Source organism: Salvia splendens, chromosome 3, assembly GCF_004379255.2.
Source record: "Salvia splendens isolate huo1 chromosome 3, SspV2, whole genome shotgun sequence".
Classification (NCBI taxonomy): Eukaryota; Viridiplantae; Streptophyta; class Magnoliopsida; order Lamiales; family Lamiaceae; genus Salvia; species Salvia splendens.
In genome coordinates this window covers 20787934-20859841 of record NC_056034.1, presented here as the reverse complement: position 1 = coordinate 20859841, position 71908 = coordinate 20787934, and the positions used below count along the sequence as shown (strand labels likewise).

At 41.0% G+C, this 71908-nt stretch overlaps 5 protein-coding genes across 8 annotated transcripts; 2 read left to right on the top strand and 3 right to left on the bottom strand.

Annotated features, from left to right (window-relative positions):
* Positions 1-28663: 28663 nt before the first annotated feature.
* On the bottom strand, positions 28664-34993 carry LOC121795431. The gene is made up of 2 exons (XM_042193964.1): positions 34410-34993; positions 28664-28878 (listed from the first exon to the last, which is right to left on the bottom strand). The coding sequence occupies exons 1-2, from the start codon at positions 34697-34699 to the stop codon at positions 28680-28682; spliced, it is 489 nt and encodes a 162-aa protein (XP_042049898.1). The 5' UTR covers positions 34700-34993; the 3' UTR covers positions 28664-28679.
* Positions 34994-35115: 122 nt separating this feature from the next.
* LOC121795429 (serine/arginine-rich splicing factor RS2Z32-like) lies at positions 35116-38788 on the bottom strand. Of its 4 annotated transcripts, none has more exons than XM_042193960.1 (7): positions 38698-38788; positions 37783-37899; positions 36807-36846; positions 36585-36680; positions 36033-36229; positions 35740-35844; positions 35116-35653 (listed from the first exon to the last, which is right to left on the bottom strand). In XM_042193960.1, the coding sequence occupies exons 2-7, from the start codon at positions 37890-37892 to the stop codon at positions 35287-35289; spliced, it is 915 nt and encodes a 304-aa protein (XP_042049894.1). In that variant the 5' UTR covers positions 37893-37899; positions 38698-38788; the 3' UTR covers positions 35116-35286. The 4 variants fall into 4 exon arrangements, with proteins under 4 accessions (XP_042049894.1, XP_042049895.1, XP_042049896.1 ...); XM_042193961.1 differs by having other exon boundaries at positions 35740-35841; XM_042193962.1 differs by having other exon boundaries at positions 36807-37112; positions 38698-38717.
* Positions 38789-47524: 8736 nt separating this feature from the next.
* On the bottom strand, positions 47525-48142 carry LOC121796728 (putative F-box protein At1g32420). The gene has a single exon (XM_042195518.1). The coding sequence runs from the start codon at positions 48140-48142 to the stop codon at positions 47525-47527; it is 618 nt and encodes a 205-aa protein (XP_042051452.1).
* A 7782-nt stretch (positions 48143-55924) lies between these two features.
* On the top strand, positions 55925-59037 carry LOC121796727 (neutral ceramidase 2-like). The gene is made up of 9 exons (XM_042195517.1): positions 55925-56223; positions 56428-56636; positions 56701-57006; positions 57091-57325; positions 57403-57661; positions 57745-57870; positions 58084-58147; positions 58215-58384; positions 58474-59037. The coding sequence occupies exons 1-9, from the start codon at positions 55925-55927 to the stop codon at positions 59035-59037; spliced, it is 2232 nt and encodes a 743-aa protein (XP_042051451.1).
* Positions 59038-67271: 8234 nt separating this feature from the next.
* Positions 67272-70741, top strand: LOC121796726 (phosphatidate phosphatase PAH1-like). Its single transcript, XM_042195516.1, is given in 13 exon segments — positions 67272-67310; positions 67442-67557; positions 67559-67999; positions 68001-68242; positions 68331-68403; positions 68405-68891; positions 69012-69085; positions 69287-69371; positions 69693-69779; positions 70061-70133; positions 70270-70442; positions 70518-70616; positions 70682-70741. Coding segments are annotated over 13 exon segments (2049 nt in total).
* Positions 70742-71908: the final 1167 nt, after the last annotated feature.

The window sequence follows — 71908 nt, the reverse complement described above, 5'->3', positions numbered from 1 at the left end:
AAGATGTGTTAGACCCCGTAAATTGTTAAATTTAACCCCATAACTGATGCATGAAATTAGACTTATCAACTGACCACATACTGAGCAGAACACACATAGAGATTACACTTCTTAACAGCTCTAAACAGGCATAACACACCCTTACAGATCTTCATAACCCCTTGCCCCCACTTACCCTCAAACCCCTTAGATTCAAGGCAAGAACAAGAAAGCAAGTTATAACTCAGGTCCTCAAACCCCTCAGATCCAAGGCAAGAACAAGAAAGCAAGTTATAACTCAGGTCAGGCACATTTCTCACATTATTCAAAGTAAGCACATAATCATTTTCAAACTTCAAACACACAATACCAATGTCAAGAATTTGACACTTCTTGTCATTTGCCATAGAAACAAAAGCATTTTCCACAGGTTTGAGATTTGAGAAAGCATTTTTGAAAGGAGAGATATGAAAGGTGCATCCTGAATCAATTAGCTAGTCATTTTGGGTAAAGACGCAATCAGAGGTAGTATTAACAGAAAGCAGATCATGGCTCATAAAACATACCCCATCAGAACTATTATCAGTAGCCAGATTGGCAACAGACTCAATTTGGGTGTTATTGTTATTGCCCTTACCTTTCTTTGGCCTTGTACATTCAACTTTATAATGACCAACTTCACAACAATTAAAACATTTCCTTTTAGCTTTAAAGTCTTTGCTCTTAGATCTGGATCTGCCTTTACCTTGCTTTTTACCATTCCCATCAGAGTTCTTCCCACCCCCTAGATTTAGACCTTCCTCTAACATTTAGAGCCTTAGTATGAGAAGACTTAATATCTACGTTTTCTTTAATTTCCAATTCCTTTGATTTTAAAGAACTGATTATAAGGTCTAGAGGGGCACTATCCCTCCCATACTTAATAGCTGCCTTAACATTACAATAAGTATCAGTGATAACATTCATGAGGAAATGCTGGTATATTCATCAATAGTTTTGTCCCTAGACCTTTTAATGTCTTGAACAAGTTTTTGAAAATGATCAACATTATCATCTATGTCTTTGGAAAGGTCTAGTTTAAATTTAAACAGTTTTTTCAAGAAGATACATCCTGGAAGACATAGAGGTTTCTGTAAACAGAGTATCCAGCTTTGTCTACATCTCAGAAGCAGACTCAATGGTCCCAACCTTTCTAATCACAGAGTCAGAGAGGTTGAGAATAATAGTAGACCTAGCTAACTCATTCATTTCAGCCACTTTCTCAGCAGATTCAGTAGTGGGAATAGTTCCCTCTACTGCTTTAGAAACTTTCTGTTGAATTAGAACACACTTCATTTTTTATTTCCAAATAACAAAATCATTTTTTCCGTTGAAGGGAACAATGCCAACTGGCTGGGACATTTTGAGGAAATATTTTACACACACAAAAGAACCAACAACATAGAAGGCACAACAAGCAACCCTGCTATCACAGAGAGTGGACTTAAACACTAAACAATCAGAGAGTCCACTTAGAACAGTTATGCAAGGATTTTTCATGCAAGAATCACGGATGCAAGTTACAACAAGGCACACACACACACATGAGACAATTCAAAGTGATCCTAGACACATGAATCAAGTCCAAAATAAGTTCCTCCCTATCTGTCACGTGTACGCCGACAAGAGGATTTCCCAGTTCACAATCACCCAATGCATGGGGGTGCAGGGGGTCACTCAAGGCGGTTAAGGCACAAGGTGGATAGGTAATTCACTCAAGACACAGAGTCTAAGCTCTGGGATACACACTTTCAACACAAACAGTCACACAGAAAGCAGCAACGGAAGCTAGAAAGCTGTAAACACCAAGAAACATGCAGAAAACACAGAGCACATAAATTCTAAGCCATGGCCAGTGGCAACTGCCAGAAGCATCTGCCCACACCTAAAACTAGAAACTTGTAAAAGGTTTAGGGTCTTAGCCAATTTACCAGAGAGAGTACCCTTAATTAAGGAGTACTCGCCTGACCTCAGGGCAAGTACCGGAGGCCGAGCCTTACTCTGACAAGCCCACCTCCTTAATTTTTGCGACCCGGCGTGCCCAAGTGATCCCCCTGTGGCTCTGATACCACTATAGGGATCAGATGACTCGGAATTACTAGGACCTCTTTGTATTAGGTCAACACTGAGATGGCTAAACTCAGTAGGAACAAGCCAAGTATAAAGATCAATTTAAGATTACAAGTATTCTAAGTACAACAGATACAACTCGAAAACCCCAGCTCTAAGTCAGTCTTCCACCAGACTGAGTACCAAGCTCTATCCGTTTGTATACCTGCACACTAAATAGAAATGTCAGCAATCTCAACAGTAGATCCTAATGGATCTGAAAATATAACAAGTAACAGAAGACAAGCTAGAAGATTAGGATATGGCTCAGGTCGCGAACACGACTGCACAGGGCCAAGGACCTCCTCAATCTTCACCAACAAGTCATAAGGGAGCACAGTGAAACAACCGGACCCCAAAACCTAGGGATACTCCGATTACTACAACACTACAACAACCTCAACGCACAATCACCACAGGTCTCACAATCACTGCCAAAAGACCTCAAGAACACAAGAATCTCACGGGTCTAAGAAATCAACCGAGGATCTTCAACCAGAGGAACTGACTCGAACACAACCGTTCGAATCTCAAAGGAAATCTCCAGATTAACACTGGAGTTGAGAGATTAACACTCAAGTCTCACTAAAACAGAGAAGAGAGTCGCCAGGGGAGAAGATCGGTGCTCATTTCTGTAGAGAGAGGAAGCAGTTCTTAGAGAGAAGGCAGAGCGTCTAGCGGAGAGAGAGTGAGAATAGGTGAGAATAGAATGAGGCGGAGGAGTGGAATGGGTTGAGTTTATCTCACCCGACAAACATAACCCTACATCCTACGGTCCACACAACTGATCTGCGTGAGATGATTACGTGGCAGCCATCGGAGTATCCCTCATAAGTATTGGGCCAAAAACCATCTTGGGTCACCAATACTAGAACGGGCCACATGAATTAATGCAACCTAGCTGATTAAATATCAAGCCCACTACAATTGTGGTCCATTACATTTCACAACTACAAAATAAAAAACTATACTCCACTACCAAATAAGAAGGATGATATGAGAAGAAGAAATGATATTTTTTTATCAAAACTGTAGCAAACGTGGTCTCTATTTATAGAGGATTAAAATTTATGAATTTTGGTATAACTTTTATAATTTTTTAATATAATATGTAGAAGATATATAAATTAAAAAAAATATGTATCAACCAATGAGATTGTGTCATTTATTACATTGATTTATTCATTGACCATTGGTTTTATAGAGTAATATTACTCACATCAATTACACCCTTCACGCATCTATCATGCATCTTATAATAAATTTCTATAATACATACTAAAAGACTTATATAATATAGTCAAAAAAAATTCATGAAAGTCATTTTTGTATAGTTCATACTCTCTTCAAATAACCGGAAGCTCATGTCATGATAAAGTTTCGTTCAAATAATGATTATCTTCATTTATAAAAAATTAATTCGAATGAAAAGTAATTTTTGTACAGTTCATACTCTCTTCTTCATCTACTCTTGTTTTTATGCTTTTCCTCTACTGGATCTTTACTTCTTGTATCATTATGAATATACTCCTCTTTTGATATTCAGTGCTTGTTAATATCTGCAAAAGCCCAGAAGATGTTGTGAGAGGTTAGATTTAATAGGACAAACAATGGTGAGCATTGATAGAAGGTAATACTATTGTGGTTAGTGCAGCCACATAAAATGTTGTGAGGAGAATCGTATTTATTTTGTATTTATTTGTGCATTGTATATGTAATAGATAAAATAATAAATAAACACAAATAAAAAGAAATAACAAACTAGAAAACAATAAAGAGTTAATCTATGTAAAAAAGAAAAATGTTAGATAGTGTTCACATACCTTAAATATCTGCAAAATATAAATGGTCAAGATAAGCAGCGAGATATTAAAATAAAAAAAATACAAAGATGAAGAAAAATATGAAAGTAAACGTAAAGAGAGAGAAAGAGAGAAGAACCTGTAATTTAAGAATGTGTGTTGTTGCAACTGATATTTATAGAGCAACTTTCTGAATAACTCTTGGGTTTTAAATTTCAAATTTCAATCATTTTGGCTCTAAAATGAACAGATTCCCCTCCTGATACGCTCGGATTTTACACTGTTTTAAGGTCTTTATTTGGTTCATTTTTAATCTGGTGTACCAGTTATCGTGCCCACGGTAAACGCTGGGTAGCCAAGTGCGGAGCGGATAACTGCTGAAAGCATCTAAGTAGTAAGCCCACCCCAAGATGAGAAGGATTTCCTTTCTAAATAGTTTCTTTTAAATAGAAAGTTTAAATAAGTCGTATCTTGCTCAGACCAATAAATAGAGCTGAAGCCACGGGTTTATCTCTCCATCGAATCAAATTCGCCAAAGGTGTGCGTTCATGGCTCTATTTCATTATATTCCATCCAGATCCCAATTCCATTCATTTAATACCCCCCTTGGGGTCGTTGACATAACAGATGTCATTTCTAGTCTATCTCTTTCTGTCAAAATCACAATTCGTGTCCATATTTTGCATATTTTCTCTATTTTGGTATTTTGATGTGTTTTGTGAGATTTGGGCATATTTAAGCATAAAAAGACAGTAAAAAGTCGAAGTTGGAAATCTGGAGCATTCGAGACGCCCAGCGGTCCACTCCGGAGAAAGTTATGCTGAAACGAAGAACACACCCAACGACCGCTAGGGTGTGCGCACCGACCGCTCAAAGAGTTTCCGAAGCTACGGGATTATTTACAGCGACCGCTGCAACATAGTATAGCGACCGCTATCCAAGAGGCAGAGGCTACGGATCAATGTATAGCGACCGCTGGCCAAGGTGCAGCGGTCCGCTGCGAAAACACGACTCACGAATTTGACCTAATTTCTCCTCAAGATTTACCAAACTTAGCCACCTTTTACCTTATTTCATGCTGCTCGATTTTTCCTCTATATATATCCCCTCAAACCTCTTCATTAGGATCTTCTTTTTGCCTTATAATTCTAGAGCATAAATTTGAGAGAGTTATTCATTGTGCAAGAGGTTGAAGAAGAAATCAAGAGAAGATCAAGGCTACAATGATTCAACATATGGGTTTTATTGTTTTTGTTCTTATGTTCTTTTTGTTTTCCCTTCATTCTATGTTTTTAGATTATTCAATTATGTGTAACTAAATTCATAGGATTCTAGGGACGTGTTAGTAACGACTTTGGTTATACAATTCCGTTTTCTATTTAATATCCGTTTTGTTTTTACTTCATTTCTTCCCTAAGTTTTTCCATAATACTTCACGTTTGAGTGACACATTCGGTGATGATTTAATATAACTTGCTACATAATCGTGAGAGGAGGTTGGTGAGTTAGATCCACTTAGTAGACACTACAATTAGCTTCCCTTAAAACGGCACTGTTAATTGAGAGTGAGGACTTTATAAGGGTCTTAGGAGCTTTTAGGAGTTACGGATCTAGGATTGACAACCTTAGTGTTAGTAATCTACGCTTATGCCGCATGGGCAAAACTTATGTGACTCGTTCTGTCGTAGTATAAACTGTGCTAGGGTATTGTAGTTGGAATTTGTATAACCATAACTGTGAACGCACATCCCTGAAATTCTCTTATCTCTCATATTTTACCTCTTTAATTATCTGCAATTAGTTGTTTTATTGCTTTCAAATTGTTTTTAGTTTTCAAAATCTCCAAAACTTTCGGTTTTCCAAACAGTGAACGAAGCTTAGTAGAAGGTAGCAAATCTGTGATTGTTTTCCCTGTGTTCACTATTCGGTATTGACCTTTAGCTATACTATATATACTATATATACTTGCATGTTTATTTAGTGTTAATAAAAAGTGCATCAAGTTTTTGGCGCCGTTGCCGGGGACTACATTCACTTTGTGATTGATATCTTCAAACGGACGAATTTGCTACTTTGGATTTTACAGCTCTCACTTTTATTTTTATTTTTATTTTCTTTTTAGTCTAATGGATTTCTCCATAGGAATGGAGAGTCCATACAGTTACAGTGATGAGCAGCAAGGAGGGTACTACGAAGAGTGCTACAGTCCCGACCAAGGGGGATCATATTATGACCCTGACTGCTTTGATTTTTCATACGATGCAAAGATCATTATACTAATGAAAATTCTGAAACATGTGCAGGTATGGAGGAACAACCCCGCTCCAAATAGGAGGAACTGCTAGAAATCTGCATCATCGAGGTTCAGAAAAATAGGAAGGTGACTAATCAGAGGTTGCTCCATTTGGAAAGAAACACCAGACTTTTGGAGCAAGGATTGGCGAGTCTGGCCACACAAGTGGGGGAGTTAGAATTTAACATGGGAGTTTTGGCCACAACAATAGGGAGCAAGCACACTCCAGGAACGCTTCCTAGCCTACCAGAGATCAATCCAAAATGAAATTTTCATGTTGTGCAACTCCGTAGCGGGACCACATATCAGCCTCCATAGGCAGTGGATCTAGGCAGGGGAAGAAAAGAAAAAGAACAGGAGCCGACCACGCCAGCCGCTGATCAACTCAGCGGCCCGCTGCACCACCTCGCAGTGGTCCGCCGGAAATTCCCCAGCTAGCTGAGCCTGACTCAGACACTAATGCAGAGCTGCCACCAGCGGTCCGCTACCAGAGAGCCAGCTCCCTGATCCGCAGTTCCCCAACACTACCACCATCCCGTATCCCCAGCGATTGAAGAGCAAGAAGCTAGACACCCAGTTTACCAAGTTCTTGGAAGCCATAAGCAAGGTCCACATCAACATACCATTGGTGGAAGCACTGCAACAAATGCCCAACTATGCCAAGTTCCTGAAGGATGTGGTGGCCAAGAAGAGAAAGTGGGGGAAATATGAGACAGTGGGCCTAACTGAGAATTGCAGTGCTATAATTCAGAAAGGATTGCCTACCAAATACAAAGATCAAGGGAGTTTTAATTTATCTTGTGTGCGAAGGTAAGACATTGTGTGATTTAGGAGCAAGTATTAATTTGATGCCTCTATCTTTCTACAGGAAAGTCAACATTGACAATCTCCGCCCCACTTCGATCACCTTGCAAATGGCAGACAGAACAACAACAACACCAAGGGGAATTATAGAAGATGTTTTGGTAAGAGTAGGAGAATTCATTTTTCCTGCTGACTTTGTCGTTTTGGACATGCAGGAGGACAAGAAGGTGCCTTTGATACTTGGAAGACCATTTCTAGCCACCGGGGGAGCCATGATAGACGTGCAGAAGGGGGAGCTAACATTGCAATTGCGTAATGAGAGTATCACCTTCAACATCTATGACGCTTTGAAATTCCATGGGAATGAAGGATCAGAAGGCTATCAAGAGTGTAGCGTCATCCAAGTGGTCACGGATTGTGTGGGGGATGTGGAAGTCACATACCACCAAACTCAGGACCCTTTAGAATCTTGTCTCATAAATTCTTTCACTCCTACTTCAGATTCATCTACTTGTGATGCTAATGTGTATGCTATGATTGCAGAACTCGAGGTTCTTCCCGAAAGAATCTCTCAAAAGGGGAACACATTCTTGCCATTGGACACCCCAGAAGAAGAAGAAGAAGAGAGGAAGAAAGCATTGGGAAAACCACGAGAACCACCTAAGGTAGAATTGAAGCCACACCCGTAACACCTCAGGTACGCATTTTTAGAGCCAGGTAACACTTACCCTGTTGCCGTGTCCACCGCCTTGAGTGAAAATGAATGTGAAAAGTTGTTGTGTATGCTAAACAAGTATAGGTCTGCTATAGGATGGTCTATTGGTGATTTGAAAGGGATTAGCCCAACCACATGCATGCATAGGATTTTACTTGAGGAGGGGCATAAGCCTCGTGTGCAAAACCAACATTGATTTAATCATATCATGCAAGATGTAGTGAGGAAAGAGGTAATTAAGTTGCTAGATGCAGGGATTATCTATGCCATATCGGATAGTGAAATGGGTGAGTCCTACGCAAGTAGTAGCTATGAAAGGGGGGATGATTGTAGTGGCCGGAAAGGATGGTGAGATGATTGCAACGAGAGTAGCCACAGGTTGGAGAGTTTGCATTGATTATAGGATGTTAAATGCAGCCACTATAAAAGATCACTTCTCTTTGCCTTTTATTGATCAAATGTTTGATAGATTAGGGGATATGATTACTACTATTTCTTAGATGATTATTCTGGTTATAATCAAATTGCAATTACTCCTGATTATCAACATAAGTTTGCCTTTACCTGCCCGTATGGGATATATGCTTATAGGAAGACGTGTTTTGGCTTATGTAATGCTCCTGCTACTTTCCAAAGATGCATGATGGCAATTTTTCATGATTTGATCGAAAACGTGATGGAGGTCTTTGTGGACGACTTTTCTGTTTTTGGGAAATCTTATGATCATTGTCTTGACAATTTGGCTAAGGTTTTGCAGAGATGTGTAGAGGTTGATAGAGACAAGATTGCAACCATTGAGAGATTTCCACCCCCATCCAATGAGAAGGCCGTGAGAAGTTTCTTGGGACATGCAGGGTTCTATAGAAGATTTATCAAGGACTTTTCGAAAATCTCTAAGCCTCTTTGTAAATTACTTGAAAAAGATATGAAATTTAATTTTATTTTTGACTGTTTGCAGGCTTTTGAAGATTTGAAGAAGGCTTTAGTGAGTGCTTCTATTCTCATCACCCCTGATTGGAGCCAACCATTTGAAATCATATGTGATGCAAGCGACATTGCCGTTGGTTCCGCCTTGGGCCAGAAGAGAGATAAAAATTTTAGAGTAATTTATTATGCTAGAACCTTAGATTCTGCATAAGCTAATTATACGACCACAGAAAGGGAGATGCTTGCTATAGTTTATTGTTTTGATAAATTTAGAGCTTATCTTGTTGGGACTAAAACTATTGTTTACACTGATCATGCAGCTATTAAGCACTTGTTTGCAAAGAAGGACGCAAAACCAAGACTCATCTGGTGGATCCTACTACTCCAAGAATTCGATATTGAAATAAGAGATAGAAAAGGATGTGAGAATGTAGTGGCGGATCACTTGTCTCGGTTGGAGCACCCAATGGAAGAAGAAGATCTGTCACGAGAAATCAATGAGGACTTCCCCAACGAGCATCTATTCTTCACTCAAGCCACTTTTCCATGGTATGCCGACATTGTTAATTATTTAGCAGCCAAGGTATATCCTCCCGATCTTACTCCTTATCAAAGGAAGAAATTTTATACAGATGTTAGATCTTATTTTTGGTATGAGCCCTACTTGTTCAAGAGATGTGCAAACTCTATACTTAGGAGGTGTGTACTGCAAGAAGATTGGGCACCCATAGTAGAAAGATGCCACTCTTCGCCAACTGGAGGACACTTTGGTGTGCAAAGGTCCACCATCAAATTCCTACAAAGTGGGTTCTATTGGCCAACCATCTACCGTGACTCCGACAGTTTTGTGCTCCAATGTAACGAATGTCAGCGCACGGGGGGAATATCAAAGAAGAAGGAGATGCCTATGAATACCATCATTGAGGTAGAATTATTTGATGTGTGGGGGATAGACTTTATGGGACCGTTTCCAAAATCCGGGGAGTACCAATACATTTTACTTACAGTTGAATATGTGTCTAGATGGGTGGAAGAAATTTCTACCAAAACTAATTATTCTAAAGTTGTAACTGTTTTTTGTGAGGAAAAATATTTTTAGCTGGTTCTGTACACCTTGCGCTCTCATAAGCGATTGGAGGGGCTTGGAAAGAGGCGAAAACGCGATTAGAATGCGGATCAAGTTATATGGAATGATAACCGAACCGGTCGGATCAGTTAGCAAATTGTCGTTGCCACTTAATCACCGCAGTCTTGCTCTCGCTCTTTCTTCCTTGCCAAAGTAATTTATAAACTCCCAATTTTGCACAACTTTAACAGTAAAGCGGCAAGTTCTGGGTCGATCCCATAGAGAAGTTGGTGTGTCGAGTGTGTGAGTAGTGAACAAGGGGGTTGGCTGCTGCCATGCTTTAACTTGAGAGTTTTTAACTATTGTCTTTACTCTAGGCAGAATTTATATAGCTAGCTTGATCAATCCAACTTTAACTACTGGGTCAAGTGAATTACAGTTAACAGCAGAAAAGTAAATGCGAGAATGTAAACGAAAATAACTTTGATTAAACTAAAAACTGAGTACAACGTGAAATTTAAACTAAGCTAACACTTCGGAAGCTAAGAAAGCGGTAAGAACTGAGAAGAATCTCAGCGGGAAACTTAAGATAACGCTAACAGAAATGAGTATTCTGCAGCGCTCCCTTCGGTCGCCCTTTTAACTAAGCTATCTAAGCTAAGCTAGAGAGCTAAACTAAACTAAGCTAGAGAGCTGAACTACGCTAGATAACTAAACTAAGCTAAACTAGACGGAAAGTAAAGTGTCGGATCCCCTCTTTGTGATGGAACACCCTCTATTTATAAGCTCGATTCGGCCTCCAGCTGGATAACTATCTTGACAGGGAATATTAGCTCATGCTGAGAATGAGCGACTCATTGATTGCTACGTGCCCTTCCTTCTAGAATGACGACGCTTTTGTGTAACAGATTCCTGACTCAGCTCCGTCCCTGCGTCTCATAATCTAGCACGTGTTCCCTTCTAGAACGTCGTCCTTGATAACAGAATGGTGCGCCATATCCAGCTCATTTCCTCACGTGTTCTTCTTCTAGAAGCCAGCGGTCCCCGCCTAACTGCTTGATCACCCCCCCTTGATCAACTCTCCCGATTCTTGGCCTTTTATCGCCTTTTGTACTTACTTGATCAGTTCGGCCTTGCTGCCTTGGTCAAGTGGCATTTTTGCACATTTAACACTTGTTTTGCGTGATAAACCGATCAAGTAGCATACATTTTACCCTTAAACCGATGCATGAAATGAGCCTTATCAAACTGCTCACACTTAAAACATACTTGTCCTCAAGTATAAAGAAAAAGAAAAGAAAAAGATAAGGTAAATTTCAGGCATGGTTTACTTATTTCACAAGTAAAAAAAAACGAAAAGAGAAACAAGACCTTAAGATAAAAACACGTATTCACATGCATGCATTAGACCGGATAATTTTCCGACAATCATACCCGAGGTCGAGGTTAATCCATTTGCCAGTAGCTTGTGTTCCTTCTCTTTCACTTTTGCTTGATCAAGGTGTCAGCTTGTCAAGATTGCTCAATTTAAAAATCACTGTTGGATTCTCAGTCACTCATTTCTCACCAGAGATGTTAGGACTGTTCGCTCGGTGTTGCCATAAATTTAATACTTTAAATCAGATTGCACAAGATAGTTCCTTAAGGTCTTTGTTTTGGGTTGTAACGGGGCTCAAGGGTAGTAACGTATTAGAGTAGTGTCCTAGGGGTTCTAAGTTAAAAAATAAAATTTAAATAGAAAAATCACATGAGTCAAAAAGCTAAAGATTTGACTAAACTCGCTGGACCAGTTTTGGGATATTTATTCCTTCCTCTTCTTGATGCTCCTTCTCGGTCAAATTTTGACCTTTAGCCTTATAACTTTCGGCTCCTTTTCTGACTTTTGATTTTCTGGGTCAGGTTACAACTATTTCCTGCCCTTTCTTTTTCTCAAATCTTTTCTTCATTTTATTTATTTATTTATGATCAACCAGATTGTCTAACTTGATCAACCTGGCTACCTTTTAATTCGTTCATTCTATTGTTATCCCCTTTTGTTTCCCTTGATAAACTTCATCTCCTTGACCCTCTTTCCTCATTTGATATGAAACGTAAAATTTGGTTTTTAGGCTTCAAAGAATGGGTAAAAGTGTATGGGCTCAACGTGGTTAACTAAGGGGTGCCTTGATTAGTGAGGCGGGTTTGTGGAACGAAGGAAAAGAAACGGCTCAAGTGGTTAAGTCCTAATGCCTTTAGTCCTTACTACTTGTGCAATTTTCATCTCAATACTAAAAGTCAGCCTCTCGTAAAAATATCTTTTGTAAAATTAGTAGAAAGTGTTCTACTTTTGGCTTATAACTCACATATAGAGAGGCTTCACAGTTGGTTTAGAAATTAAGCATTTCCATCATACTTGCGTCGTTCAAATTGATCAAGTTTTTGCAATCAAGTTTTTACATGCGAGTATACTGAATCCTTTTTTTAACTCTCCCAAAAGGTAATCAAGTCTTCCATTTATTCAATTTCATGCATATTGCCTATTTTATTACTAACTGGAATTTGTTATTTTTGAAAAATTTTAGCATGTATGATTCTACTGTAACTAACCCCTCTCCCCTTCCCACTGCCTATGAACTCGTCATCGAGGGACTGGATGCAGTGGAAAAAAGGGTTAGGCACAGGCATCGGCACAACAATCAAGAAAAACTTCTCACACTTAGACCAGACACTGGGCTAAGTGTGAGACAGTGCCAGTGATCAAAACATGCTAACAAATATATAAACAACAACACAAGACAATAAAGCAGGCAACAACAATAATAGCAAGAACGAGCATGCATGCTTCTCACACTTAGACCCAAAACAGGTCTAAGTGTGAAACAAGCATTTACAAACCAATAGGAAAATTAAATTGTTTGAAGCAAAATGAACTGAGATTGTGGGGGGGTTGTACTTAGGGTTTCCTGTGAGGCTGACTTGGCGATGCTGAAAGTGGCCTGGAGGATGTTCGGCGCCGAGGTGGAGGAGAGCTTTCAGAGGGAGGTGGTGGTTGCATAGCGAGGGTCAGCTGGCGAACAGCCTGCAGAATCCTGGATTGAGCGACCAGTTGGGCGTCTGAAGTTGCCACTAGCTCCGTCAGCATTTGCTCTATGCAGAGCCTCCACTCATTGATAGCGCGTGCAGCCTCCTCTGGCTCTGGTATAGTTGTTAGCTCCAACCTCTGCCTTGGCTGCCTGTCGGGACTCGCCAGTCGATCCGTCGTCATCCTCCTTTTATCGCATCTGGCCTCCTCTAGCTCTACCTGCCTTGCTCTCTGTTGCTCTGCCTGCCGAACCTTCGAGATAAAGCAGAGTCTCCCATCACGCAGCCTTTCAAGTACCTGAATTCTTACAAAGAAATCAGTATTAAACAGTTCTGGTTTTGGGCAGCGACTGGGAAGCTCCACACCCTCCTGGAATTCCAGGGTCCAATTTCGCCTTAGGTAGGCTCCGAGAAGGTGGCAAATGTTGAGGTGGCGGGCAGGGCGATTTGCAATCTGACTGATCGAGTAAGCAATCCAGTAGCCCAGATGCACCCTCCTTTGTTCATTCATGCACCACATAAAATAGAGCTCGACCAGAGTGATGATTGACAATGTGTTGTGGTGGCCAAGGAGATTGCATGCAAGATAGGCTTGAGCAAGATGGAGGGACGGATCAGAAATATGGTCCCCTCTGGACTCAGAAGCTTTAAACTCGGGGGCACGTTCGTTGCATAATGCCTGCCAGACTGCCTGCTGATCAAAGTCGGACCTCCTCTGAGGAAGGCCGGTGTCGCACCCGAACCATTCTCTACTAGCGACCTGGGCTTCTGTATGCAGCCCCATTCGCACAGAGAACTCGTTCAGGGTCATCTTCTGTTTGTGCCCGAACACCCGGAAGGAAATGCTCTTGGCCTCCAAGTTCGTATTTCCAATAAACTGGAAGGATGTGAAGAACTTTTTGGCCAGATCTGCGGGCACGAATGTATCCTCGATCTCCAGCAGCCATTCAAAACCAATCCCAGTAATATGCTGGGTAAATTTTTCCTCAACACGGATCGTCTCCAGGGATGGCTGGTGAAGTTTCTTGCCTGCCTTTAGCTTCTTTGTCTCCGTCACCCTCTATTGGACCTCCTCATTTCACTTGGGGTTTTCAAATACCAGCATCTGCCGGAGGAGGTCCGTGGTCAACACCACAGTCTGTTTGGTATATTCAGCAGCAGAGGGTGATGTCGGCCTTCCCTGTTGCCTGCGGGATGCCCGGGCCCACCGGAGTTCCCTATCCTCAGTGTCATTGCCCCCATCTCCTTCTCTTGAAGGGGCAGGTTGATCAACAATAACAATGCCCCGAGTGGCGGGGCGCATCTTCTTCGAGGGAGGGGGAACAGTCCCATTCCCTTTCCTTTTCTTCCGGCTGTCCTCAACAACCTTCTTTTTTCTCTCGGCCTCTCCGGCCTCCTGGTTTATCGCCCCAACGGCTCCTAGGTTCTCTGGCTCATCTACCGTACTCGACAGTTTCCATGCTATACGGCGTCTTTCCTCTTGCCTTTCTTCTGCCCTTTTCATGCTGGCCATTCTTGCCTCCACCTCCTCCACCAGCCTATTGACACCCCTTTGCGTGCCCGACGGTGCAGCAACTCCTCTTCCTCCTCTGGAACCAATTCATCATCTGCCTGAGGAATGAAGATCAATTCTGCTCCCCTTCACTGTAATATTTCTCTGAGAGGAGGCAGAAGGTCCTCCGTGGAATCGTCATCAATGTTTACAACCTCAACGGGTTGTGTCGGCCTTCGGAGGGCAGGGGAGTTGGATCCTCCGCCACTGGGTGGTGTTGGAGTGCTGGGAGCAGCCGTGCCTTCTGCATGTGGCGGCTGCACAGTCGGTGTTCCTTCGGCCGGGGCGGCGACGAGTTGCGCCTCTTTCCCGTCTTCAGAATCATCCCCATCGTATGGTACCAAGGGAACGGAGGTTGTAGGTTCAGGGATACGAAGGAGGGCTTGTGTTTAGGAAGATTGAGGGTTTAGTGTTGTGGAGGTTGTAGCTCGGTCCCTTGACAAGGAAACTCCCAGTCGTGCCTTCAGGGTTGCATAAGCAATGGCGGGATCCAAATCGGAGGGCAGACTCCAGAGGATTTTGGTCAAGGGCCGTTGAGCCTCTTCGTCTACCTCGGGTAGTGGAGCGTTAGTTGGTGTAGGTGGGCTAGGGTTTTCTATTTGGGCTTGAGATGAAGCCTGTTGGTTTTCACTATCGGCGCGAGTACTGGAAGATGAAGATGAAGTTGGGAGCTGTTCGAGCAACATATTTACTGGTAATGTGGGTAGATCGTGTTGGAGGAGGTGATGTTTTTGGAAGAAGGGTTTTGAACTTGGGAGGATTCTTGAGGAGAGTAAAAGGAATGAATCGTAGATGGCTCGGGTAAAAGTGGTCTGCAGATCCGAAATCTGGCTTTATAATAAAATCGCGACTGTTGGGATTCTGTACTGTTGAGATCCTTGCGGCTCTTCGTGTACAGACGCGCCTTTTCAGAGTGCCAGCTGGCTTAGCTTCTCTGATACGTTTCGTCCCTCTCTCCAAGGTGTCCTTCCACTGTGATGGTTGGCGCTTCCTGACACCTTTTCAGTGACTGCGCACATTCTTTCGTCACCTGCCCTGCTCAACTCAATCACTGTACCATCAATTAAATTCGAATTGTTCTGGCCTAATGGAGGATTAGTTTTTGATAAAAATCTATTGGCTCCACTTGATCAGTTTCCTTCCTTTCTTCCGACTTTTAATTAATAAAATAAAACTAACATACTAAAGACTATTTACACTAACTACTAAGGACTTGACCGGGTTCCCCTAGGATGTCACTTGATCAGCTTAATTGATTAAGTCTTTGTCGCTTGATCAAGCAGACTTCCCATGAGTGCCCAGTCAACCCTTTTTACCTGTCTACTGGAGAGAGTTAGGCATTAGTAGTGGAATGTCGTCCACTACAAATGCCTCCATTCCTTCTCTGTATGGTTTAACCCTATGTCCATTCACCATGAAAGAAGGTGAATCAGGATAGCTTCCTTGGAGTTCGATTGCTCCATTCGCTCGGATGGCGATAATGGTATATAAGGACCTATCCACCTAGATCTGAGCTTTCCTGGCATCAATTTCAGTCTGGACTGAAACAGCAAAACTTTCTGGCCTACCTTTAGTTCCTTCTTGCGAAGGTTCTTATCATGCCACATTTTCGTCTTTTCTTTGTACCACATGGCAGAGTCATAGGCGTCCAGACGAAGCTCTTCCAGCTCCTGTAACTGCATTCTCCTCTCTGCAGCTCCAACCTCGGTATTCATATTCATTTCCTTGATTGCCCAGTAAGCTTGATGCTCAACTCCCACCGGCAGCTGGCACATCTTCCCAAATACGAGCCGGTATGGGGACATTCCAATAGGCGTTTTGAACGCTGTCCTGTAGGCCCAGAGTGCGTCCTCCAGTCGACGGCTCCAGTCTTTCCTCGTGGGATTGACCTTCTTTTCTAGAATCGCCTTGATTTCTCTATTAGAGATTTCAGCCTGACCATTGGATTGTGGGTGGTAAGGTGTGGATAGGCGGTGGTGGACTCCATATTTTTGCATCAAAGCTTCGATAGTTCTGTTGACGAAATGAGTCCCTTCGTCAGAGATAATAGCCCGTGGCACTCCGTATCGGGTAAATATGTTAGATTTCAAGAACTTCGCCACTTCTCTGGACTCACACGTCCTAGTTGCCTTCGCCTCGATCCATTTGGACACATAGTCCACTGCCACCAGTATGTAGAGATTACCTTCAGATGCGGGAAAGGGTCCCATTAGGTCCATTCCCCATGCATCGAATATTTCACAGACAATAATGGGGATCTGAGGCATCTCGTCTCTAGTAGATATTCCTCCAGTAAGTTGACATCGAGGGCACTTCTTGTAGAATTCATAAGCATCTCTATGGATGGATGACCAATAAAACCCACTATCAAGTATTTTCCTTACTGTTTTCTTTGGCCCAAAATGACCCCCGCAAGCTAGTGTGTGGCAGTGGATCATTACGTCTTCCTGCTCCCATTCTGGTATACAGCGTCAGATTACTTGATCTGCCCCCATTTTCCATATGTAAGGATCATCCCAATAGAAGTATCGGGAATCGCTTTTAAGCTTTAACTTCTGTGCCCTTGAAATTTCGTCACTTCTGGGTAACTCCCCCGTTACCAAGTAATTAGCCATGTCCGCGAACCATGGCTCCTTCCTCGTGTTCTGTCTTTTGCTTCCTTGGTTAGTTTGAGCAATTTCTTCCGCTTGGTTGATCCACTGGCACTCAGGTATTGATTTGATCAGGCAGAGATGCTCTTCAGGGAAAGCGTCTGGAATGGCTTTACCATTATCCTCTTGGAGAATTCGACTTAGGTGATCTGCCACCTTGTTCTCACATCCTTTCTTATCCACTGCTTCCCAATCAAACTCCTGTAGAAGGAGTACCCATCTGATGAACCACGGCTTTGACTCTTTCTTTGCCAAGAGGTATTTGGTGGCCGCGTGATCTGTATAGACAATCACCTTGGACCCAAGCAGGTAAGGCCTGAACTTCTCAAATGCGAAGACTACAGATAGCATCTCCTTTTCGGTCACATCATAGTTCTTTTGTGCCTGATTCAGAGTTTTGGAGGCGTAAAAGATGACGTAACTATTCCCTTCGATTTTCTGACCTAATACCGCCCCCACAGCATAGTCACTAGCATCGCACATCAACTCAAAGGGGTGATTCCAGTCGGGAGCACGTATTATTGGAGAGCTTATCAATCGGTCCTTCAGAAACTGAAATGCGGCCTTGTAGGCATCCGAGAATTCAAATTCCACATCGTTCTAGAGAAGCCTTGTCAGAGGTTGGGCTATCTTTGCGAAATCTTTGATGAATCTCCTATAGAACCCAGCGTGCCCTAAAAAGGCTCTGATCTCCTTCTGGTTGGTAGGGTATGGGAGTTTTGCAATGACTGCTACCTTTGCTGGGTCGACCTCTATTCCCCTGCTTGATACCACGTGGCCCAAAACTATTCCTTCAGTAACCATAAAATGGCATTTCTCGAAGTTCAGAACTAAGTCCTTCTGGCGGCATCTTTCCAATACCCTGTTCAGGCTATGCAGCCCTTGATCAAAATCATCCCCGTAGACAGTGAAATCGTCCATGAAGATCTCAATACAATCTTCCAACAGGTCCGAGAAAATGCTCATCATACATCTCTGGAAAGTGCCCGGAGCATTGTAGATGCCAAAGGGCATCCTCCTGTAAGCGTAAGTGCAGGTGAATGTCGTCTTTTCTTGGTCATCTAGATTTACAGCGATCTGGAAATAGCCACTATAACCATCCAGGAAGCTGAAGTACTGTTTCCCTGCCAACTTCTCCAACATTTGATCAATGAACGGCAGAGGGAAATGATCTTTCTTTGTGGCTTGGTTCAGTTTCCTATAGTCTATGCACATTCTTCATCCAGTAACGGGCCTTGTCGGGATTAATTCGTTTTTCTCGTTTTTCACCACTTGAATCCCTCCTTTCTTAGGCATCATGTGCACTGGGCTGACCCAGTTACTGTCGGGAATGGAATAGATAATTCCGATTGAAACCAACTTGACAATTTCCTTCAGCACCTCTTCCCTCATGTTGGGGTTGAGTTTCTGTTGTTGGTCGCGGTGTGGCTTGGCTCCTTCCTTCAACCGGATGTGATGCTTACATAAGTCTGGGCTGATGCCCACTAAATCTGTCAGCTTCCAGCCAATAGCCTTCTGATTTCTTCTTAATACTTCCAACAATCTGTCTTCCTACCCCTGGGTCAAGTGGTTGTTGATGATAACGGGCATTGTTTCTCCCTCACCTAGGTAGGCGTACTTTAGATGTGCTGGAAGAGGTTTCAATTCCTTTGCAGGTTTTGGCTCTTCATTGGGCAGAGGGTTCTCTGCTGCCTCTTGTTCCAGTGTCTTGCCTTGATCAAGCCGTTTCGCTAAGCTAGAAACTTGATCTGTCCTACTTGACCCAGCTGGCCTCGGGCGCCCGCAAAATTCCGATATTGCTTTCACGACGGCCTGGTCGTCCATCTCTCTGACTTTCATGGTATCGTACCACTCTTCCACTTCTTTTTCGACCTCCTTATCTGCAGCGGAGTCAGTGAACTGTCTCTTTAATAATTCTTCCTCCAAATACTCCTGTACCAAGGGCTCAGTCACATCTATGGAGTATACGTTTTTGCCGTCAGCTGGCTTTTTCACGGCTTCATCAATATTGAACGTATACTGCTCTCCCTTGAAATCCAGGCTTATCGTCCCATTTCGGATGTCTATAATAGTGCTGGCTATTGACAGGAACGATCGTCCTAGTAGGACTTCACTCGACTCCTTTGTCGCGGGTTCCGTCATTTTGATCACAAAAAATCAGCTGGGTATAGAAAGTTATTCACCTTAACACTCACGTCTTCCAGAATCCCCTTTGGGTGAATACACGATCTGTCGGCCAACTGTATCATTATGTCAGCGTCGACGAGCTTGACCGCTCCTAACTTCCGATAGATGGAGTATGGCAGAGCGTTGATTGATGAGCCTAAATCACACATCGCGTGCTCCACCTGGATGTCTCCGATAGAAATAGGGAGTGTGAACATTCCAGGATCAATTTTCTTGGAGGGGAGGTCACTTCTCTGGATTACGGCAGAGACGTTCTCGTCTGTAATTAGTCTCCCTTCCTCATTGACCTTCCCTGCCAGGTAGTCTTAATGAATTTGCTGATCGGGAGCATTTTTAATGCCGTTAAAAACGGCACCTTCACGTCTACATCTTTGAACATATTTGCCACATCGATTGTGGCTTCTTTCCTTCTTGTCACCATTCCGCGGTACGGATATGGCTTAACCTTCTCAGCTTCTTCTTTCTGACTTTCTTCTGAGGCTTCACCTCCCACCTTTTCCTTGCCTTTTTCTTTTGCTCGATCTTCAACATTGGATTCTCCCTCTCCCTCTCCCTCACGGCTTTGTCCGGAACCAGTTGCTGGAGATATCGCAGGATGGCTGGGGCTTTGGTAGATTTTTTCCGACCTCAAGGATACTTCACTAATATTCTCGCGACCAGGTGGTTGTATAGTGGCTTCATTCCCCTTCAACTCGCCCAGCGACTCTACAACTTGAGAGAGTTGTTTCGTCAGCATTTCCAACGCCGCCTGCTGCTCTTTCTGAGCCTCCTGGATTTCCCGCATCGCATCATTTGGATGGTGCGGTACCAACATATCTCCGTGGCCTTCGTTGGGGTGTCGGTCGTATCTTTGATTCGGTAGTCCCCCACTATAGTTGGGTTGCGGGTAGTCAGATTTCCCGTAGTGTTCTTGCTGATATCGCAGCTGGTTGTACTGTTGATTTCCAGGGTGCTGATTTCCCCGTAGGTATGGTGGGATGTACGTGACCATCTGGTTGTTTGGCTGCCTTCCCTGGTTGCTAAACTAAGGGCCTTGCTGTCTATACCCCTAGTTTCCCTCCGGTTGTCTGCTTGACCAGTTGGGATGTCCTCCACTGGACCAGTTTCCTTGAGGTACGTTCTGTATTCTGTTTCCTCCAGAGTTTGGTCTATTCTGGATCCGTGCGGGCCAGTTGGGTTGCCCTTCAGAGAGTTGTACTTGCTGGGTTAATAACTGGAGTGGTTTGCCTTGATCCTGATCAGTCCATCGAAAATTGGGGTGGTCCCTCCATGGAGCATCTCTCTGCTTCCCCTGGATCCAGTTGCCATTCGCGTTCCAGTGGCCAACGGCATTTGCTTGGGCCTGCAGCTCTATCTCAGGGGGAAACTCGCAATAGTAGTAGTGATGCTCTTCTGGTGGTGATGGCTGCGGCACATACTGTGGCTCTTTTGGTGTAGGTGGTGGAGGTGGCCTGGCTTTCTCTACTGCCTCTAGCAATTTTTTTTCCAGCTGCTCAAATCGAGCCACAACTTTTCATCGTCCCGCGCCTCTGCCACATGCACTGCTCCTCTCCTATATTGCCCTCGAGATGTTTCATACGACCGCTTGGCCTCAATAAGCCTCTCCAGGATATTTTTGGCTTGGCTAAATGCGGTTTTCGAGAATTCCCCTTGAGCTGCGAGGTTGAGGTTGTTCTTACTATCCACAGTAAGTCCAATGTAGAAAACAGAGTAGACTTCCTTCTCCTCTATCTTGTGGTTGGGGCATGCTTGAAGCAAACCTTGGAATCTGTCCCAGTACTGGCCGAGGGGCTTGTCATACTCCTGTCTGGCTTCTGTAATTTCCCTTTTCAGGGCACTTGTTTTCGATGCTGGAAAGAAACGATCGAGGAATATCATGTGGAATTCGGCCCAAGTCCTGATGGATCCTTCTGGCAGCCTAGACAACCAGACACCCGCGTCCACCTTCAAAACGAAGGGAATAGCCTTAAGCCTGTAATCTTCGGATGTGGATCCAGCTGGCACGGGCTGAGTATCACAGTATCGGTAGAATTCCTCCAGAAAAGCATACAGACACTCCTTCGAAAGGCCATAGAAGTGGGACAAAACGACCAGTACTCCTGATTTGATTGCGATGGTCCGCATCCCAGGAGTAGCGGCGATGGCATGTATGGGCTCTCTCTCATCATGAGCGTATAGAGAGCCGATTCCCGAGTCGTCAGGGACAAGGGCCATTTTTACTTCTTCTTGTTCAGGTGGTGGTGGGTTTGTGTTCTGCTCGGTGGCTGCTGCTGCTTGTGCGGCTCTGTAACGAGTGGTCACTACGCCGGCTTCCTGGATTCTCCACTGAGTGTTAGTTCTTCTGTATATAAAGGGATGATTCCAGTAATCGCCTTGGTGGTACCTGAAGGGGTTGGCAGCGGAAGCGTGCATAAATATCTGATCACATGAATTTGATCTATTTAGCAGATTATTCAGACAAATTCTATTCGCGCAATTATCACATGTATCATGCTCATAACTTGAATTAAAACATGCTTTAGCATATAAAATCCCTAAAACATGCTTACTACGGAATTAGCCAATTTACCTCGTTGATTCAATCAAGAATTGATGATGGCTTGCTCCGTCTCCATGTGAAGATCTTCAATACAAGACCTCGGATCTTCTGACTGGTGTCCCGGACTATACGCTGATATTTGTGTGGGCAAATCTCACCAACGTACAAGGACTCGAATAATGGAAGACAGAAACTGCTCACGGAGGAGGCACAAATTTCGAACTCTCTCTCTAGAGGGGGACGAAATTTTTATGTAGAAAAAAAGGTGTTTTCTGTCTCCTTTATTCTCCTATTTATATTAAGTCACAAATTGGGCCCAGTCAGGGATCTAAGGAAGAATTGGATCAAGCCTCACTCAATTAGCTTTTTACTAATTAAATTGAACCCACAATTTAATATAAGCTTATATTGGAATATTACAAGCAGCCACTACAGAAGTAATATTGCACTGTCTTTCCAAATCCGAAATTACAAGTATTCCGGGTTTCCTTTATTTGCGTTCAATTCATTTCCCGCGCTTAAGATAGAAACATCCATTAATTAATTAATGTCTGTTATGGACTTAATTAATCAACATATTTAATCTCCAAGAGTGGACTTAGCAAGAAACTCTTATTTATTATTCATAGAGTAATCAAACTCCAACTAGCTAGGTTCCGAATAATAAAACCTTGTTTCGAGCTCCTCTTGTGGATGTTATCAAACGAGACTCTCCTCGCGCACGATTCAACGTAATAGCAATCCTAGCACCGCTAGATAATGATCACCACTACCCAATATACCTGGATCGTTGGGTTACGAAAAACCCGCACCTTTGGTAAGTCAAAGTAGTAGATACTCAATATCGTATGCTCAATACTAACGTACATTGATTAAGGAATTATTATCAAGACCTCGTCTTTCAGTAGATAGCATAAAGACTCGTCTTGTTGTTAGATCCATTCAGTGCTATACCACACCAACGTCATCTTATTTCAATAAGGCTTAGAAATAATCGGACTGACATTGCAACCTTTCACGATAGGTAGTCTAGGCCTATCTGGGTTGTGAAATTCTTCTTTTTCTTTGTTCAGAACTGACCGTGTTACCTTAAAGTGGACGACGCCCACAACCGGTCTACTAGAACAAAGACTTAGACTTTGTTACGTTCTTATACATTTAAATATGCAATAAACAACCATTAAATGTGAAACATAACAACATTATGACAAAAATAATCTGTTTTATTCATTGGAAAATAACAAGTAGAGTTTTATAGTATCCAATCACTCGAAAGGTGATTTCTAGTATACAAAACCCTAACAGTACATTCTCATCAACAGCAGGAAAAACAAATGAGAAAAGAAAGAAATAAAACTATTTACTCCTACGCACTACACACAAACATAAAATAACACCATGCTTCCCCGGCAACGGCGCCATTTTGGCGGGGCTTGGAAAGAGGCGAAAACGCGATTAGAATGCGGATCAAGTTATATGGAATGATAACCGAACCGGTCGGATCAGTTAGCAAATTGTCGTTCCCACTTAATCACTGCAGTCTTGCTCTCGCTCTTTCTTTCTTGCCAAAGTAATTTATAAACTCCCAATTTTGCACAACTTTAACAGTACAACGGCAAATTCTGGGTTGATCCCACAGAGAAGTTGGTGTGTCGAGTGTGTGAGTACAGCGTGAATTGCAGTTAACAGCAGAAAAGTAAATGCGAGAATGTAAATGAAAATAACTTTGATTAAACTAGAGTACAGCGTGAAATTTAAACTAAGCTAACACTTCGGAAGCTAAGAAAGTGGTAAGAACTGAGAAGAATCTCAGCGGGAAACTTAAGATAATGCTAACAGAAATGAGTATTCTGCAGCGCTCCCTTCGGTCGCCCTTTTAACTAAGATATCTAAGCTAAGCTAGAGAACTGAACTAAACTGGAGAGCTGAACTACGCTAGATAACTAAGTAAAGTGTCGGATCCCCTCTTTGTGATGGCACACCCTCTATTTATAAGCTTGATTCGGCCTCCAGCTGGATAACGATCTTGACAGGGAATATTCGCTCATGCTGAGAATGAGCGAATCATTGATTGCTACGTGCCCTTCCTTCTAGAATGACGACTCTTTTAAGTAACAGATTCCTGACTCAGCTCCGTCCTTGCGTCTCATAAGGTAGCACGTGTCCCCTTCTAACAGAATGGTGTGCCATATCCAGCTCATTTCCTCACGTGTTCTTCTTCTAGAAGCCAGCGGTCCCCGCCTAACTGCTTGATCACTCTCCCTTGATCAACTCCCCTGATTCTTGGCCTTTTATCGCCTTTTGTACTTGCTTGATCAGTTCGGCCTTGCTGCCTTGGTCAAGTGGTATTTCTGCACATTTAACACTTGTTTTGCGCAATAAACCGATCAAGTAGCATACATTTTACCCTTAAACCGATGCATGAAATGAGCCTTATCAGCGATGGAGGATCTCACTTCAACAATAGGTGGCTAGACAACGTATTGGACAAATATGGAGTCAAGCACAAAGTCACCTCGCCATATCACCCCCAAGCCAATGGGCAGACCGAGCTTGCAATTAGGGAAATCAAGTCCGTCTTACAGAAAACAGTGAGCACTAATAGAAAGGATTGGGCACTCCGTTAGGATGATGCATTGTGGGCATACCGTACCACATACAAATATCCTATAGGTATGTCTCCTTATCAATTAGTTTTTAGAAAATCATGTCATTTGCCTTTTGAGATGGAGTATAGGTCTTATTGGGTGATAAAGAAGTTGAATCAAGATTTTCAATGGGGGAAAACCTACACTTTTTTTTGGAGGGAAAACCTACACTTTTTTTGGTGGGAAAATCTTGTTATGCTATGGGTTTCATATGCATACAAAATGGCTTGTATGTATGTATAAATGATGCGATATATCTGGTTGATTATATGTTTAGTCAGCTTTACAACTAAAAAGGATGCTATTAACTACTGGTTTTAATGCATAAGGGTGGTGGGGTCATTTTAACTATTGTTCAATGTATGGTAGTGAGAGGTGGCTGATAGCAATTTGCAAAATTCCCTCCAAAACTGAAATTAGAAATCAGGTGGGAAGTCCCTTAAAATTCCCCCCAAAAAAACCGAGCTTTTATGTATAGTATAGATTTACTCTTTCGATCACTTCTCTCTTACTTTATCCCTCCTATCCTCTATTTTTCCCTCTTATCTTCTTTCATTCTCATTCTTGCTTATTTTCACTCTTAGGGGTGTTTGAATTAGAGTTTTTCTTTCATTTAGATACGAACACAACTATTTTGCAACAATGTTTTTCTTGGTTTTCCATTTCTATTTATGGTGTTTGAATTGATGGTATGTTATCTATAGTCCTTAATATATAACACATGTTTGGTTTGTTATTTAAAGTCATATTATAGTAGGAAATTCCAAAACTATCCTCTGACTTTTCTATATTTCGAAGACTGAAGGCTATATTAGTAATTTCAGGAAATTTAAGATTGAAATAGTGTTGCATAGATTCTTATCACTAATTTTTTCATGAAAAAAACAGTCATTTTCAGCCTTAATTCAACGACCCTTGTCCATTGAGTAGGATGCACATAAAATTTAACCAACAAATCAAACACCATATAGGGCCATTAAATGCATTCTAAATGTCTCTATTTACGATTCAAACACACCCTTACTTTATTCTCTATTTCTCTTTTCTACTTTTAGTCTCTTTATAATACTTTACTATTAATGATTTAATAAACTAAACAACACTTTCTAAAATCATGTGCTAAAATAGAAACGTCTCAATTAGGTCGGGACGGAGGGAGTACATCAAGTATCCTTTATTGTATACTTCCCAGTCCGCCGTTAAATGTCCCATTTCTCCTTTTTCATCCATCCGCCAATAAATGTTGAATTTCACAATTACTATATTTAGTAAGTGGACCTTACATTCCACTAACTCATTCTACTCATATTTTATTATAAAATCAAGAGTAAAGGCCAAAACTGGTCCTGAACATATGCCCATTTTACGATTTCGGTCCTATACTTTATCATTTGAATTTTTGCATCCTAAACATTTCAACTCGGATCACAATTGATTCTACACTAACAATTTTGTCAATTTTTAAATGGTTTTAACCCGATTTTGATGGTTTTAAAAGTCTCATTCAGGTTAAAATCGTTTAAAAATCAGTCAAAATCGAGTTAAAACCATTTAAAAATTGACGGAATTGTTAGTGTAGGACCAATTGTGATCCGAGTTGAAATGTTGATACGCTCGGATTTTGCACTGTTTTAGGGCCTTTATTTGGTCTGTTTTTAATGTAAAAATCACAATCCATGTCCATATTTTGCATATTTTATCTATTTTGGTATTAGCGGTCCGTTTTTAATGTCAAAATCACAATTCGAGACGCCCAACGGTCCACTGCGAGACAGCTAGCGACCGCTGGGGCTCAACGACCGTTGAGGCAGTAGCAGTCCGCTCCGGAGAAAGATGTGCTGAAACGAAGAACTCGCCCAGCGACCGCTGGGTAGTGCGCAGCAACCGCTCCGAATGATCCAGAAGCTACGGGACAATTTCCAGCGACCGCAGGGATGAAGTGTAGCGACCGCTATCCATGAGGCAGAGGCTACGGATCACCATGCAACGACCGCTGGCCAAGGTGCAGCGGCCCGCTGGGAAAATGCGGCGCACAAAATTGACCTACTTTCTCCCCAAGATTTACCAAACTTAGCCACTTTTTACCTTATTTGCTAGAGCTCGAATTTTCCCTATAAATACCGCCACCAAACCTCTTCATTAAGGATCCTCTTTTTGCCATTTAATTCTAGAGCATAAATTTGAGAGTTCTTCGTTGTGCAAGAGGTTGAAGAAGGAATCAAGAGATGATCAAGGCTACAAGGATTCAACCTTTGGGTTTTATTGCTTTAGTTCTTATGTTCACTTTGTTTTCCCTACGAGCTATGTTTTTAGCTTATTCAATTATGTGTAACTAAATTCATAGGATTCTAGGGATGTGTTAGTAACGACTTTGGTTATACAATTCCGTTTTCTATTTAATATCCGTTTTGTTTTTACTTCGTTTCTTCCCTAAGTTGTTGGATAATGTTTCACGTTTGAGTGACACATTCGGTGATGAATTAATATAACTTGCTACATAATCGTGAGAGGGGTTGGCGAGTTAGGTCTACTTAGTAGACACTACAATTAGCTTCCCTTAAAACGGCACTGTTAATTGAGAGTGAGGACTTTTCAAGGGTCTTAGGAACTTTTGGGAGTTACGGATCTAGGATTGACAACTCTAGTGTTAGTAATCTACGCTTGTGCCGGATGGACAAAGCTTATGTGACTCGTTCTATTAAAGTAAAGCTGTGCTAGGGTATTGTAGTTGGAATTTGTATAACCATAACTGTGAACGCACATCCATGGAATTCTCTTATCTCTCATATTTTAACTCTTTATTTACTTGCAATTAGTTGTTTACTTGCTTTCAAATTGTTTTTAGTTTTCAAAATTCTCAAAACTTTTGATTTTCCATATAGTGAACGAAGCTTAGTAGAGGGTAGCCAGTCTGTGATTGTTTTCCCCGTGATCGATATCCGGTACTGACCTTTAGCTATACTATTCCTACTCTGTATACTTGCAGGTATTTATAGTGCTAATAAAAAGAGCATCAAATGTTCAGGATACAAAAATTCAAAAGATAAAGTATATGACCAAAATCATAAAATGGGCATATGTTCATGACCCGTTTCAGCTTTTACTCTAAAATCAATATATAAAAGTAGACCTCATATTCAACTAACTTTTTTAATCTTTTTATTTTATAAAGTCAAAGAATTTTTTAAAATGCGTACAAATTAGATATAGAACATTTAATCAAGAACGAGGAGTATTATTATAATAATATTGATTCATAATGATATTTATGCACATATAATATTGAAATTGATTAGCGGTTACTTTTTTGGATTCATCAATTGGCCGTTTTTTTTTTGTATTGGGTGAATAATATAACTCATGTTTATATATACATGCAAATATAGAGATGTATTTTATCCTAAATGCAAATATATGTAAAACATAAAAAATTTGTGAGTCCATTGGATCTTGTGATCTAACGATTAAATTAATGACATGTGTCATTTAATAATGTAGATTTGTAGTCTAATAATGTAGCTTGGCTAATAATATAGATTTTTAGTCTAATAATGTAGATTTTTAGTCTAATAATATCACAACCATCTAATTTAAGGATAAAAGGTTGTAATTTGTGCTATGTTTTCTAAGGGCTGTGATTTTTGTGCTGTGTTTTACACTAAAAAGGTGTAAGGATCCTAATGCAAATATAGGTATATATTTAAGTTGGTTGTGTAATATTTATATTAAAAGGTGGTGAATGATTAGCCGTTACTTTTAAAATTAGCTATGGATAGCAAATATTCAAAATCATACCCTAAATTTATAAACATTTAAATTTATATGCAGAAATCATAATTATTTCGAAAGAAGACCAAAACTCGTCTTCTTAGTTATAGTTGTAGCCACCTTTTTATCTTATACTGCTACTACTATTGCATTATGATCTTGTGGCATTTTGCAATCCTTTTCTATGCTTTTTTTTTCTGAAGAACGAATTTGGCATGAGGGGAAGCAGTGGTTCTGTGTTCTATCCTCAAACATATCCTTATGTTTAATTTTGATTCGGCGCTCTTCACTATAAGTAGGCCAATGTACTGAATGTTGAAAACCAGCGAGGATCATGTTTTGTTTTTCAAATTGATAAGTACTGTTTGAGATCATGGAAGATTATGACCGAAGATTATGGAAGATTGCCAAAGATCATTCCTACAATTAGTGACATTAGGTAAATAATTTACTTCCTTAGATAGAGTAGAATCTCATAATTTAGGCTTACCATATAGATACACTCTTATAGCTATAAAGAATGTATCAATCGTGTATTCATCAAGCAAGTAAATAAAACACAATTTCCCTTCCTATCTTTTTGTACATGGCATCAGAGCAGGGTAAAATCTGGCTCAGAAAAGCTTCATCATAGCCAAAACCCTTACCAATCTCGGCCAAAAAGGCTGAAGTAAACCCAAGCATACCAATCCATACCAATCCATACCAATCTCGGCCAAGAGGCTGATTCCCGCAATCCCTACACATAAACATGTCCGATTCAGACTCAGAAGGAGATAACAAACCCAAAATCAAGCCATCAAAGATGAAAACAAGCAAACATGTCACTGTTGCATTCAAATTAAATGGACAGAACTATCCTTTGTGGGCTCGACTGATGAAAGTCGCGATAGGGAGCTGAGGAGGATATTCTCATATCAAAGACCTGCCACCGGAACCGGAGAATCCCGGATATGCCGAGTGGGAAGAAACTGATCTCGTGGTGTTTTCGTGGATCATCGACAACATCGAAAACGATATAATAGCCTACTTTGCTCACCACCAAACCGCGAAGGCGATATGGGACAATCTCGCCGTGACGTTTGAAGGCAAGAAAGACCCGTATCTCATATACGATCTGGAAGATAAAGCTATTGCACTCCGCCAAGGGAATTTGGATCTCGAAACCTACTACCACCGAATCCACGGATTGTGGATCAATGTGGATAGATGTCGAAAACAGCCAGTCGATTGCTGCGACAAGGGGGTCAAGCAGTTCCGGGAATTCTCGAACACCATAAGGCTGTTCAAATTTCTCACTGGACTCAACCCGGAATATGATACGATTCGTAGGGACATCCTCAAGGAGGAGCCCTATCCCTCAGTCGAAGAGGCCTACGGAAGGGTCCAGAGGGAGGCGGCTCGATTGAAAATCATGCCACCGTCGTCCTCCAAAACCACCGAAGCCCACGGCATGGGTAGCGCCGATGTATCATCGGGAGAAATCGGCAATGGGTTCGGAGCACAGAGAGGCCGTCCAACCAACCGAATACCACCGCGACCGCCACCTACCGGAACCAATCACCAAACAGGGGGCAGAATCGACAAATCAAAACTTTGGTGTTCACATTGCGGGAAGAACAAGCACACAAGAGATACATGCTTCCTTCGGGTGGGATTCCCAGAATGGTGGGATGAAAAACAGAAAGCCCGAGCACAGATGAAACTCGTCGCGGTCGGAATTAGCGAATCGGGGCAGAGGCAGGGGAATCCCCAAATCCAACTCAAAGATGGAACGGTCGGAGGGGTGAATCAATTCACCCAGCAAGAACACTCCGGCGAAAATGGTGGTGGCGGCGGTGGCGGCGGAGTTCGAGTCGGGAACTTCGTGGAGAGAACAGGAGCTCCGTCGGAGTCGCAGAAATGGAGTGGAGGCGCATTCGGAGGTATAAGGTTTGATCCAGAATCAAACCCTAAGAACTTTTCCTTATTCCAATTTAATCCCCTGAATTATCATGTTGGTCCTGCAGATTTTAAAAATCCCAAATGTGAACCCCCAGACATAATATTTATGAAGACCCTCCCATAAGTTCAGTCAATTCCGAATCATGCCCAATTGTTAGCCATATTCCCATACATAACCAATTCACACCTTTGATGAATATTTCTGCTGCGCTATATGTGCAAAATACTGATAATATTAATAGGAAGGGTTGGATTTTTGATTGTGGTGCCACAGACACTATGACCCCGGAGAGATCTGATTTTAGTAATTTTAAAGAAGTTGCTAGCACCTATATTAGAACAGCCAACGGGGAATTGATTACAGTAGCAGGGGCAGGAACCATAATAATCTCTCCTACTATTCGACTATCAAATTATTTGTTTGTCCCTAGCTTATCTCAGCGACTAATGTCAGTAAGCCACGTGACAAGAGAATTGAATTGTACACTCCTAATGCATCCAAATTTCTGCATCTTACAGGATATTCGGACGAGGAGGATCATTGGGCGTGGCACTGAGGATCAAGGACTCTACTACGTGGATGGGGTAGCTCAACATGGTAGTGCAATGCTAGCTCACGGATCCACGAAATAGGAGGCTTGGCTGTGGCACAGAAGACTAGGACATCCGTCTCATGGTTACTTTAAACTTTTGTTCCCAAACTTTTCTTTACCTAGAGATTTTTCTTGAGAAACTTGCGTTTTGGCCAAGAGCCACAAACAGTTTTTTAAACCATCGGATACTCGTATGAAATTCATGTTTGATTTAGTGCATGCTGATGTGTGGGGACCAGCACCTGTTATTGGGGGTAGTGGATTTAGATATTTATTGACATTCATTGATGATTGCACGAGAATGACTTAGATTTATTTCTTGAAACATAAATCAGAAGTAGTTGACAAATTCATCCTATTTTTTCATATGATACACACCCAATTCCACAAAACCATAAAAATCCTTCGTTCAGATAATGGGAGGGAATTTTTTTTTAAAAATTAACTTCATATATTTATATCATATATATGAAGGAGGAAATTACAAATCAACTCCTATAACAAGGAGGAAAGACAAATTACGCCACCCAAGGTTCGAACTCGAGACCTCCAGGATGGACGCGGTATCCAGCACCCTTTACCAAAAAAAAAAAAAAGATAATGGGAGGGAATTTGTCAATACCGCTATGTCCAATTTCTTTCAAAAACAGGGTCTCCTTCACCAAACATCATGTGCTTATACACCCGAACAAAATGGGGTCGCAGAAAGAAAAAACCGAACCATTCTGGAAATGACTCGTGCCCTTATGATTGAGTCAAACATCCGAAAATTTCTTTGGCCAGAAGCCATTGCAACCTCTATCTACCTCATAAACAGATTGCCCACAAAAATCCTGAACACCAAAACTCCCCTCGATGCTCTTTCCCAACAAGCCCAGATACCAGAATCCCTTAGCATGCCACCAAAAGTCTTTGGATGCACAGTCTATGTTCACATTCCCAAACATGAAAGAACCAAATTCTCCCCATGCCCAACCAAATGTGTCTTCGTGGGGTATGAAGTCAACCAAAAAGGGTATAGGTGCTACGATCCAAGCACTAGGAAAATCCTCACCACCATAAACTGTGACTTCCTAGAAACTGAGTTCTTCTATAAACACCACCTTAGCAGTCAGGGGGAGACATCAGAAAAAAACCCTAAAAGTAATTATGAGGACTGTCTAAGTTGGTTTGTGCCACTTCCAAGCCACTCGATTGAGGATCCACCCGAGACGGTCGTCACTGTCGCCGAGCAGGCCTCCTCCCCTGAGTCCCCTCAACCGCGCTCACCTGACTCTCCTCAACCAATATCCGAGGTATGTCCGGAACCAGTCTTTGAGGAAAGTTCTATAGTTAATACTAACAATGCAGAAACAGAGGAGAACGCCATAGACGGTGATACCGGGAGATATGTTCTTCCTCCGCGAAGTACTCGAGGTGTTCCCCCGAAGAGATATTCTCCGGAGAGGATTGGGAAGAAAAACAGATATGGAGTAGCAAACTTTGTCCAGGGCAATCTGACGAAAATGGCTCGAGCTTTCGAGGCCGCATTGTATGAGGAACAGGAGATCCCACAAACGGCCGACGAAGCTATAAAGGTTAAACACTGGAGGGAAGCTATGTTTACCGAGATGAAAGCCTTGATGAGAAATGAAACTTGGGTGAAAGAAAGACTCCCGGATGGAGTGAAGGCAGTAGGGTGTAGATGGGTGTTCACTGTCAAAAGAAGGCCAGACGGATCAATCGATCGATATAAGGCCCGACTAGTGGCAAAGGGATATACCCAAACATACGGAGTCGATTATGACGAGACTTTCTCCCCAGTAGCAAAGATCAACACCGTACGGGTACTATTCTCGATTGCGGCAAACAGAGACTGGCCTCTCCATCAGTTCGATGTCACGAACGCGTTCCTACACGGCGAACTACCTAAGCCCGTGTTTATGGTCCCTCCTCCAGGATTTGCTGACGAGTTTAGGGCTGGTGAAGTGTGTAAACTGAAGAAAACACTGGATGGGCTAAAACAGTCCCCGAGAGCATGGTTCGGCAGGTTCACTGAAGTAATGAAGAAATATGGGTACCAGCAGAGTAATTCAGATCATACATTATTTCTCAAGAAAAGGGGTGGAAAGATCAACTGTCTCATCATCTACGTTGACGACATGATTATCACAGGGGACGATGAAGAGGAGATAGGTGAATTGAAAAAGAACTTGTTCACGGAGTTCGAGATGAAAGATCTAGGTCTTCTTAAGTACTTCTTGGGCATTGAAGTCTTACGATCAAACCGAGGAATCTTCATAAACCAAAAGAAGTATGTGCTTGATTTGCTCGCAGAAGTGGGAATGAAAGATTGCAGACCTGCCGACACTCCAATGGTACAGAACCATGGATTGCAGATACATGAAGGAGGAAATCTCACCGACAGGGGGGAGATATCAGAGATTGGTAGGAAAACTTATCTACCTGTCACACACTCGTCCAGACATAGCATATGTTGTAGGTGTCGTCAGCCAGTTTATGTACTCACCGCAAGAAGATCATTGGGAAGCAGTCATAAGGATCGTTCGATACTTGAAAGGAACGGCAGACCATGGGGTGTTATTTGAAAAACACGGTCACTTAGAAGTACATGGATTCACTGATGCGGATTGGGCAGGGAACCCCAATGATAGGAAATCAACCGCCGGGTATTTCACTTTTGTAGGAGGAAACCTTGTCACTTGGAGAAGCAAGAAACAGAAGGTGGTTGAGTTGTCAAGTACAGAAGCAGAGTTCCGAGGCATAAAGAGTGGCCTCACCGAGATATTATGGCTGAAAATACTCATGACTGAACTTGGTCTTCATCCATCACAACCTTGTAAGCTGTTATGTGATAACAAGGCTGCGATTAGCATCTCAGAGAACCCGGTTCAACATGATAGAACCAAACATGTGGAGGTAGATCGGCACTTTATAAAGGAGAACATTGAGGCAAAAATCGTCGAACTGCCATTTGTCAAGTCCGAAGATCAATTGGTTGACATATTAACTAAAGCAGTGAACTCGAAGTCGTTTCGAGAAGCACTAGACGATGTAGACACCGCAGCTGGCGCGAGTCGTACATCTTGCTCTCGCTGAACCACCACTGCACCACGTCCTTTGGCGAGAACTCTCGGTACTTCATGTAGAAGATGTTCTCGCCGTATGGACTGCTCGAGTGCCTGCGGTAGTCGCAGTCCCCGCGCCGCTTCTGCGCCCAGTCGTGCGCCGACGCCGCCAGCTTGGCGTCCCACTCCAGCGGCGGCATGCCTGCCGACTTCCGGAGCTCGTTGTGGGCATTCAGGTAGTCCTGCTGCTCCATGTTCATGGTCGGCACGTACGCCGCCTGGAATACTGCGGGATTTTGGTGGGTGGTCCGCCTCCTCAGTGCCGTTTTCGGCGTGTTGTGGACCACCTTCGCAGCTGCTGAGGCCGCCAACACGGCCGCGACAAGGATCACGAGACTACACACCCTCGTCGCCCTCCTCATCGCTCTTCCCATATTTGCTTTTGGAAGAGGGGTTGTTTTTTTTTGTTTTTTGGTTTTTATTTCCTATGTCCTTCCTCTTTGCACTCCAAATTTAATGGTTACAATTCATTGCTTCTTATTTTGCGGAAGGAAAGAGGTCCATTAAAAACATATTCATACAACACCTATTACTAATTCATTATATCCATACATGGAAATAGTAAATTAGGGAGAGGTAGCTAGTAAGAGAGGAAAGTGCCATACACATTCCAATCCCAAACAAGAGGCCAGCTAGCATCAACATCGTCTTCCAAAGCACCATAGCCAACCCACTGATAATCTTCGGCTCCGAGCCATCTCTCCCACTCACTGCTTTGTTTATCATCTTCGTCTGTGCACCAATTCTTAGCTGCATAATCCTCAATATGGTCGTAAGTCAAGTAGTAGGAGTCATCGTAAGATCGATTATCAGTACAATATAATAATGGATCTCCTGCATATCGATCATTACAATATAATAATGGATCTCCTGCATCGGCATGCAGGAGATCCATTAGTCTTCCGTCCAAGATTGCATCTTTCGTAGATCACAATATAGGAATCTCACCACTAACTAAATAAAGATGTTATAAAAAAGGAATCATGGAATATAGGAATCCGTAGATCACAATGTTATGTAAGATATAGGAATCTTACCACTAACTAAATAAAGATGTTATCAAAAAGGAATCATGGAATATATAGATGTCACCTTCAAATGCTCACAGTGAAAAGAAATCAACTTCTTTTCTTAACCAAATGTACCGCAGCTGTTGCCGCAAAATTATTCCCACTATCTAGTCGTTACCACCAATATAATAAGATCAAAATAATTGCTCGTAACGACCCTACTTCATAGAGGTAATCTGGCATTGCAACATACAACCCAATTAAGTTAAAATGAGGAGTATAGGAGTAAAAAAGAACACAATTGACAACAAATCAATTCAAGGAGACGCAATATATCAATTCACATAAAAGTTAGTATTCTGCAAAGACAAACTTCTGACTCTAGTTTTGGTACCTCACAAATGACAATACAAAAGTTTAGAGCAGAGACAATACATAAATCCCTAGTTAGCGTTCCACATTATGAATAGTTTCAAGGAGAGCGTACTGCATCTTCATCCTCAGCAGGACTTCTATCCTCTCCAGGGCTAGGGCTGCGATTGCGCCCATTATCCTCGTAAGGACTCTCATCATACCTCCTACCAGCAGGACTCACAGGGCTACGGCTACTCTCCTTTGGGCTGTCACTATTGTACCCATCTTGCTCTCTCTCCACTCTGCCTCTACTAGGAGAAGCACTTCGCTCTCTTGGCGCATCCATATCAGGCGTTGGACTGAGCTTCCTTGATTTAGTAGGAGAGGCAACCCTTTTAAGATCTGGGCTTTCATCACGAGGGCTTCTTGACCTCTCTTTATAATCAGCATCACGTCCTCTTCTGGCAGCAGGGGACCTTGACCGGCTAAAAACCAAGTATAACATTCAGTAAAAACGGAGGGGATCCGGGAACCGACATCCAATTTATTCTAAAATGCAAACAGCTCAAACCTGTAACTGCGGCTTCTGCTGAAGCTTCTACTCCTACTGCGGCCAACACGGCGAGGGGAACGTGACCTCACAGGAGATCGTGAGTAACTTCGACCACGTCCACTACTGAAACATAAGCAAGGCATTAAGAAGAATTAGACGAGATATGAATTAATGTTAAAACTCAACAAGATCTGATCAAGGCTACAACAGGGACAGGACAAACCAGGAAACATACCAAATTGAAGCATAAAACAAGATGCAAATACAAGTACAGATGAAAAAAAAATCATGAAGCCAGCAAAAATTCAAACCTATTATTTTTAGGACTGTTTTGGCAGTTCCTCTCAATGTGACCTCTTTCCCCACAGCGGTAACACTTATTCTTCCAGTCTCCAGCTTTACAATCACGAGCCCAGTGACCATCAATGCCACAATTGAAGCAGCGACCAGAACCTGGAGCAGGACCTCTGCCCTCATACTCCCGAACTCCTCCAGGCCCACGTGGTACCTGTATTCATATCATACAATGTCACAGGCAATCTCTTTCTTACTTTACCAATTTTGCATTAAAACTCATGTCATCCCCAAAGTCCCTATTTTTATGGGACGGAGGGAGTATGTTTCTAAAATCCAGATGGGTCCGAAAATTCAGGCAGGATGCTGTCAACATTATATTCTACCATAAAACTATACGGAGTGCCAAAAACTAGACATGGATCATGATGACTTTATCCTGAAAAGCAGCAGCTGCGTTACAAAAGGCAGTTTCTGTATTTTCACAGATATATGATAAGAAAAAGAAAAGCAGCTTTTATATATCTTAAGCGTGGTCCTATAACAAGAGAAGGCTAGAAGTGACTTACACCCTTGGCAAATTCCACAGTAATGCGGCGTCCATCAACATCACGCCCATCCAAGTTATATCTAGCATCATCAGCATCCCGTGGATCACTGAATTCCTGAGTAAGTTAAAAAGAAAAATTCCCCAACAAGATACCCACAGTGTAATTGAGAAACATGTGATCAACTGAGGTTACAAGTGTTTAAAAGAAACATTCACAAGCTTTAAGAGAGATGGTACATACAACAAACGCGTAGTCTCGCTTCATATCCACATCGCGTACTCTGCGTAAATGGTTTCCAGAAACAGTAAGGCCATCAAAACTACTTAGAATGCAGTGCATGAAACTTGGTCCTCAAGATGAACTAAACACCAGTTTGATTGTGGCAAATTCCATAAAAACATGCAAAGACAAACACAGAAAATCGCCAAAGGCTTCTAACAATCGGCAAGAAATTCCACCAAGTCCACCCTCTCAGAATTGACCACCAGGTCAGGCATAGTCCATTCTACCACCATTGACCACCAGGTCAGGCAAAGGCTCGGAAACCTTCAATAGAGTCATCAAAGTCAAGCTCAAAGGAACTAAGACACATTTTTTTCCTTGAAAAAATAAATGATGCCCAGGCAACAAGCATGCCTGGAAAGCAACTATGCTCTAAGTAAGAGGTGGAAGGCGAAGCTATGCTCCATATAACAGACCTCTGATGTATTACGATGCCAGGATAGAGAATTAACCAAAATCATATATTCTTGGACATGCTTACTTCATGCGAGATATAGAATAAATATCACGATATACATATTCAAGTAAACGAGAGTAAAGTACGGATTTTCACTTTCCCTATTTTCACTTTCGAAAGGATCAGGAATGGATAGGAAGAATAAACCAAAAGTATATATTCTTGGACAAGCCTTGTTCAGGCAACTCATACCAGATGTAGAATAAATTATCACCAAATACAAATTCAAGGCAAGACTAGAGTAATCATTTTTAGTGTCCATGCTATCCACTTCAAATGGATAAAGAATGGACACAGCAAAATATTTTGCACATGGTACAGGCAGGGAGCTAGAGGTATCAGTAAATGTGCATGCATCCACAAAGTACAGAAAAAAAATCAATTCCAGTTTGAGAAAGGCAATGAAGTATTAATCTTAAAATTTTCAATGGAACCCAAACAAATTAGACAGCAAGATGAGGAAAGCCAATTAATTACCTTCCATATCTACTAAAAACATGCTCAAGATCCCGGGATCGGGTCCGTGAGGACAAGTGACCAACATAGAGGCGAGTAGTGGTCCCATATCTATCATCATAGCGCGGCATTGTACAGCTGAATATTCAAATTGAGACTTATTAGACCCCACTCACCCCAGTGCAAGATGTGGGTGCATTAGAAAGATTAAAGATAAAATAAGTCCCAAAAAAGTTTTAAAAAAATCACTTCAAAAGAGAATAAGAGTGTATATGCAGGAATTTTTTACTCGCTTCGTCCCATAAAAATAAAGACACTTCCCATTTTGATCGGTCACAGAAAAATAATCCACTTCATTTTTTGATAACTTCTTTCTAGACCCCATTCTCCACTAACATAGTTTTTTCTATCTCTCTCATGCTTCACCAATAATGCTACCTCTATTTTTATGGGAAGGAGGGAGTACATCACTGTGGTTGGTCCTTCAGAATATAAAAAAAGACACGAGTTTCACCACCCAATTACACCAAACTGCAAAGTTTTCCCTTCCATTTTTTTTACTTTTTTTTTGGTTTTCACCCTTACGATGTAAGGACGCAAAAACAAATTATCCACCGATGGAACCATGTTTCAAACACCTTGATTCCCATAGCCATATATTACAACGCCCGAAACGAAATTGAAATTAGAGGGTGAATTTAGTAGCCCTAGTTATGCAACAGAAGCAAATCCAGTCCCCCAATCAAACATTAAGAGGAATAAATGTAAACCTAACCGCCAGATTGAATGTAACACACAAGCAGAACATCACAACACAGTACAGCAAGCAGAAAATTAAAATAAATAACAAATCAATTCAAGAATTTAGTGAAAATTAAAACAAAAAAAAGATTGAATTTATTTATACAAAGAGTTGATAGGGGCATGAAATCCAACCTTGTAATTTAAAATTCCGAGCTTCAGAAGGCAACCCTGGAGCGTAAATACTGAGGACGAGATCTAAAGCCTTTTATAATTGATAGCTGACTTATTTAAACGGCTAGGATTTAATGGTTAAATCGAAGGGTGCAGAAATTATACTAGTTATGACAAGATCTTTAGAGCATTCGTAGCGGTGCGTCCGTCCTTGCCAGCGGCGCACCGCTGCTCGATGCATTGAGCACGTACGTGCCAGCGAGCAACACACGTGTCAACGTCTGATTGGCCAACGCCAATGCAGTTGGAATTTCATTTTTTAAAAGAAAAAATCAGATTTTAATTAAAAAATCTTATTAAAAATAAAAAATATATATTTTCCCACTTTCCAAAAAATTATATCTGTTTTCTCCCTACTTTTAATTTATTTTTCAATTTTTTTCCCCAAAAATTCACATTTTCATCTATAAATACTCTCACTTCCACACAAAATTTCACACCACACTACACAATTCTCATCTAAATTCTCTCATTTCCATTCTTACAATTCTCAATCTTTCTTTCACTCTTACAACAAAAAAATGTCCGGCTACGGCGATCACCCCTCCGACTCCCGCGGTTGGAACCACGAATAGTTCGGCTCGCAACCATTTCCTAGTCCGGAAACGGAATTTTCGGCCCCTCCTCAAACCCAAAGTTCGCAAGCTCCGGATGGCTATCGGCCTTACCCGGTGGACGACCAAGATGCCCCTGATGGGCAATACGGGTGGGCACCCGAACCACACGTACCTAGAGCGGGAGGGAGCGGCAACTCTCAAACTCCTCATTTTCCTACTTGTTGTATCCGCACCACGTACACTCCGGGGGAGATGGATCAATTATTCAAAGCAATTTTGTTTATCTCTGAAGATCCAGAGATTGACACAAACAAATCCGGGGACCATTTTTGGTGGCGCATCTGTTGCCGGTACAATCAAAACCGGCCGGCTGGAACAATCGAGGGCAACGAGAGTATGGTGCGCAATGCAATATACAGAGCCAATGAAAAAATCCAAAAGTTCCAGGGGTATTACCTCCAGGAAGAGCGGTCGGCGGGGAGCGGCAGGAGCGAGGTCGACATCATCAGTGCCGCGTTGGCGACCTACCAATCCCAACACTACAAACCGTTCAAGTACCTCAATGTTTGGCAGGAGGTGCGTGTGCATCCGAAGTATAGGGGGGCGTATCATCCTCCTCTAGCTCCTCCAGCAAACGGTCGAGGTCGGTATCCCTATCCGTCGCCGGCTCCGATGAGGTGTCCACCCAGCTCGCTGGAGTTAACTTGGGTAGCCCCGACACTGGCCCGAGTATTTCCCAACGCCGGCCGCAAGGAAGGAAGAAGTCGACGGCCAACCGCCGTCGCGCCGCGACTCCACCCGATCCCGATCCCGCTCCCGCTCCCGCTCCCTTTGTGCCACCTCAACCCCCCACCAACTCGTTGTGAGGGGTTTTGGCCCAACTCAATTTGGCCGATAGGTCAGCTATGACCCCCGAGCAACTTCGATCGCATGTGGCAATGATACGGAGTCTCCAAAGAACATTGGGGGTAGAGCTGGATGAATAGTCTTCCACGGGGGTATTTTTAGCCTTTAATTATGTCATTTTTAATTTTTTAGAAGTTTAATTATGTAATTTTTATTTTTTACGAGTTTAATTATGTAATTTTTAATTTTTAGGATTTTAATTATTTAATTTTTAATTTTTAGAATTTTAATTATGTAATTTTATTTTTTTTTATAATTTGTAATAGTATTCCAGGTAATTTTAATGCATTTTAATATTGTGGAAATGTTTTTATTTAAATTGAATAATAGAATGGTGGGACCCTTGAGCTTGTCCTTGCGGAAGAGCACGGATGTGGGTGTTGTGCTCTTGCCTAAGGACAAAGAGTAAAAGTGGGTCCGGGCCCACATCCATGCTCGTTGGTAAGAGCACGGATGTGGATGCTCTTAGATCACCTTTTTAAATACTCCCCGTTCCAAAAAATAAAAAAATAGAATAACATGAATTTAATGTGCAATTAAAATAAATAAGAGAGGCATTTAAAAAAAACTCTCTCCGTCTCACAATAAAAGTCAAATAACCCTATAAATAATACTTCATCACTTTCCTAAAAATATGAACTTTTGAAATGACACGAGTTTTAATACAAAATTAATAAAACAAGGGAGTGATAGAAAGAAAAATGTGTTAGTGAAAAATGGATCTCACCTTGTAAGAAATAGAAAGTTTATATTTTTAGGGGATAGATTAAAAAGGAAAGAGTTTCTATTCGTCACCATTTGGCCCGACACGGGTTTTAAGAAATGTAATAGAAAGTGAATTGAAAAAGTTGATGTCATGTGAGTCCTACTTTTATATGCTATATTACTTTTATAATAAAATGTGAGTGAAAATGAGTTAGTGGAATGTAAGACTCACTACTAAAAATGGTAAAAGTGAAAGGTGACAAATTTTTAGGGACAAAGGAAAATGGAAATAAGTGACAAATTTTCAGGGACAAATGGAATATAAATTTTGTTTTGAAAAAATAGTATTGAAATAAAAATAACTCTTATACTGATTTTATTTAATAAGTTGCATATACTTCACTGCTCCATTTAATAAGTTGTATATACTTTAATACGGGTTGTTATTTATGCAAAATTAGATCTTAAATACAAAACACATAATCAAAATATACGGAGGGCATGTTTAGGTCATTGTTAGTTTATTTGTAGGTCATTTTATCAAGGAGATCTAAAATGATATAAAAATAATCTCAAATCCAAATTTTATAAAATGGCCTAAAACTGATTAGTAATGACCTTATGTGTTAATTATTGACCATCAGATCGCTTAATCCTAAATCATGATTTGGGTTGCATTTTAAGATGTATTTTTGTTTTGATCACTTCCTCCTCCAATACTCTATATCTTTATATTCCTATGCATTTACATCTGAAAAGGAGCCATAATTTTCAAAAATAAAAAAGAATTGAAACTTTCTGTTTTGCTAACTCCAAATTCAAAAAAAGCAAGTAAATGTTATTGTAGATAGAGGAGGAAGCTCGGTATACTCATGAGTCATTGGATTACATATAAAGAGAATTTTAGCGAATGCATCCCGCACCGATAGCAAACCATTAGCAGAAGCAATTACAACACGACTAATAGAAAATGGTCGTAGTCATTGTACCTCATTTTCATGTCTCGATAAACGAAAGTGAGGCCTGGTTTCGGAGTATACAACATCACAAACTCACCCCCCACAATGAGATGGTGCCATGATTAATTTCACAAAATTAAATTCAACGATAGATCATAAGCTAAAGATGACAGATTAAAAACAAACCCTATCAGAATTGATGTTATAAAACAAGCTGAATTAAAATTGAGGTTATAAATGAGACAAAATTATAAAGTTGCTATTAAAAACAAGAGTTATTTGTCCGTACATACACGAACTTTCATTATTTTTTTGGTTTCCTTCCCCCCCAAACAATTTTTTTTTAAAATCTAAACACATGAACTTGAGTTTTTCTGATTTTCACCAAATATTAATTTTTCTTCAAATTAAAGCTATGTTGTCCATCGGAAGTGCCAACGTGACAAAAAGCGGCGAGTATGAAAACAACGTCGTTCGAATTGAAAAGGGTAATTATACTAAAAATACACGAACTTTCGACGTTTTCTAGAACTTTCCCTGAACTTTAAGGTTATCTAATACATCCCTCAAACTTTTGGAATTTTCTTTTTTTTCCCCAACCATAGATTTTTTCTAAATCATTTATTGTCCAACACTTTTAAATTTAGGCATGAATATTGTTTATATAAATATGTGGAGATTTTTTAAATAATAATTCATTAAAATTTTAAAATTATATCATTTAAATAAAGAAGAATATATAATCAAAATCAAATTTATGTGCAAATTTTTACATAATATTTTAAATTATAAAAATAAAGCATTACTATATAAAAATGAAAACGATCAGCATTCCATCAATATGCAATTTAAAGACAAAAATAACAAATATCTAAAAGTAGTAGTATTACTTTTTCAAGATATTAAACAGTTCAATATAATTTAAAAAAAATATTTTCTAAAAGAACTAAAAATTACAGTTTAGAAAAAAGGGTGGGTTAAAATTATACTACGTCCTCGAGGTTTTAATTTTTTCACGACAGTACCCTCATTAACTTTAGCTTTAATAATTACTAGAGGTTTTTAATCTACCATTGTGTGATTCATGTTGAATAGACGTCACCACGGTTCGGGAACTGGCGGTTCACGGTTCGGAACCGCCGGTTCCTGTTCAAAAAATAAGTGAACCTGAACCGGCCCGGCCAAGGTTCGGCGGTTCCGGTTCCTAAACCGTGAACCGCCCGCCGGAACCGTAGTTGCATGTCCGGTTCCGGGCCGGTTCGTCCGGTTCGGCGGTTCAAATTTTTTTTTTATACATTGTGAATTTGTAATTCAAGTAAAAAACGTAAATATATTTGTATAAATAAAATTAGAATAAAGCGATGTACGAATGCAATTTTATTGATACAAATTACAACTTTAAAATTGCAAATTACAACTTTAAAATTATAAATCACAACTAAAAATTTACAAATTACAACTTTAAAACTACAAATTACAACTTAAAATTTACAAATTACAACTTAAAAATTATAAATTATAAAAGACTTAAAGTCTTGATTACAATTTACAAATTACATATTCGAAACAAAGGGGGGAAAATAAAGGAAAAGGACTTGAGCTCAACTTAAATTTAAAATTTAAGTTGAGATGCCTACGTATCCTCAATGCTCAATTGCATTTTGGAATCAAAGTCCATGTAGTTCTCTTACCTTGCTTACCTATTTGGCTTGATCATAGGAATTGGCGGCGCGCCTACTCTTCTTCATCGGGGAAGTAGTCTTGGTCGGGTTGTACTATTTGATTGTTCCAATCCGGTTCTTGGTCTCTAATTTCGGCGGAGCACCAATCATCAAGTAACATGGTGGCTTCCATGTTTTTCCCGGTGAGTCTACTTCTTCTGTCGTCCAAGACGTTGCCTCCAACACTAAAGGCGGAATCGACGGCGACAGTGGAAGCCGGAACCGAAAAGATCTCCTTGGCCATTGATGCAAGGATGGGAAAATATTTCTCGTGTGATCCCCACCAATCTAGGACGTCGATTTGTTGGGAAACGGGACATCCTTCTTCCTCATTGAATGAAAAGTGTGAGTCAAAATATAAGTCTAACTCACTTGTCGAATTTGCCGTCCTTCCTCCGCTGCTGAAGCCGTATAGGTCCGCCAATTGGGATTGGGCGTCGGAGTCATCAACTTGGAAGAAGCCAAAGTTAGGTGTTTGACGGGGGGGGGGGGGTCTAGGTCTCACTTGGTGGGTACGGTTGTACTTGGCTTCGTAATCGTGAAAGAGAGCCCGCAAGTCGAACTCAAAACTTCTTTGGAGGCTTGGGAGGTGGGGGAGGTTTATTTGGAATGTTTGGGCTAGGTTTATGTAATTGTCGTCCTCGTCAGTTTACAAAGCTCGAAGTGGTTCAAGATCCATAGAAGCCAAATTGTTGTAATAAAATTCTAAAATTTTGAAAGTACCAACTAGTTTCCACTTTGGATCCAAAACTTTGGCAAGCAAAAAAACCGTGGGGATCTCGTTGAAATACTTGAGCCATTTTTCAACCATGTAATATAAAACACACATTAACTCAAGATTGTTTGTGGAATTTTTCATTGCAGTTTTAAAACCAAGTGATATGATCATGCAATGTTCTAAAACACGAACGGATGTGCAATAATACACACCCGATAACTCAATAGTGGCATTTCGAAAACCTTTGAATAAACAAGCTCATGCATTGATCCCAACAAGAAGATGTTAGATATAAATCATCAACAAAGTAAGTTCTATAAAAATCAACTAAATATTCTATATGCTCCAATGTAGAATGCAACATATCATATGTAGAGTTCCATCTAGTAGACACGTCTAAAGTAAAAGTTGTGTACCTTATTTTCTTCGTGTGGCAATACTTCTTCCACGCCTTGCCAATTTGAGGCTTCTAGTGGATCAAGGATACAGCTGTAGTAATAGGTTGAATATGTCTTTGCCATAAAGACAAAGCATCTTGTACACATAAGTTTAAAATATGACAAATACATCGTTGGTGAAAATACTTACCACTTATCACCGGGGAGCAAGCCGCAATTAAATCGGATATACTTGCGGTGTTAGCGGTTGCATTATCAAAACCAACCGAAAATATCTTGTTGCATAACTCATACTCATTCAAAACTTGAATAATTAAAGATGCAATTGCTTGTGCGGTGTGTGGGGAAGGAAATTGTCTAAAACCAATTAAACGTTTATTTAAAGACCAACTATTGTCTATAAAATGACATGAAATTCCCATGTAAGAATTTCGTTGGAAAGAGTCCGTCCACACATCGGAGCAAATATTAACTTTGTGCCCCAAGGTGGATAGAAATTTTCCAACCTCTCTTTTTTTATCAAAAACTGACGGTTGTTAGATCTTTGAGTAGTAGAGGGGGGAATTCTCTTTGTAGCAACATTAAAAGCGGTTTGCATAGTAACTTCATATTTTTTGTCATTAAAAAAATTGAACGGCAAATGTTTCATTGCCGCCCATCTTACCATAGCATCGATAACATTTTTTGGATCATATTTAAATAGCGGCGTACCTGTTTGAGACGATGAGCCGGCGGGGAAGTTTATTTGGCTTTGGGACTTAGAATGCCCATATTCCACGGGGTGTTTTGCCTTCAAATGACGATGGAGAGTACCATATCCCCCACCGATAACAAATGGATAGACTTTATCGCAATAGTTGCAATATGCTTTGAACTCACTTGTCTCCACGGTAGTGGTCGGATCATTAGGATTTGAAATTACCACCGGGACCTTCTTGAAATGTTTGGTGAAAATCTCGGATTTCAACTTGGGAGACATCTTTTTCTTTTGTCGTCCTGCGGGAGGAGGAGCATCGGCCTCCTCCTCATCATTGTCGCCAACTTCGCCGGTGCTAGAAGGGGGGAATTGATGCGATCCATCATCGCCTTCGTCCGACGATAGATTAACATCGTACTCGAAACGCGAAGCCGAATGTGAATGCCCCCCCTTGTTGGTCGTCGTCGGCGAGGGCAAGTAACAAGGCCGCATTTCGATCTTCTTCCTCCTACGAAAATTATACAACTAAGTAAAAATACTAACACAAAAATAAAACACATAGACACATAGATGTTGAAAAATAAAATTATGAATTTAATAAAAATGAATTAACAAAAAATTAAAACATATTATAACTTACTTGAGCTCGAAGAGCGGCTAGCCTTCCCACCTCCTTCGCAACTTGTGCTCTAGAAGGGGCACGTCGACGACGAGTATCTCTTTGATCTTGGGCAATTCCCTTGCCCCGATCACCACCACGACGAGATGAAGACATGATATAAATATTTATGGAAATTGAAAGTGCAGAATAGAGAATAGTGTGATTGTGTGAAGATGATAACGTGAACAACGTGAGTAAATTATGAGCGCAAATAACGTAAACAACTTGAGAGAATGAGGATGGAGAATAGAGAAATTGAGATTGAGATATAAATTCTTATTAACACAAGAATGGGGTGAGTAGAAATGAAGAGGAGGGGGGTATTTATAGGGAAAATTGTGATTAAAAAAAAATTTAATTTTTGAAAATAACGGCCTAACCGCCGGTTTACCGCCGGTTTTCGGTGGAAACCGGCATTTTTTTGTCAATTTCAAATTTTTAAAAACAACGGCGGAACAGCCGGAACTGCCGGTTTTTCGGTCGAAACCGGCGGTTTCCGTTAACGGTTTCTGCTTAAACCGGCGGCCGCGGGAGCGGTTTCTGAAAAGGCTAGGAAGTAGGCCTGAAAAGGTGTCGGGAGTTGTCGGGAACCGCCGAACCGGCGGTTCGGAACCGCTAGTTACGGTTCTTCAAAATTCGCAAACCTGAACTGGCCCGTCGGTACCGGCGGTTCCTGTCCCAGTTTGAACCACCGCCGACGGTTCCGGTTCCGGTTCGGAACCGCCGGTGACGGTTCCGGGGCGGTTCGTCCGGTTCGGTTCAGTTTGGAGACCTCTAATGTTGAAGCATATACTCTGGGGTGGGTGCAGGTCGGTATATCAATACCGATTCATTCCGAGCTCTCTTATTGAGTAATAGCTTTAATTTGGCCAGAATATTTTGTTTAGGAAAACAAATAAAAAAACTCAAAATTCATATATGTACTTTTAAAAACAAATGTTCACGAGAAAAATCAGAAAATGTTGAAAATTTGTGTATTTACATACAAATAACCCTAAAAACAAAAAAAATGAAAGATTCAAGAAATAACAAATTATACACGATGCAATTTTTTTGTTACATAAGCTATTAAAATTGAACTGATTAAAAACGAATAAAAAATGAAAAATCATAAGCTATTAATAATGAACTGATTAAAGAAGAATGAAAAATGAAATAACAAATTACAACCTACTTACATCTAATAAAAATTTAACGGCTGGACATTATGAAACCCCATGGTGACGAGCGGAATTAGACTTGGGGTATAAACACCAATGTTGGAAAAATGACGTTGTTTAGAACCATATGTCACAACAGCTCCAGTGTTTGTGGGATTGATATAAAATAGTCGATCATGAGATGCGTCCAGAGTACCAGAACCTGCTACTGCTAACAACAAGTCACCATTCGCCAAGACTTCGACCACGTCCACACTTGAATATTTTTTGAGTAAGTCAAAGCAAAATTCCTTTATCCAAGAATTATCATCCCCAGTTATTCATCTTCCAAATAATGACATGACGCCAATCTAAAACAACGTATAAACATAGCCGACCCTCCAAAATATATACCCACATATTGCCACATCTATTGGCAATATAATCACAAGGAACTGAAATTCTAGTAAAGAGCTCAGTTTTCAAATCAAAGCAACAAACAAAGGAATCTTCTTTCGAATCCAATGCCAACCAGTGAAGATTTCCATTAAAAAATGCAGCATCACCAAGATAGGGTGGACCTAGTGCTGGCGCTGGTGGTGGTGCGATGGTTCTCCACAGCCATGCACCTCTTCCTAGAGTGTATACATAACAACTACGGGAATCAGCACATAAAATCTTATACTGGCCCCTTGTTCTTCTCACTCCAAATCCAAAAAAGCTAGTAATTGTGTCCCTAGATTGAGGAGGAAGCTCGACATACTCACGAGTCATTGGACTGCATATAAATATAGTGTTAGGGGGTGGATCCCACATCGAAAGCAAACCATTAGCTGAAGCAATTTGAGCACACCAGTGAACACCAGATAATCGATGGTCAGAAGGCAAACCAAATTGGAAAAGTGGCTTTAAGGCCTCATCGCGGACAGTGTATCCCATTTCCATGTCCCGATGAACGAAAGTCAGGCCTGGTTTGGGAGTATATGACATCGCAAACTCATCCCCCTCCATCAGATGGCGCTATGATTTAAGAACACACTTGCACGTCATAATGCTCCTAATGGTGAGCCTTCCTAAGATCTCTAATGTAATCTCTTCTGGTAGATTTGCAAACAGATCTTCCTTGGTTGTTAACAAAATATCTCTCTGTTTTCGTTCTTCTCTTACATCTAGACGCCTATCTTTCCGTTTCTGCCCTTTTATTACATCTAAACGATCCTCTTTAGTAACATGTCGATTACTTCTTCTGAGTGCAGTAGGGGCACTTTTATTCATTATGCCACACTCAGACTCACATATACCAGAATCCCCTTCCAAAAAATTAGTGATCTTCATTAATACCTGAAAATAAGATTAGCAATGATTAATTCTTTTCTGAAAAGGATGCGATTGATTCAATCAAATGTACACAAGAAAAGAAAACATACATAGCAAGATGCAGAGAATAAAAGTTAAGAGTCTTTGGCCATACCAAAACAATCATAGGGATAAAAAAATCAAATCTTGATTCGTAATCAAAATAGAAAGGTAAAATCGGATCTATGGGACACTCTACTACTATAATAACGAAAATGTACCCACTTTGTTATTTCTTCCATCCATGGGGAAAACGCCACCCACATTGGCTTGTTTTTAAGTAAACACGCCAACCGTATTGGCATTTTACAATTCCATCGTATTTTATGCAAATACAGTATTTATCGTAACACGCCTAATTGGTTGGCATGTTTATTTAAAAAATGTCATCTACATTGGCGTGTTTAATTAAAAAACGCCATCTATGTTGGCGTGTTTAATACATATAAACGTCTACCACGTTGGCGTGTTTAAGATAAAAACGCCAACTTCAATGGCGTGTTACCGTTGAACCAGATAACAGTCGGATCTCTCCCACAATCGCGAACCCTAATCACTTTCCCTCCCCAAATGCGAAAACCCTCCCCAAATGCGAAAAGCCTTCAAATCCTTGCTCGGGTCGACGCAATCGGCGATTTGAGCATGAAGATTTCGATTTTGGCTCATTCTTCCAACCATTAGTCCTCCTATTCGGTTAGTATATCTAATTTTTTAGCAATATTTGATGGATTGTTATGATAGTATATATTGTAGTGTAATTAATAGAAATATGTGATGCATTGTTATGATATTATATATTGTAGTATATCTAATTTTTTACCAATATTTGATGGATTGTTATGATAGTATATATTTGATGTAATTAATATCTAATTTTGACCAATTTTTGGCTCACTCTACATAATGATAAATGTAAAAAAAATACATATTTATTTGTGTTTGAAATTATTGCAGATAGTATGACGTGATGTGTGAATTTATATTGGGGTGGAAAGATAATCCCTGGAGCATATGATCCTCCTTTTTCAAAAGGATTCATTATGTTGGATGAAAGTATTTCCTACGATAAGCTTGTGGAAACAATTTGTGAAAGGATGGGGATAAGAATATTTGAAAACAAAGTTCAAATAATATGGAAACGTACTATATGCGTTGGACCCGGAGTCACGTTTATAGGTACTATACTAGAAGAAATATACATGCCACTAATGTTCAGTGAGAGTATGGTTACAGGAGGTCAAATTGAATTATTTGTTGAGTATTCGGCAAATACTCAACAAAATAGTCATCATGTCATAAGTTATGATGTTGGTACGTCTACGAGAGCCCAAGAACCAATTTTTGCTGCAACACAAGATTTTGATGTTGGAGGCGTGCGTTTAGGGGACAGTGACAATTGGCATGTGATTGATGACATTATAGGTCCTGATAAAGCCGACTTTCTTGATCCACAATCACCTTATGATTCTGAAGATGTAAACATTGTTAGTACAGACTCAGATGGTGATTCGTCTGATAATGAACAATTTGTTGATTCAAGACCATCCATTCCAGTTGGAGAAACAGTGGTTGGAGGAAGAGCTGTTGGAGGAAGAGTAGTTCCACAGTTCCCACAACGTGGAATGAACTATTTTCGCACCTTACCAGGTATATATAATAGTTTTGATCCAAAGAACTTTGAGCCTGCTGATCCCAGTGTGCATTGTTGGAGTGAAAAAGATCCTACCAATGTCGGTTTGCATACTAAATTTAGAACGAAGTTGGAATTGAAGACAACTGTGACTTTTTGGCATTTGAAAAAAATCCGACAATATACAGTTGTTGAAAGTAAAGGAAAGAGATGGCACGCAGTTTGTAAGTGGCCACAAGGAAATCCGAAAGATAAGTCATTACCGAAATGTTTGTGGGAGTGTCAAGCAACATTGAGAAAACATGATGAACACTGTCAAATTAGAGTGTTTAGCACTGCTCATACTTGTATGGGGGATCGTAATTATAATGGGCACGCTAATCTTTCGTCGTCCATGATATCATTGAGTGTTCGACATCAGATAGAAAACGATCCTGCCTACAAGGTAAAAGCTATTGTGGCGGATATTGAAAATAGATTTCATGTGAAAATTAGTTACAAGAAAGCATGGTATGCTCGGGGGACAACTATTGAGCTTGTATATGGTGGATGGGAGTGGTAATTCAATGTTTTACCGGCTTATTTGAATTAAATGCAAAGACAAAATCCTGGTACAATTTTCGAATGGTTGCATGATGATAGATTAAGCCACGGTATGAACAAGGTATTCAAGTACATATTTTGGGCTTTTGGACCAGCTGTGGAGGCTTTTCAACTATGCAAACCAGTTTTAACAGTTGATGGAACTCATCTACGTGGTCGATGTCGAGGTAAAATTCTTATTGCCGTTGAATTTGATGTTAATAAGAAATGTTTGTCTGTTGCATATGCCATTGTTGATGAGGAAACCGAAGAAAGTTGGAATTGGTTTATGGAACGCATAAGACTTCATGTAGCAAAGCATGGAATATGTGTAATATCTGATAGGCATGTGGGAATCATAGATGCAATGAATTCTCCCATATGGAAAGAAGAACCTAAAGGTCATCACAGGTTTTGCTTGGTACATGTTAGAAAGAATGTTCTGCAGAATCACAAAGGTATCATGGTTAAAAGATTGGTTTGGAAAATGGGTATTGCTATCCAAAAGCGCAAGTTTAAGAAAAGACATCGTTTACTTCGAGACGTCAACAACGAGGCTTTGCAGTACCTTGATACCGTGGATTTAGAAAAATGGAATTTGGCATACGACAAACACAAAAGATGGGGTGAGGTGACCACTAATATGGTGGAATCTTACAACAATGTGTTGAGAGGCGCAAGAGAACTCCCAATCAAAGCTTGCATTGATATGATATTTTGGAGGACAATAGAATGGTTCAATGAGCGGGCAATTGCATCAAGACAATGTACGACACAACTTATCTCGTGGGCGCATGAAAAGGTGTGCAAAAATGATGCAAAATGTCAGTTACGTAATGTGAGAGCACCAAGCTCAATTCAAGGGATTTATGTAATTCAAACAAAACGTCGAATTGGGGGAAATGGTGGTAACAAGTGGAAGGTGTTGTATTTGGAGTCGAACTACAAATGTCAAAAGTGGCAGATGTGGAGACTTCTGTGTTCACATGCAGCGGCAGTTGCGCGGTTTAGAAACGACAACATGATATCGCTTGTTAATCCCGTATACCACACAAGTGTTTGAGTACACTAATATTATGGGGTGTTCAATCCACTCAGACATGAATTGAATGAACTTTGCAGTGTTCACGAACTCAGTTAATGCCTCGAAGTCGCGGTCTATACCGTACAACTAGGATTCCTAATCAGATGGATGTCCGTGAAGCTGACCAGCCACGAGCCCGACGTCGTTGTAAACAATGCCGTCAACCTGGTCACGACAGGCGCAACTGCCCGACTTCTTGATTGTTTAGACTTATGTATTGATTACTATTTGATTACTACTTGGACTTATGTATTGATTACTATTTGGACTTGTGGTATTTTATGTGGACTTATGTAGTATTCAATATGTTACATAATGTATTGTATTGTCATGGTGGTTATGTTACATAATGTATTGTATTGTGATGGTGACTTTGCAGGGTATGTTAAGTGTTATGAATAAAAAAAGAGGAAAATGTTTCTGCATTGAAATGCCAGTCCCGTTGGTTTTTTTACCCAAAAATGCCAACCTCGTAAGCGTTTTTCTCTAAAACGCCTACCGTATCAGCGTGTTTCCTAAAAACACCAACGGGACTGGCGAGTCAATACAGAACGGGACTGTATATGATTGGTGTGGTACTCAATCCAATTTCGGCCAGATTTGCCACGACGATCCTATTTCACAAAATCAGAACCGTGGAACCGGTTGAGAAGCGGGATATACGGTTGGACAATCCCAAATTGTCGCAACACTCACTGTGGCAAGTGTGGCTCAACCATATTCCAGCAAATAAGGGTTGTGATCGACGTCCATATAGAATGACCGTCAACACAAATATCCGGCAAGTTTCGCATGACATAAGGCCTCCAAATAAACTACATATGAAACAAATTTAGTCAAACCAAATTCAATCAAAACAGCAAACAAAAAACAATTTAGGTTATATAAATTACTTGGTTGGCGTGCATTCTGGAGAACTGATCTCTGAAATTTTCAATGCAATGCCCGGGTGCTTTTACATATGACGCCGGACCACTCCATCTAAAAAAATTAAATTATGAGCGAATAACATGGAAATTAATGAAAATTATGCTTAAAAAATTAATTAGTGAACAACTTACGCGACTGCACATGGTGCGTAGTCTATATGCATGGGATTTAGCATTTTCGGTCTTATATTTGGGATTCTCTCTCAAGCCCACAGCTGTAACAAAGTACAAGCTCCCCCGACATCGCTCCTCCTAGCAAGAGCAGCTTCACATAAATTGTGGTACAAGCAAGCAAGCGTCGCACCACCCCAGCTATAGCTAACACATCGTTCTAAATCCATGAAAAATTACAAGTAGAAGAATGGAATTTTATTTTCGGAGGCGTTCGGGATCATCAGACCACCAAGTAACAGCAGACAATAAATACGAGCACGTTGAACATATATATACTGGTCGTGTTCATCACTCAACTCAATCCTCAGTTGATTTGATAAGCTTGTCTGCTTCCAAACCATTTCTTTCAGCTCAACTGTATCTGGTACAAATCCAAGATAATCCAAAGATAGTTGCATCCAATAGTTGGCATCCTTAGTGGGGATGTAACCCGTCAAAGCATCCCCGTCAACTTTGAAGCCCCATAAGACCTCCACATCTTCCAAAGTCATTGTCGCTTCACCGACTGGAAAGTGAAACGCGTGAGTCTCTGGCCTCCAGCGTTCAATCAACGCGGTAATAAGATGGTGGTCAATTTCATTTGGTTGACCACACCTCAATATGCCGCCGAACCCCATCTCGTCTACTACTGCCAATACACGGGGATGTATGGGAACATCGCAAATTATTCCTTCATATATTCTGCAGCGGACGTCTTCTGTTTCAACTCCTGCCCATATATTATTAGAGACATGTTGTCTCTGAAGATATAAGACGGAAGGGTCCTCAGGACCACATAAGAGTCTTCGACGAGAACTTGAAGATGATGCAATAATTCACCTACACAACATTCACAATTCAAATTAAACAATACACAAACCCACACCAATTTCAATAATTGGATACTATTTAAGCCAATATCACAAAAAATGGAACACCAATATCAAATAATGCACAATACACAAATGCACAAATTCACCTACACAACATTACACAAAATTATAACACAATTCACCTACACAACATTAACAATTCAAACTAAACAATATAAATCAACCTAAACAATTTCAATAATTTGTCACTATTGAACCCAATATCAAATAATGTAACACCTAAACCAAATAATGCAACACCAATTTAAAACCCACATAAACCAAATCAAGTTGCCCAATTTTTAAGCTAGAACAACACTAGGGTTTAGGTTTTTAATCAAATTTATACCCTAACTAAACACCAATATCTCAACTATTAATCAACAATAATGTCATTCAAACAAGCCAATATGCTAAATAATAATGCAACCCATAATTTCAACTCAATTTACAACCCAATACAAACCCTAAATAACTATCAAACAATTACTCTATAATGTAAAAGATAAGTATACTAACCGAAAAGTATATGAAATATGGGGAAGAATAGCACCGATTGATGGAGGGAGGGTGAAATCACGGAGAAGATGGCGAAATCACAGAGAATGGGCGTTGTGTGGATAAATCGCGATGTGTGTGTGGTCAGAGTTTCACGATTTGGGGGAGGAGAGTCTGATATATCATCCTGCCTAAACACGCCAATGTTGTTGCCGTTTTTAATTAAACACGCCAACAGGACTGGCGTCTCTACCTTAAACACGCCAATGCCGTCGGCGTTTCTAACTTAAAAACGCCAGCGGGATAGGCGTTTATAAATTATATTTTAGGATATATTTTAGCCGAAATTAACTTAACACGCCAACATAGATGACGTTTTTCATTTAAACACGCCAACCAAGTGGGCGTGTTAGGCTAAATACTGTATTTGTATAAAATAAGATGAAATTGTAAAACACCAACACGGTTGGCGTGTTTATTTAGAAACACGCCAATGTGGGTGGCGTTTTTCCATGGATGAAAGAAATAACAAAATGAGTACATTTTCGTTATTATAGTTGTAGGGTGCCCCACGGATCCAATTTTCTCAAATAGAAAGGTTAAACAATTCGTTTGCCCTAATTCACAGTAAACAAAGCAGGCAATTTAAGCTACTTACATTCATCAAAACAAACATATCCCAACATCTAACAGATTCAAATCACAAAAATCAAATCATTAACATCAAATTCTATAGATCTCAAATTTAATTAAAATTTCCAGCCACATTCAACCAAAAAAAATCAAATCATTAACATCTCAAATTCAATTACCTTGTGTTCGAGCCACACAGGAGATGCAAATGCGATGCGGTGCGGGAATTGTTCTATTTAGCACCGCACACCATACCGTGCTTAAAACGCAAAAGACTTAGCATGACGCAGGTTTGGTTTTATTATCTCCATTCCCTTTCTACATTTTCGTTCTTTTTTTTTCTCCTTTTCCAATATTTACTATTTTCAAAGCCTAAAATAGATTATATTATTCAAATTACAACAATATCAATTATCATTACATTACATTACATATGATTAGCTAAGAGTTATTTTAGAATTAGAAAATAAAATTAAAAACAAAAATAAAAAGACCATCCTACCATATGATCAACCAAATATTACTTCATCCGCCTCATAGAAATAGACTATTTAGGGTTGACATGAGTTTTAACGTGTAATTGGCAAAGTAAGGGAGAAGAAGAAAAAATAGTTAAATTGTGTGGCGGATGGTAGGGCTCATAAATAAAATAAAAGAGAATGAAAAAAATGTTATTGTAAATGGATATGAACTATTTTTATGGGACACACAAAAAAAGAAATAAAGAGAGTAGGAGTATTTTTTTCAGAAAATACGAACTGAAATATTGGACGGCTATCTACTAACTAAAGTTATAAGCTATAGAAACACATTTGCCTCATTTTTAATCACAATATATACTATATGCACCAACACCAAAAATAAGTACCGGATAAAACTAAGGGTATATATTGTTGCGACAGCGAATGCAACACTAAGAAATGGAGTAAAATATTGTGTATATATATTAGTTGAATAAATGTTCAAAATGGACATACGAGAATCAGCAGAATGTACAATCGCGGAGCTCTAGGTCTAGTCCTATTTATCAGCTGGTTGGTGTTTGCTAATGGAGACTACTTAATAGGTGTGGGGAGCAACGACATGACCGGCCCGGCAGCCGGAGTCAACATGATGGGGTATGCTAACATGGAGCAAGTCACCAGTGGCATACATTTCCGGCTCCGGGCACGTGCCTTCGTCGTTGCTGAGACCACAAAAGGTGGTGCCCGGATCGCCTATGTTAATCTTGATGCTGGGATGGCTTCCCAACTTGTCACTATTAAAGTCCTTGAGAGACTAAAATCAAGGTATATATATAGTCCTGTTACGTTGCTAATAATCTTAAATAACTAACTGCTAATTAATATCAACAGCCTATGTCAAAACAAATATCTTCGTATTCACATGTAACATGTAAAATAAATGTCAAAGCAACTAGAATTAATTATATTTATATTTATTTATGAGGTCAGAGCAACTAGAACTAATTTTGTATGTGCATGGTACCAAAGATATGGAGAGTTGTACAATGAAGGAAATGTTGCGATAAGTGGCACTCACACTCATGCTGGTCCAGGAGGCTACCTGCAGTATGTGACTTACTCGATAACTTCGCTTGGCTTCGTCCCCCAATCTTTCGACGCTCTTGTCACTGCAATCGAGCTTAGCATCGTCCAGGCTCACGACAATCTCAAGCCCGGTTCAATTTTAATCAACACAGGTAATTAAAAAGAGAATTGACATATCGATATTATGATTGACCATAACAAATATGAAATCTGCAGGGGATGTGGAGAACGGTGGGATAAACAGGAGCCCGAGCGCATACCTTTTCAACCCTCCAGAGGAAAGGAGTAGGTATCCGAGCAACGTCGACACACAAATGACTTTGATGAAGTTTGTGGATAAAAGCAGCGGGAAAAGCACGGGCGCCTTCAGCTGGTTTGCGACGCATGGGACTTCCATGAGCAAGGAGAATAAGCTCATCAGCGGCGACAATAAAGGCGCTGCTGCTAGATTCTTCGAGGACTGGTTCACTTCTACTACTACCAACACTTCCTCTTCTTATCATAAAAGGATCAAGGCTTCATGTAAGTCGCTTGATCATTCCTCTGCCTGCATGCATTTGCATCATGTTGTTAATTCTTTTTGTTTTCTTTGTATTGGTATTAAAGCTGCATCGAGAATCAAGGCCACGGGAGGGCAATCGTGCTCCAAGACAGCTAGCCAGAGCGCCAAGGTGAGGAAGAATGACGGGTCGCGATTTGTGGGGGCGTTTTGTCAGTCGAACGTGGGAGATGTGAGCCCCAACGTATTAGGAGCTTTTTGCTTGGACAGTGGAAAGCCATGTGACTTTAATCACTCTTCTTGCCATGGCAACGATCAGCTTTGTGTTGGCCGTGGTCCAGGGTACTTACTTGCTACTATTAATTAATTCCTTGTTTATAATGTTGGATTTTGAGAAATAGTAAAACTTGTTGGTATAGATATCCAGATGAGATCTTGAGCACCAAGATGATTGGCGAGAGGCAATTCCAGAAGGCTGTGGATTTATTCACGTCTGCTGGTGAGGAAATCGCCGGGAAGATTGATTACCGGCAAACCTACTTGAATATTACAGATATAGAAGTTGTGTTGGATAATAAGCAGGTGGTGAAAACTTGCCCTGCTGCACTAGGTCCCGGTTTTGCAGCCGGGACTACCGATGGCCCTGGCGTTTTCGGTTTTCAACAAGGTGACACCGAGGTCAGTTAGACCTAGCTTTCTTGCAATCGTACTTGGAAAAACTTTTATGAGTTGAGAATTTGATGGCATGATTGTAATTGCAGATTAATGAATTCTGGAAGAAAGTGAGGGATGCTATTGGAGAACCTAGCCCATATCAAGTTGAATGTCAAAAGCCCAAAGCTGTCCTTCTTGACACAGGAGAAATGTTTTGGCCTTATGCTTGGGCGGTAACAAGTTACTTAGTACTCCCTCCGTTTCGTCCGTCCCATAGAAATAGTCCATATCCATTTATGGAAACCTTTTTCTCCTTCTTCTTCCTTTATTATATATGGGCCCCACAATCCACTGCACAATTTCAACTATTTTTTCTGCGCTTCTGTCTTACTTTACCAATTACATATTAAAACCCGTACCGATCATAAATTATTTATATGTTGCAGCCAGCAGTTGTACCAATTCAAATTCTGAGGTTGGGGAAATTGGTGATACTTTGTGTACCAGGAGGTCTGGTCTAATCATACTCTTGCTAATTTTATTTCGCTTGTTGTTGAGGTTATCAGTGTATAAACAGAGTTCACAACAATGGCGGGCAGAAGACTGCGGGAGGGAGTGAAGGAGACGCTGATGAGGTCGGGAGGAGGGGAATTCGACAACGCCACTCAGGTGGTTATAGCCGGCCTAACAAACACGTATTCCCAGTATGTAGCCACCTTTGAGGAGTACAAACAGCAGCGCTACGAGGTGTGACTCAATATAATCAAACATTTCATTTCTCACTATATACGTTTATTTGGAATTGAAAGGATGGTCTCTAATGTAAAGAAAAACAGGCTGCATCAACTCTCTACGGCCCTCACACGCTATCCGCATACATCCAAGAATTCAAGAAGCTGGCCCTAGCACTGGCAGGAGGCGATAGCCACGTCGTGAAAGGTCCATCGCCTCCTGATCTCTCATCACTGCAGCTGAGCCTCTTGCAAGACCCCACCGGGGACTCTCCTCCGCCTGGGGTGAAATTTGGTGACATAAAACACGACACTAAAAGTGGGCCCTTCAAGGCTGGGGATAGGATTAACGCTACGTTTTGGAGCGCAAACCCGAGATATGATCTGCTGACGGAAGGCACATTTGCGGTGGTGGAGATGCAGCAGCAGGGTGATAAATGGATAGCTGTTTATGACGATGATGATTTCTGCGTTTTCTTCAAGTGGAATGGTCCGTTGTATAGTTCGAATAGCACGTATGGGCTAGCCACGGTCGAGTGGGAGGTGCCGCAAGAGGCGAGCCTAGGGGTGTATCGGTTGAGACATTACGGATCGTTTAAGACTACTAAAGAATCCCCAGTGAAGTATTTCACAGGAGCTGCTTCTGGATTCAGTGTTGTCATGAATTAGTATTAGTATTAGTATTAGTATTAGTATTAGTATGTTATGTGTGATGAATAAATTACTTGCAACTTGTTGGACTTGGACGTCGACCAACAAACTAGGGACTGCGGACGATAATAAATACTAATATTTTGAATGTATAATATGTGATCAAATTGTAGGGACCGTTACGTTAGTGCAATGTCCTCATGAAAATAAAATGGGAAATCTCGCAATGCGCGCATACCCTCCAAATCATGGTTCTAAGCCAAGACTGCATTCCTCCTTCACGGGGCTGTTAGCCTGTTACCATTTCTCGTCCAACCATAACCCATCATTTCCAACTGAAAATAAATAATTCAAAATGGATCTCGTTTTGGAATTTTTCAATTATTTTTATTTTTTATTTGAAAACTTATTTTGTTAGTAAAAATATAATTTTGAGCTTAAAATCAGACGATTTTCAATATTAAAGTATAAACAATGGTTTTTGCAGATTTTGTGAACCTAACTTTTGGTTACTGATGGGGTACGGAATAAACAAGCCCAATAGCAGTGACGGCCCATCAGCCCAAAGACCAAGGAAGAGTATCAGTTCGGCATTACCAAAGAGTTCGGCCCCAGCCTACAGCTCGGTAAAAGCCGACCAGTCAAGCTCTACTCTCAGATCGGCTAAAGCTGCTCGGCAATAGTTCAGCAGTTCGGTCTCAGCATTCGACCGAACTGGAAGATAGTCAACTCATGCAGGATAGTGGACCAAGTACAGAGATAGTGGACTCATGCAGGATCTCATGCAAGATAGTGGACCCATGCAGGATCTCCATGACCTCCACGACATCCACAACCATCATTAGTGGTGATGCAAGCCACGATCTTAGTTCAATGTATAAATAGAACTTAGATCAGATAGAAAAGGGTTAAGTTCTAAAGAAGCTCTCTAGACATAAAAGATCATGTAGCAAGTCTGTATTGTAAGCTGTAGAAAACAGATCAAGCAATACAACTCTGCCCTCTTTTCTTCCCGTGGACGTAGATTTACCTCAGTAAATCGAACCACGTAAATCTCTGTGTCGTGATCTGCATTTTCCTGCATTCATCACCATCAAAAATTCGCCAAACCATCACTGGCGCCGTCTGTGGGAAACAGAGAACCAAATTTGTGATAAAGCGAATTTTTGACCCTTTTTCCACCCCAAAAAAATGCATACCAGATCACATACTACCCGTAATACCGTTCGTGAAAACCATGAGGAAGCTAGTCCAGCCCGCAGGTCCGGAAAACAGCCTCGGGAGACATCTACTTCCAGTTTTCACGATGAAGGAACAAGCCGCTCAAAAGGTCCACACACCGAGTCTTCCCAGCAGCCTGATTTGAATGAGGCTGTCAAGCTGTTCTTGGCTGAGAAGCAGGATGAGTTCTTAGCCTTCCTGCAAAAGAGCCAACAGCCGAAGACGAAAACGGTGGATTCTCCCTCCTCCTCCAGACATGAAAGTCACTACCGCAGTAGTGCCGTGTCTTCCAGGAAGAAGAATCCTCAACCCCGACATGTTCCTGTTCCTCCTCGGTACCGGAATCACAGGAGAACTCCATCTCCTCCATACCGAAGAGATGTCGGGTTCGCCATGTACGGAGCATTGAAGACTCCGTTCTCGGACGATATCACCCGAACTCCCTTGCCACAGAACTACCGAACTCCGTCGATGACTTATGACGGGTTAGTGGATCCTCATGACTTCCTGGGACGCTATCAGTATAACATAGCGAACCAAGGTCTCAATGAGGTCCATATGTGCAAGCTGTTTCCCGAGCTGCTTATCGGGAACGCAAGAAGGTGGTTCGATAGCCTCCCCCAAGGCAGCATTAGATCTTACCGAGATCTAATGGATGCTTTCCACAGGAGGTTCTTTCAGAAAGCGGAAGCCCGAATCACTTCGGCTCAGCTGCTTTCTACACGTCAAGGTCGCGACGAAAAGATCAGCGACTTTATGACAAGGTTCCACAAGGAATGCCTACAAGTAGATTATCTCAATGATCTACTTGTCATTTCGGCATTCCAAAATGGAATCCTGCCCGGAGCTCTCTACAGAAAGCTCGTGGAATGCAGTCCGCAAACAGCTCAAGAGATGTGGGACATTGCGGACCAGTTTTCTCGTGCCGATGAGGCCGACCGTCGAAAACGGTCTTTAGACAGCTCATCTAGAGAAGACAAAAAGAAGCCCGGTCATAGCGATCAGAGGCATCCTCGCCGAACACCTTCCCCATTAAAGGAGGGATAGCGGTCATCCGAGGTGATCAAATAAGAGCAAGAACAGATTGCGCTTAAAAGTGCCGAGCAATCAGCTCGGCACCATCAAGCATAGCAATCACAGCAGCCGGAGTCAGAGGCAGGCGAAATGACCGAAGTCACACCGGAGCCGAACTCGATGGTGTACGGCACTGAAGCTGTGATCCCGGTTGAGATCGGCATACTCAGTCCCCGAACTCTAAATTTCTCCTCAGAAATGAATGATGACGGACTGAGAGCCGAACTAGATCTGGCCGAAGAAAGAAGAGAATTGGCCTGCATAAAAGCAGCCAAGTACAAGAAGCAAGTAGCCCGGTATTATAACCAAAGGGTGAAAAAGCTGCAATTTCAAGTGGGAGATCTCGTCTTGAGAAACAACGAAGTAAGCCGAGCAGAAAAGCTGGGCGAACTCGAACCCACATGGGAAGGTCCATATCGGGTGTCAGAAGTCCTCGGCAAAGGGTCTTACAAATTGACTCACGTGTCAGGAGCACAAGTACCCCGAACATGGTACGTTTCCAACCTCAAAAAGTTCCATTTGTAAGAGACAGTCCGGTCAATCAGTCTTGTGTCTAGTTCGGTCCTAAGGCTATGTGCGTTTTTGTCTCTATGTGCTTTTTATTTGTCTAGGTGTGTTTTGTCTATGTGCGTGTCGTCTCTTACAAATGTTGCTGAGGTATCTTGTTCTTCGAAGGCTGATCCCCTTTTTAGAACATATATAAGCCTACGATTGTGAGTCCAAGCTTCTAAAGAGGATACAAGACCACAATTCGGCTTAAAAAACAAGCAGTTCGTCTGAAACGAACTGCAACAATAAGCCAACGATTGTGAGTCCAAGCTTCTGAAGAAGATACAAGACCACAATTCGGCTTAAAAAACAAGCAGTTCGTCTGAAACGAACTGCAACAAATGGATAGTCCGATCCACGCGATAAAACTCGCCGAATTAGGACAAGGGAAAGTCCGATCCAAGCGATAAAACTCGCCAAATTAAGACACAAGCTTAGTCCGGTCAAAGATGTTTATTTCATCAGACCAAAGACGAGTCCGGTCAAAGATGTTTATTTCATCAGACCAAAGACGAGTCCGGTCAAAGATGTTTATTTCATCAGACCAAAGACGAGTCCGGTCAAAGATGTTTATTTCATCAGACCAAAGACGAGTCCGGTCAAAGATGTTTATTTCATCAGACCAAGGACCAAGTCCGGTCAAAGAAGTTTATTTCATAAGACCAAGGACCAAGTCCGGTCAAAGAAGTTTACTTCATAAGACCGAGAACAAGTACGATGAAATTATTTCGCTGAGCTGTTAATACGCAGTGTTAGAAGCGAAATGAAAATTTCATTTATTAAATCTTGTTCGGCATACAACTCCGCTACTCTACAAAATGGCGTTACGCTATTACAAAGGACTATTCTACTGTCCAGGGTTGCTGAAGTTGAGCCACCTATTCACAAAATCCTCGTGAAGCCGAGTTCGGGCGTTCTCGGCAGCTGAAGAATAAGCAGGTCGACGAGATGCTCTAATCGACCTACCGCCTCTTCCCTGAGCCCGGGAAGCTCTAGCACCTCGGCGGCGAAGAGTCTCTTCACGAAGCATTTGTTGATCTTGCTCACTCATAACCACAGCTCCTCTGCGAACTTCAGTCCGTCCTCGACTTGACGTCTCTGGTTGTCCCTGAGTTCGTTGCTGACTTGGAGTAGGGTTTTGAGCAAGTGAATCAGAGGTTTGAGCTGGAGTACTAGCATCTGTTGGCGGGAAATGCCTGAGGAATCTCTCAATTGAGGGACGCCGGGAAAGAACAATGTCGTACCGAGAAGCCCAGCGCCGCAATGATTTCACGACTTGTTGGCAAGCCGAGCTCTCCAGCGCATTGTTCCTCCGGAGTACATTATATTCCTCCCACAGTTCGTCAACTCGTTCCTGAACTTCAGAGATGGTCATTCCCCCGCGCCTGCAGATGAAATCCTCATACGCAGTCCTCTCAGCGACGGCGGTATTCAGCTCGGCCTCTAGATCTTTCTTTTCGGACTCTAAGTCCTTATTGTCGGCCTCCAGCTTCACTGAACGAGCCAAGAGTTCGTCATTCTTCACCTGGTCAGCTATGGCTCTTTTCTCAGCTTCGTCTAAGGCCGAAGAGTACAGCCGCTTCCAGTGAAGTACCTCCAGCTCCTTAAGAGTTCAGAATATAGAGCAGCTATGTCAGTTCGGCATTTCAGATTACTGAGCAGGTAGTAAACCACAACAGGAGTAAAAGAGAGTACGAAAGGCTATACGAAGACACAAGAGCAGAAAGAAGAATTTTTTCATTCATAAGAAAAAAAATTTTCTACACAAGGGCTTCAAGGCCGTTTTACAAGAAGGAAGAAACTAAACTAAGAGAAGGGAGACGAAATCATACTCCGCCAGCTTCGTCTCCGCCTTCTCGGTGAGGTTCAGCTTCCTTCTCCTTGTCTGCTTCAGCTTCAGCCTCGGCCTCCCTGCTCTCCCCAGCCTGTTCGGCGCCACCGTAGCCGATCTGCTGCGCCTCCTGCTCGGCCTGCTCATCGCCGGTCTGCCGCTCATGCTGCTCGGTCTCATCCTCTCCATGGAAAATTGGAGCGGGTGAAACTGACCCAATGGAGGCAAAGATAGCCTCCATGTTCTCATCGCGGTCAGCTCGGCAACTACGAACTTGGTCTGCAGAAAGCAGGACCGAGGACGAAGCAAGCTCCTCAAGCACCGGTAGACTCTGAAGCCGAGCTGCTATCTCTCGGCCGTACAGCGGCAGGATGACTTCGGGACCCTGCTCGGCTTTATCGGTCATCAGTTTCAGCAGATCACCGACAAAGGCTGAAAATTGGTTGCTCAGAAAGAGTTTCTCCGCGAAAGCACGGAGAACCTCCCCTTGGGCAACCACGGCGGCAGCATCCCTCCGTTTCGTCTGCTCTCGCTGGATGACGAGCTGGTTTTTGGCAAACTGAGCTTCATCCTGGGCCGAAATCCTAGCAGCTCTGGCTTTCTCAAAGTTTGCCTCAGCCTGCTCGGCCCGGTGACAAGCAGCCGCCAACTTCCTCTGCATCTCAGCATAGTCGTTGGACGCTTTGGAGAGTTCGACGGCGACAAGCTTGGAGAGCATATCGTTCCTCTGAAAATGGAAAAAGAAAAAAGTCAACAGAAGGGCTACAAAAAATACAGAGAAAAAAAGCAAGGCCAGAAAATCAAGAAGAAAGTTCACCTCGGCGAAGTCCGTGGGCCATAAAAATGGCTCACAGATATGCTCCGAAGGAGGCGCCAAGACCACGTCTTTCTCTGGCGCTCTTGGGGGCTTCTGGGCCTTCCCCTTCCCCTTTGCCGAAGTCGACTCCGGCTTCTTCGGATCCGAAGAGGTTTTTTGCCTCTTCGGAGTCCTCTCGGCATCAGACGCCGAGCTGGTGGTTTTCGGCCTCTCCGGCTCCTTGGACTCCGAAGATTTGCGGCTCAGCTTATTCAATATGTTCACTACCGAAAAACAAGGAAACAAGGTTAGTTTTCGCCGCTAAAGCAGTAAGGCATAAAAAAGAAATCCTCACCCTCAGTCTCTTCGTCCGAAGACGAGATATTGAACACGAGGTCGCCCTTGACGAGCTCACTTTCCGAGTATTGTTTCCTAATCATAGGAATCTTATTGAGCTCGCCCTCGAGCTCGGCCAACGGTTCTAACCGAGGATGGGGAATCACGGACTTCGGCCCTCTCCAAGGAAAGCCCGGAGCCGAAGTCCTATTATAAAAAAAGAAACGGTTTTGCCATTTCGGCCACTTGGTTTTGCAGAAGGCCCTAAAAGGCTGTAAGGGGATCAAGTAAAACCAAGATCCCTTCCTTTTAAACTGGAAAAAATTAAGGATTGCCCGCAGAGACAGATCCTTATCTAGCCTACGGAGTTCGGCAGCAAAAGCCGACAAGTGCCTCCAAGAATTCGGAGTCACCTGACCTAAAGGGAGTTGAAAAAAATCAAGAAGCTCTACAAAAGGTGGGGGAAGAGGGAAACGAAGCCCGCATTCTAAGCAGGCTTCGTAAACGGTGGCATAACCCTCCGACGGGTCGTTAGCCCTATGATCATCGTCGGGAACCACCGCCTTCCCCCCGGGAAGAAGATATTTTTCGTGTAGAGATATCACGGTGTCCTTACTCAAGACACTGTGAAAGTATTCTACAGTCTTCTCCCCGGACTCTTTCCGGCTAGAAGACCCCTTGCCCCCTTTCCTACCGCTACCTAACTCAGAAGAAGAAGAAGAAGACATAGTTCTTACTCTTCGAAAGTCTGAAGAAATTCTCAAAAAATTCTTGAAAGCGGAAGAAAATTTTTACGCGAAGGAGATAGAGCGCAGAAGAAGCTATAGCAAAAGTGTTCAACTGATGAAGAAAGGACGTATTTATCAGATTCGGAGAAGATTTCAAAATCATCGCACCGTTTCGAATCCCACCTTTTCAGGATTCAACGGCCGGATTTTACTGTCGCATTTAATGCAGTCACGCGCAAGGCACGTCCCCTGACGTCAGCCTCCCCCGTACCTTTATCCAGAATGCCGAAGTGACTCGCTTCGCCGAAGTGATTCACTTCGCTTTTCGGGGGGGGTAGTGATGGGGTACGGAATAAACAAGCCCAATAGCAGTGACGGCCCATCAGCCCAAAGACCAAGGAAGAGTATCAGTTCGGCATTACCAAAGAGTTCGGCCCCAGCCTACAGCTCGGTAAAAGCCGACCAGTCAAGCTCTACTCTCAGATCGGCTAAAGCTGCTCGGCAATAGTTCAGCAGTTCGGTCTCAGCATTCGACCGAACTGGAAGATAGTCAACTCATGCAGGATAGTGGACCAAGTACAGAGATAGTGGACTCATGCAGGATCTCATGCAAGATAGTGGACCCATGCAGGATCTCCATGACCTCCACGACATCCACAACCATCATTAGTGGTGATGCAAGCCACGATCTTAGTTCAATGTATAAATAGAACTTAGATCAGATAGAAAAGGGTTAAGTTCTAAAGAAGCTCTCTAGACATAAAAGATCATGTAGCAAGTCTGTATTGTAAGCTGTAGAAAACAGATCAAGCAATACAACTCTGCCCTCTTTTCTTCCCGTGGACGTAGATTTACCTCAGTAAATCGAACCACGTAAATCTCTGTGTCGTGATCTGCATTTTCCTGCATTCATCACCATCAAAAATTCGCCAAACCATCAGTTACTATTATGATTCGAGCAAACTATGGTCATCTATCTCAACTCTGAAACCAACCCATATGAATAATCAATTCCGAGCTGAACAGTCGACTCTCATTAAAATTGGCATCACGCTTTGCTAGCCACATGGCGACGATGATAAATATGGTCATATAAAAGTAGTAGTACTACTACTACTATATTATATTGGGAAAGTGACCACGAAGTGTAAATTGGAAAATTATGTTTTTGTCTTGTTAATTTGTCATAAACATCTAATAATATCCTTAGTCCAGATTTCGATGCTATTCTTGAAAGAAGATGAATTTGATATTATTCGCAATGAATTGGGTGATTCTATACATCCAAATTATAAAATGGAAGATAATTCCAGAAAACTGCGAACGAAAATGAAGCTTATATTCTAAATCTTGAGACGATTTTACATTCACATATTGGAGCTGTCAAATATATTTGACAGATCTATGGATTTGTGCCGAAGCTCTGCAATTTTTACCCACATGTAATTTCCAATCATACATTTATATTATTCTTCTTCCCTTAAAAAATATTTGAATCTAATGTTGGTAGTTTTGTTTGTTCAGAAAAAATTCTATGCATGTGCAAGTTTCTGCAAAATTCTTGCATGCGTAAGTTTCTACAACACATATTTCATGATTTTTTTAGATATTTGATTCTTATTATTTAACAATAATTTATGCGCAAACTCATATTCTTAAGGGTTTGCCTTTGAATTATTTGCATGATGATTTAATTATCTATTTTCTTGACGCATGTATGAATAACAGTGATGGTGCACGGCCTGGATTTGGAGTGGTGTGGATTGTGGCTTAAGAGATATTGATGTAGTTGTGTAATAGATACATTTTGTTTATTTTTTCTTTTTAAAAAGTTTGGGGGAGTTTATTTATATACATATTAGATATGGATGTGGTTGGTAGAGTTAGACTCAAGGCATGTACTCTGTAGCCACGCCATTTCATCCGTTTGGTGACATAATTGTGGTTAAGCAACAAGATGGGACGTTTAGGAGTACGCCTTGGTACGTACGATTTGGGAAATTTTTCAGGGGGCCCGGAGAAGATAGTACAAGTTGAGGTTAATGGTGTTGAAGCTGATTTTCATATGAATCTTGATAACTCGGGCGAAGCATACTTTGTTAGGGAAGTTGATGATGGTTCGAAGGACTTGGACAATCTGGAAGGTGGTGGTGTATGCAGTAACCATTACAGTAGTTTTAATGATGGTGTTGGTGAATTTAGTGGCCAAGATAATGACATGGAAGACGCACACCTAAATATTCGAGCAGAAAAGCTAAGGAGAGTTGAGTCTGATGCTGCTGCATACGTGTTCTACGAGTTTTCAGATGAACACTCATCTGTGGAGGGTTCACCTAAAATATCTGAATATAGTCCAAATAGATATGACACTTTAGATAGTGTGGAGCATGCACTAGAATCACAAGAGTCAAATTCCGAGGTAGTTTTGGTGAGCGTGGATGGCCATATCATCATCCGAGAAGACGGGTGAAAATGTGCAACTAAGCACACCCCAATTCCACCTTGGTCCTGGTGGGGGGACTGAAGAGTATAATTCAGGTGAAGGTAATTGGGCTTCTGATAGCTTGTCTGATATCCATAGAGTTGGAGACACATGTGAGACAAACAGTTTGTCTTTCAAACACCATCAAGCACCCTACGAAGGAGATGCAGAGCATATACAAAGTAGTCCTGATAACAACTCAATTGGTATGAACAGGAAGGATACCTTTAAAAGTTGCTTGGAGCTGTATGTTAAGCTTATGAGTATTTGATTGCATTTTCTGTTTGCTGACAGCGTTGGAGATATCTCTATGTGGAAACTTGCTTCATGCTGGAATGGGATCGCCTGCAGCAGACAACGTCTTTGATGCAAGCTTCTGGAGAATTTATCATAAAGAATCAAAACTTAATTTTTAGAATACAAGGGAAGTACTTGCCCTGGCGCAAAGCTGCACATGTTGTTCTTGGTATAGCAGCTTTTGATTTGGAGTTACCGGTCAACTCGAATGATGTAATACCTGTGGACATAGGGATGACAGATGTAGAAGACGATGAAAACGGAATGCCTTTGACTCCATCGTGCAGATGGAGGCTTTGGCCAATCCCATTTAGGAAGGTTAAGACACTTGAGCATACTAGTAGTATGTCATCTGATGAAGCTTATCTGGATTCCGAGGCTGTCTCACCCAGCCATTCTACATCAACATCATCCGGATATCCAGGAACCGAGTCTCCTCGCAAGCAAATTATAAGAACCAATGTCCCTAACACTGATCAAATCGAATCTTTAAATCTTAAAGAGGGACAAAATATGGTGAATTTTGTTTTCTCGACTAGAGTCCTCGGACCCCAAAAGGTTAGGAATTTATAATTGCACAGACATACTTCTATGTGTGTTGATAAAAAATACTAGTACTAGTTATTTGGAGTGGAACCAAACCCTTTGGTTGTGAAAAAAGCACTTTACAATGCGCAGGTTGAAGCTCATATATACTTATGGAAGTGGAATACACGCATTATAATTTCAGATGTTGATGGGACAATTACCAAGTGAGTTTATATCAATCAATTCTAGATTTCCATTGGAAAATTTTTGGCAAGTTTATCACAAATATTATGTCCAATTCCAAATTAATGGAATGGAATTGTTAGATCATGATTAGCTTTCCGTAACAAATGATTTGTAACGTAGTAGAATTAATGTTATCTATTTTGCTTGTTGGCTCACTAAAAGTGCATACCTATTTGTAGGTCTGATGTTCTTGGTCAATTTATGCCTTTAGTGGGAAAAGACTGGACACATTCAGGGATAGCTCATCTTTTTTCTGCAATAAATGTAATTCCTTTTTTTTTTGTGCGTTGAATGTAAAGATACCAAATTTAGGCCTTATTCATGCCTGGAGAGAAATGTGGTAATCTTCTACTTTAGTTTCTAAGTTTCTTGAAGACTTGAACTATTGTATAACTTAAGGCTAGAACATTCATTAGTTATAGTAAAGTTTGTGTTGATAATTATTCCTTTTGTTTGGGAGATTCCATGTTATATTACTTTGATCAACTTTCAGTAGCTGTGGCATGAGAGATAGTCTGGTTATCTATTCTACCCATGTGAATCAATTGTCTGCTATTGTTTGATTAACTGTTTCTTCTTCAACAGGAGAATGGATACCAACTCCTATTTCTAAGCACACGGGCAATTGTTCAATCGTACTTGACAAAAAGTTTTCTATTCAATCTCAAACAGGTTTCACTACACTACTAAACATGAGCTAGTTTTCTTCCAAAGAATCACAAGAAGTAATAAGAATAGAGTTCCACACTATAATAAATGTTGAATATCATCTTGGTTTCACCTCATATCTCATATTTTCACTATTTTTTCTTTTATGTTACTATTTCTTTGAGAAAATGTTTTAGCATACATGGTACACACCCTATGACCTATTACTATAATGCTATTTTAGATAGACAATTCTTTTGTTTTGATTAATCTTTCAAATATAAATTTGTGGATATCATTTGCAGGATGGCAAGAGCTTACCAACCGGGCCTGTTGTTATTTCCCCTGATGGTTTATTTCCTTCATTATACCGGGAGGGTGAGGTTCTGTGCTACCTGATCTCATCATGACTTATATTTTTTTCCTATAAATTATGTAGTTATTCTCAAGCTCTGGAGCAAGAAAATGCAATGCATCTTATGTTTGGTTGACAAAAGTATTTTATGGATTGCAGTGATAAGAAGAGCTCCCCATGAATTCAAAATCGCATGTTTAGAGGATATAAAGGCACTGTTTCCACCAGATTACAATCCATTTTATGCTGGATTTGGAAACCGAGACACAGATGAACTCAGTTACCGCAAGATTGGGATTCCAAAGGGAAAGATCTTTATCATCAATCCTAAGGTAGTCATGTCATCTATCCACAAATTCCCCATTAAATAGCAAGTTTATGAAAGCATGTTTTGTGCATTCTTACAGGGGGAGGTAGCCATCAATCATTGCATCGATCTAAAATCATACACTTCATTGAATACACTCGTGAAAGATATGTTTCCCCCGGCCTCCATGGTTGAGCAGGTATTTATGCCGAATTCAGTTGTAATTTTGTTTCATGATTGTGACAATACTGGTTGTCTATGCAGGAAGACTATAACTCGTGGAATTACTGGAAGATGTCATTGTTCGACCTTGACAATATGTAGGTCGGATTTATATCCGCGTCGTTGGTGAATTTGTGTACCATAGAAAGGAAACTCCGACATGGGGAATTTGTAAGACTCCATTTGGAGTGAGGAATTCGAAATTCATCTTAAAAAGTTTCATTTTTGGTTTGTTCTAGTTTAAAAATGTTCGTAGCTGGAAATTCACTCAGTATATCTTAAATACGAGTAGTAGTTTAAGATAAGGTTGCAAGAAGTTATTTTTTCATTTCCATGTTACATATCATCCATTTAAAAACTAAAGAAGTTGTGAATTGTGATGACTTGAAATCTTATTTTATTTTATACTATGTTTATTGTCGTCAATGTTAATGCTTATAAAATTAATGCATCTCCAACACCTTTCATATTGAAATCTCAATCACATCCGGCAATTTTCACTATCATTTGAAAAATTTATCGAATGGATCGACATAAATAAATCAAAAAAAATTAAACGTAACAACAAACAATAAAGATCAGAGAATAAACTTTGATTAAACATGCATTGAGATAAAAGAACATGTTGTGTCACCGAAAGTTGTCTACTGCAATACGCCACACATCTTTGATGTGTGTCGTAAAAAAAAGTTAACAACGGATCAACAAATAATTGTGTCCCTTGAGTAAGAAAGTGCAAAAAATGGCAAAAATATCCAAAAAATATAGCTATAGGATCTCAAATATGATTGCCATTTATGTCAAAGATCTATCCATGCTAATAAAATTAATCAAATAGTGAGAAAATAGAACTCAATTATACATGAACATCACCTAATGCCTATACATTATTTCAAGGAAGTCTCTCATGTATGCATTTATTGTATTACTTTCCAATGTCACAATAGATATAATATATAACCTACTGTATTAAAAAATACAAAAATGTGACAATAGATAAATGTCTATTATGACATATAAAGTGTTACAATAAAAGTTGCATACTCCAATCTTCCCATAAAATATGTGCACTTTCCATTTTCGTTCATCCATAAAAATATGGGAATTTCCATTTATGAAAAATTACCCAATTTATTAACCTGTTACATTAAGTTATTTACAACTTATACCACCATTAAAATACTAATAATAATGAGGTCTCACTATCCACTAACACTACTTTAACTCTTCTTCTTCTCTTCTCTCTTATTTTATCAAATTTGTCTTAAT

What these genes read in the sequence shown, in the direction of transcription:
- LOC121795429 (XM_042193960.1), bottom strand. Translation starts at nt 37,892, where the DNA reads ATGCCGCGCTATGATGATAGATATGGGACCACTACTCGCCTCTATGTT. An exon ending in AGCGAGACTACGCGTTTGTT is followed by an intron (nt 36,681 to 36,806) that starts GTATGTACCATC and finishes TAACTTACTCAG; the next exon opens with GAATTCAGTGATCCACGGGA. An exon ending in AGCAGAAGCCGCAGTTACAG is followed by an intron (nt 35,654 to 35,739) that starts GTTTGAGCTGTT and finishes CTTGGTTTTTAG; the next exon opens with CCGGTCAAGGTCCCCTGCTG.
- LOC121795431 (XM_042193964.1), bottom strand. Translation starts at nt 34,699, where the DNA reads ATGGATCTCCTGCATGCCGATGCAGGAGATCCATTATTATATTGTAAT. An exon ending in CTTGTTTGGGATTGGAATGT is followed by an intron (nt 28,879 to 34,409) that starts GTATGGCACTTT and finishes GTTTATGTGTAG; the next exon opens with GGATTGCGGGAATCAGCCTC.
- LOC121796727 (XM_042195517.1), top strand. Translation starts at nt 55,925, where the DNA reads ATGTACAATCGCGGAGCTCTAGGTCTAGTCCTATTTATCAGCTGGTTG. An exon ending in TGTGTTGGCCGTGGTCCAGG is followed by an intron (nt 57,326 to 57,402) that starts GTACTTACTTGC and finishes TTGTTGGTATAG; the next exon opens with ATATCCAGATGAGATCTTGA. An exon ending in ACAAACAGCAGCGCTACGAG is followed by an intron (nt 58,385 to 58,473) that starts GTGTGACTCAAT and finishes AAAGAAAAACAG; the next exon opens with GCTGCATCAACTCTCTACGG.
- LOC121796728 (XM_042195518.1), bottom strand. Translation starts at nt 48,142, where the DNA reads ATGGAAATGGGATACACTGTCCGCGATGAGGCCTTAAAGCCACTTTTC.